General features: G+C 50.1%; 1 protein-coding gene across 1 annotated transcript; it reads left to right on the top strand.

Moving 5' to 3' along the window:
* Positions 1 to 42436: 42436 nt before the first annotated feature.
* LOC144134665 (uncharacterized) lies at positions 42437 to 62343 on the top strand. Its single transcript, XM_077667523.1, has 10 exons — positions 42437 to 44290; positions 44368 to 44456; positions 46831 to 47038; positions 47466 to 47540; positions 49249 to 49341; positions 52570 to 52626; positions 53640 to 53698; positions 55996 to 56218; positions 60161 to 60269; positions 62179 to 62343. Exons 1-10 carry the CDS (start codon positions 44107 to 44109, stop codon positions 62300 to 62302), a joined length of 1221 nt encoding a protein of 406 aa, XP_077523649.1. The 5' UTR covers positions 42437 to 44106; the 3' UTR covers positions 62303 to 62343.
* Positions 62344 to 70273: the final 7930 nt, after the last annotated feature.

The following is a 70273-nucleotide window of genomic DNA, read 5'->3' as shown; positions in this document are numbered from 1 at the left end:
CCAGCGCGGAGTTTCTCTAGCGTGGAGTTTCTCCAACCCGGAGTTTCTCCAAAGCGGAGTTTCTCCAGCGCGGAGTATCTCCAGCGCGGAGTTTCTCCAACACGGATTTTCTCCAGCCCGGAGATGCTCCTGCGCGGAGTTTCTCCAGCGCGGAGTATCTCCAGCGCGGAGTTTCTCCAACACGGAGTTTCTCCAACACGGAGTTTCTCCAGCGCGGAGTTTCTCGAGCGCGGAGTATCTCCAGCGCGGAGTTTCTCCAAGACGGAGTTTCTCCAACACGAATTTTCTCCAGCGCGGAGTTTCTCCAGCACAGAGTTTCTCCAACACGGAGTTTCTTCAACACGGAGTTTCTCCAACGCGGAGTTTCTCCAGCGCTGAGTATCTCCAGCGCGTAGTGTATCGAGCCCGGAGTTTCTCCAGCGCGGAGTTTCTGCAACACCGAGTTTCTCCAGCACGGACTTTCTCCAGCACGGACTTTCTCCAGCACGGAGTTTCTCCAGCGCGGAGTTTCTCCAACATGGAGTTTCTTCAACACAGTTTCTCCAGCGCGGAGTTTCTCTAGCGTGGAGTTTCTCCAGAGCGGAGTTTATCCAGCGCGGAATTTCTCCAGCGCGGAGTTCCTCCAGCCCGGAGTTTCTCCAACACGGAGTTTCTCCAGCGCGGAGTTTCTCCAACACGGAGTTTCTAAAACACGGACTTTCTCCAACACGGACTTTCTTCAACACGGACTTTCTCCACCACGGAGATTCTCCAACGCGGAGTTTCTCCAACGCGGACTTTCTCCAACACGGAATTTCTCGAACACGGATTTCTCCAGTGCGGAGTTTCTTCAAAGCGAGGTTTCTGCAACGCGGAGTTTCTCCAACGCGGAGTTTCTCCAGCTCGTAGTGTATCCAGCCCGGAGTTTTTCCAACACCGAATTTCTCCAACACGGACTTTCTCCAGCACGGACATTCTCCAGCGCGGTGTATCTCCAACATGGACTTTCTTCAACACACAGTTTCTTCAACACGGAGTTTCTCCAGCGCGATGTTTCTCCATCGCGGAGTTTCACCGGCGCGGAGTTTCTCTATCGCGGAATTTCCCCAGTGCGGAGTTTCTCCAACATGGACTTTCTCCAACGCGTAGTTTCTCCAGAGCGGAGTTTCTCCAGTGCGGAGTAACTCCAGCGCGGAGTTTCTCCAACACGGAGTTTCTCCAGCGCGGAGTTTCTTCAAAGCGAAGTTTCTCCAACACGGAGTTTCTCCAACGCGGAGTTTCTCCAACGCGGAGTTTCTCCAGCGTGGAGTGTATCCAGTCCGGAGTTTCTCCAGCGCGGAGTTTCTCCAACACCGAGTTTCTCCAACACGGACTTTCTCCAGCACGGACTTTCTTCAGCGCGGAGTTTCTCCAACAAGGAATTTCTCCAACACGGATTTCTCCAGCGCGGAGTTTCTTCAAAGCGAAGTTTCTCCAACGCGGAGTTTCTCTAACGCGGAGTTTCCCCAGCGCTGAGTGTATCCAGCCCGGAGTTTCTCCAGCGCGGAGTTTCTCCAACACGGACTTTCTCCAGCACGGACTTCCTCTAGCGCGGATTTTCTCCAGCGCGGAGTTTCTCCAACGCGAAATTTCTCCAATGCGGAGTTTCTCCAGAACGAAGTTTCTCCAACACGGACTTTCTCCAGCACGGACTTTCTCTACCGCGAAGTTTCTCCAGCGCGGAGGTTCTGCAGCGCGGAGTTTCTCCAACGAGGAGTTTCACCAACACGGAGTTTCTCCAACGCAGAGTTTCTCCAACGCGGACTTTCTGCAACGCGGAATTTCTCCAACACAAAGTTTCTCCATCACGGAGTTTCTCCAACACGCAGTTTCTATAACGCGGAGTGTCTCCAACGCGGAGTTTCTCAAATGCGGAGTTTCTCCAGCGTGGAGTTTCTTCAGCGTGGAGTTTCTTCAGCGTGGAGTTTCTCCAGCGCGGTGTTTCTCCAGCGCGGACTTTCTCCAGCGCGCACTTTCTCCAAAACGGACTTTCTCCTATGCGAAGTTTCTACAACGCGGAATTTCTCCAAAACGAAGTTTCTCCAACACAGAGTTTCTCCAGCACCGACTTTCTCTACCGCGAAGTTTCTCTAGCGCGGAGTTTCTCCAGCGCGGAGTTTCTCCAGCGCGGAGTTTCTCCAACGAGGAGTTTCACCAACGCGGAGTTTCTCCAACGCGGAGTTTCTCCAACGAGGACTTTCTCCAACGCGGAGTTTCTCCAACACAGATTTTCTCCATCACGGTGTTTCTCCAACACGCAGTTTCTCCAGCGCGGAGTTTCGCCATAGCAGAGTTTCTCAAGCGCGGAGTTTATCCATCGCGCAGTTTATCCAACGCGGAGTTTCACCAAGGCGGAGTTTTTCCAACGCGGACCTTCTCCAGCGCGCAATTTCTCCAGAGCGGAGTTTCTCCAGCGCGGAGTTTCTCCAACACAGAGTTTCTCCAACACGGTGTTTCTCCAACACGGACTTTCTCCAACACGGAGTTTCTCCAGCACAGAGTTTCTCCAGCACGGAGTTTCTCCAGCGCGGAGTTTCTCCAGTGCGGAATTTCTCAAGCACAGAGTTTCTCCAGCATGGAGTTTCTCCAACACGGATATTCTCCAGCGCGGAGTTTCTTCAAAACGAAGTTTCTCCAACGCGGAGTTTCTCCAGCGCGGAGTATCTCCAGCGCGGAGTTTCTTCGACACGGAGTTTCTCCAGCGCGGGGTTTCTCCAGCACAGTTTCTCCAACACGGAGCTTCTCCAACGCGGAATTTCTCCAGCACGGAGTTGCTCCAGCGCTGAGTATCTCCAGCGCGGAGTTTTTCCTATACGGAGCTTCTCCAACACGGATTTCACCAGCGCGGAGTTTCTTCAAGACGAAGTTTCTCCAGCGCGGAGTTTCTCACGCGCGGAGTTTCTCCAGCGCGGAGTATCTCGAGCGCGGAGTTTCTTCAAGACGAAGTTTCTCCAGTGCGGAGTTTCTCACGCGCGGAGTTTCTCCAGCGCGGAGTATCTCCAGCGCGGAGTTTCTCCAACACGGTGTTTCTCCAGCGCAGAGTTTCTCCAACGCTGAGTTTCTCCAGCACGAAGTTTCTCCAACACGAATTTTCTCCAGCGCGGAGTTTCTCCAGCACAGAGTTTCTCCAACACGGAGTTTCTTCAACACGGAGTTTCTCCAACGCGGAGTTTCTCCAGCGCTGAGTATCTCCAGCGCGTAGTGTATCGAGCCTGGAGTTTCTCCAGCGCGGAGTTTCTGCAACACCGAGTTTCTCCAACACGGATTTTATCCAGCACGAACTTTCTCCAGCACGGAGTTTCTCCAGCGCGGAGTTTCTCCAACATGGAGTTTCTTCAACACAGTTTCTCCAGCGCGGAGTTTCTCTAGCGTGGAGTTTCTCCAGAGCGGAGTTTATCCAGCGCGGAATTTCTCCAACGCGGAGTTCCTCCAGCCCGGAGTTTCTCCAGTGCGGAGTTTCTCCAACACGGAGTTTCTCCAGCGCGGAGTTTCTCCAACACGGAGTTTCTAAAACACGGACTTTCTCCAACACGGACTTTCTTCAACACGGACTTTCTCCAACACGGAGATTCTCCAACGCGGAGTTTCTCCAACGCGGACTTTCTCCAACACGGAATTTCTCGAACACGGATTTCTCCAGTGCGGAGTTTCTTCAAAGCGAGGTTTCTGCAACGCGGAGTTTCTCCAACGCGGAGTTTCTCCAGCTCGTAGTGTATCCAGCCCGGAGTTTCTCCAACACCGAATTTCTCCAACACGGACTTTCTCCAGCACGGACATTCTCCAGCGCGGTGTATCTCCAACATGGACTTTCTTCAACACACAGTTTCTTCAACACGGAGTTTCTCCAGCGCGAAGTTTCTCCATCGCGGAGTTTCTCCGGCGCGGAGTTTCTCTATCGCGGAATTTCCCCAGCGCGGATTTTCTCCAGCGCGGTGTTTCTCCAACGCGGAGTTTCACCAGCGCGGAGTTTCTCCAGCACGGAGTTTCTCTAACACGGAGATTCTCCAGCGCGGTTTCTCCAGCGCGGAGCTTCTCCAACACGGATTTCTCCAGCGCGAAGTTTCTTCAAAGCGAAGTTTCACCAACGCGGAGTTTCTCCAGCGTGGAGTGTATCCAGTCCGGAGTTTCTCCAGCGCGGAGTTTCTCCAACACCGAGTTTCTCCAACACGGACTTTCTCCAGCACGGACTTTCTCCAGCGCGGAGTTTCTCCAACAAGGATTTTCTCCAACACGGATTTCTCCAGCGCGGAGTTTCTTCAAAGCGAAGTTTCTCCAACGCGGAGTTTCTCCAACGCGGAGTTTCACCAGCGCTGAGTGTATCCAGCCCGGAGTTTCGCCAGCGCGGAGTTTCTCCAACACCGAGTTTCTCCAACACGGACTTTCTCAAGCACGGACTTTCTCCAGCGCGGAGTTTCTTCAAAGCGAAGTTTCTCCAAAGCAGAGTTTCTCCAACGCGGAGTTTCTCCAGCGCGGAATATCTCCAGCGCGGAGTTTCTCCAACACGGAGTTTCTCCAACACGGAGTTTCTCCAGAGTGGAGTTTCTGCAGCGCGGAGTATCTCCAGGGCGGAGATACTCCAGCGCGGAGTTTCTCCAACACGGAGTTTCTCCAGCGCGGAGATTCTCCAGCGTGCGGTTTCTCCAGCGCGAAATCTCTCCAGCACGGAGTTTCTCCAGCACAGAGTGTCTCCAACACGGAGTTTCTCGTACACGGAGTTTCTCCAACGCGGAGTTTCTCCAGCGCGGAGTTTCTCCAGCACGGAGTTTCTCCAACACGAATTTTCTCCAGCGCGGAGTTTCTCCAGCACAGAGTTTCTCCAACACGGAGTTTCTTCAACACGGAGTTTCTCCAACGCGGAGTTTCTCCAGCGCTGAATATCTCCAGCGCGTAGTGTATCGAGCCCGGAGTTTCTCCAGCGCGGAGTTTCTGCAACACCGAGTTTCTCCAGCACGGACTTTCTCCAGCACGGACTTTCTCCAGCGCGGACTTTCTCCAGCGCGGAGTTCCTCCAACGCGGAGTTTCTCCAGCACAGATTGTCTCCAACATGGAGTTTCTCAAACACGAACTTTCTCCAGCACGGAGTTTCTCCAGCGCGGAGTTTCTCCAACATGGAGATTCTTCAACACAGTTTCTCCAGCGCTGAGTTTCTCTAGCGTGGAGTTTCTCCAGAGCGGAGTTTATCCAGCGCGGAATTTCTCCAGCGCGGAATTTCTTCAAAGCGAAGTTTCACCAACGCGGTTTCTCCTTCGCGGAGTGTATCCAGCCCGGAGTTTCTCCAGCGCGGAGTTTCTCCAACACCGAGTTTCTCCAACACGGACTTTCTCCAGCACGGACTTTCTCCAGCGCGAAATTTCTCCAGCGCGGAGTTTCTCCAACGCGGAGTTTCTCCAGCGCGGAGTTTCTCCAGCACGGAGAGTCTCCAACACGGAGTTTCTCCAACACGAAGTTTCTCCAACACGGAGTTTCTCCAGCGCGGAATTTCTCCAGCGCGGACTTTCTCCAGTGCGGAGTTTCTCCAGCGCGGAGTTTCTCCTGCGCGGAGTTTCTCCAACACGTAGTTTCTCCAACACGGACTTTCTCCAACACGGACTTTCTCCAGCGCGGAGTTTCTCCAACACGGAGTTACTCCAGTGCGGAGTTTCTCCAACACGTAGTTTCTCCAACACGGACTTTCTCCAACACGGAATTTCTCCAGCGCGGAGTTTTTCCAGCGCGGAGTTTCTCAAACGCGGAGTTTCTCTAGCGCGGAGTTTCTCCAACCCTGAGTTTCTCCAGCGCGGAGTTTTTCCAACATGGAGTTTCTTCAACACAGAGTTTCTCCAACTCGGAGTTTCTCCAGCGCGGAGTTTCTCCAGCACGGAGTGTCTCCAACACGGAGTTTCTCCAACACGAAGTTTCTCCAGTACGGAGTTTCTTCAGCGCGGAGTTTCTCCAGCGCGGAGTTTCTCCAACATGGAGTTTCTTCAACACAGTTTCTCCAGCGCGGAGTTTCTCTAGCGTGGAGTTTCTCCTACCCGGAGTTTCTCCAAAGCGGAGTTTCTCCAGCACGTAGTGTATCAAGCCCGGAGTTTCTCCAGCGCGGAGTTTCTCCAACACCGAGTTTCTCCAACACGGACTTTCTCCAGCATGGACTTTCTCCAGCGCGGTGGTTTTCCAACATGGACTTTCTTCAACACAGAGTTTCTTCAACACGGAGTTTCTCCAGCGCGGAGTTTCTCCAGCGCTGAGTTTCTCCAACACCGAGTTTCTCCAACACGGACTTTCTCCAGCATGGACTTTCTCCAGCGCGGTGGTTTTCCAACATGGACTTTCTTCAACACAGAGTTTCTTCAACACGGAGTTTCTCCAGCGCGGAATTTCTCCAAAGCGGAGTTTCTCCCGCCCGGAGTTTCTCCAGCGCGGGTTATCTCCAGCGCGGAGTTTCTCCAAGACGGAGTTTCTCCAACACGGAATTTCTCCAACATGGATTTCTCCAGCGCGGAGTTTCTCAAAGCGAAGTTTCTCCAACGCGGAGTTTCTCCAACGCGGAGTTTCTCCAGCGCGGAGTGTATCCAGCCCGGAGTTTCTCCAGCGCGGAGTTTCTTCAGTGCGGAGTTTCTCCAGCATGGAGTGTCTCCAACACGGAGTTTCTCTAACACGGAGTTTCTCCTGCGCGGAATTTCTCCAACACGAAGTTTCTCCAACACGGAGTTTCTCCAGCGCGGAGTTTCTCCAACACAGAGTTTCTCCAGCACGGAGTTTCTTCAAAGCGAAGTTTCTCCAACGCGGAGTTCCTCCAGCCCGGAGTTTCTCCAGTGCGGAGTTTCTCCAGCGCGGAGTTTCTCTAGCACGGATTTTCTCCAGCCCGGAGATGCTCCTGCGCGGAGTTTCCCCAGCGCGGAGTATCTCCAACACGGAGTTTCTCTAACACGGAGTTTCTCCTGCGCGGAATTTCTCCAACACGAAGTTTCTCCAACACGGAGTTTCTCCAGCGCGGAGTTTCTCCAGCGCGGAGCTTCTCCAACACGGAGTTTCTCCAACAGAGAGTTTCTCCAGCGCGGAGTTTCTCCAGCGCGAAATTTCTCCAGCGCGGAGTATCTCCAGCGCGGAGTTTCTCCAGCGCGGAGTTTCTCCAACCCTGAGTTTCTCCAGCGCGGAGTTTCTCCAACATGGAGATTCTTCAAAACAGAGTTTCTCCAACACGGAGTTTCTTCAACACGGATTTTCTCCAACGCAGAGTTTCTCCAGCGCGGAGTATCTCCAGCGCGGAGTTTCTCCGACACGGAGTTTCTCCAGCGCGGGGTTTCTCCAGCACAGTTTCTCCAACAAGGAGCTTCTCCAGCGCGGACTTTCTCCAGTGCGGAGTTTCTCCAGCGCGGAGTTTCTCCAAAACGGAGTTTCTCCAGTGCGGAGTTTCTCCAACACGTAGTTTCTCCAACACGGACTTTCTCCAACACGGACTTTCTCCAGCGCGGAGTTTCTCCTACACGGAGTTTCTCCAGTGCGGAGTTTCTCCAACACGTAGTTTCTCAAACGCGGAGTTTCTCTAGCGCGGAGATTCTCCAACCCTGAGTTTCTCCAGCGCGGAGTTTTTCCAACATGGACTTTCTTGAACACAGAGTTTCTCCAACGCGGAGTTTCTCCAGCGCGGAGTTTCTCCAGCACAGAGTGTCTCCAACACAGAGTTTCTCCAACACGAAGTTTCTCCAGTACGGAGTTTCTCCAGCGCGGAGTTTCTCCAACATGGAGTTTCTTCAGCACAGAGTTTCTCCAGCGCGGAGTTTCTCTAGCGTGGAGTTTCTCCAACCCGGAGTTTCTCCAAAGCGGAGTTTCTCCAGCGCGGAGTATTTCCAGCGCGGAGTTTCTCCAACACGGATTTTCTCCAGCCCGGAGATGCTCCTGCGCGGAATTTCTCCAGCGCGGAGTATCTCCAGCGCGGAGTTTCTCCAACACGGAGTTTCTCCAACACGGAGTTTCTCCAGCGCGGAGTTTCTCGAGCGCGGAGTATCTCCAGCGCGGAGTTTCTCCAAGACGGAGTTTCTCCAACACGAATTTTCTCCAGCGCGGAGTTTCTCTAGCGTGGAGTTTCTCCAACCCGGAGTTTCTCCAAAGCGGAGTTTCTCCAGCGCGGAGTATCTCCAGCGCGGAGTTTCTCCAACACGGATTTTCTCCAGCCCGGAGATGCTCCTGCGCGGAATTTCTCCAGCGCGGAGTTTCTTCAACACGGAGTTTCTCCAACGCGGAGTTTCTCCAGCGCTGAGTATCTCCAGCGCGTAGTGTATCGAGCCCGGAGTTTCTCCAGCGCGGAGTTTCTGCAACACCGAGTTTCTCCAGCACGGACTTTCTCCAGCACGGACTTTCTCCAGCGCGGACTTTCTCCAGCGCGGAGTTCCTCCAACGCGGAGTTTCTCCAGCACAGATTGTCTCCAACATGGAGTTTCTCAAACACGAACTTTCTCCAGCACGGAGTTTCTCCAGCGCGGAGTTTCTCCAACATGAAGATTCTTCAACACTGTTTCTCCAGCGCTGAGTTTCTCTAGCGTGGAGTTTCTCCAGAGCGGAGTTTATCCAGCGCGGAATTTCTCCAGCGCGGAATTTCTTCAAAGCGAAGTTTCACCAACGCGGTTTCTCCTTCGCGGAGTGTATCCAGCCCGGAGTTTCTCCAGCGCGGAGTTTCTCCAACACCCAGTTTCTCCAACACGGACTTTCTCCAGCACGGACTTTCTCCAGCGCGAAATTTCTCCAGCGCGGAGTTTCTCCAACGCGGAGTTTCTCCAGCGCGGAGTTTCTCCAGCACGGAGAGTCTCCAACACGGAGTTTCTCCAACACGAAGTTTCTCCAACACGGAGTTTCTCCAGCGCGGAATTTCTCCAGCGCGGACTTTCTCCAGTGCGGAGTTTCTCCAGCGCGGAGTTTCTCCAGCGCGGAGTTTCTCCAACACGTAGTTTCTCCAACACGGACTTTCTCCAACACGGACTTTCTCCAGCGCGGAGTTTCTCCAACACGGAGTTTCTCCAGTGCGGAGTTTCTCCAACACGTAGTTTCTCCAACACGGACTTTCTCCAACACGGAATATCTCCAGCGCGGAGTTTCTCCAACACGGAGTTTCTCCAACACGGAGTTTCTCCAGAGTGGAGTTTCTGCAGCGCGGAGTATCTCCAGGGCGGAGATACTCCAGCGCGGAGTTTCTCCAACACGGAGTTTCTCCAGCGCGGAGATTCTCCAGCGTGGGGTTTCTCCAGCGCGAAATCTCTCCAGCACGGAGTTTCTCCAGCACAGAGTTTCTCCAACACGGAGTTTCTCGTACACGGAGTTTCTCCAACGCGGAGTTTCTCCAGCGCGGAGTTTCTCCAGCACGGAGTTTCTCCAACACGAATTTTCTCCAGCGCGGAGTTTCTCCAGCACAGAGTTTCTCCAACACGGAGTTTCTTCAACACGGAGTTTCTCCAACGCGGAGTTTCTCCAGCGCTGAATATCTCCAGCGCGTAGTGTATCGAGCCCGGAGTTTCTCCAGCGCGGAGTTTCTGCAACACCGAGTTTCTCCAGCACGGACTTTCTCCAGCACGGACTTTCTCCAGCGCGGACTTTCTCCAGCGCGGAGTTCCTCCAACGCGGAGTTTCTCCAGCACAGATTGTCTCCAACATGGAGTTTCTCAAACACGAACTTTCTCCAGCACGGAGTTTCTCCAGCGCGGAGTTTCTCCAACATGGAGATTCTTCAACACAGTTTCTCCAGCGCTGAGTTTCTCTAGCGTGGAGTTTCTCCAGAGCGGAGTTTATCCAGCGCGGAATTTCTCCAGCGCGGAATTTCTTCAAAGCGAAGTTTCACCAACGCGGTTTCTCCTTCGCGGAGTGTATCCAGCCCGGAGTTTCTCCAGCGCGGAGTTTCTCCAACACCGAGTTTCTCCAACACGGACTTTCTCCAGCACGGACTTTCTCCAGCGCGAAATTTCTCCAGCGCGGAGTTTCTCCAACGCGGAGTTTCTCCAGCGCGGAGTTTCTCCAGCACGGAGAGTCTCCAACACGGAGTTTCTCCAACACGAAGTTTCTCCAACACGGAGTTTCTCCAGCGCGGAATTTCTCCAGCGCGGACTTTCTCCAGTGCGGAGTTTCTCCAGCGCGGAGTTTCTCCTGCGCGGAGTTTCTCCAACACGTAGTTTCTCCAACACGGACTTTCTCCAACACGGGCTTTCTCCAGCGCGGAGTTTCTCCAACACGGAGTTACTCCAGTGCGGAGTTTCTCCAACACGTAGTTTCTCCAACACGGACTTTCTCCAACACGGAATTTCTCCAGCGCGGAGTTTTTCCAGCGCGGAGTTTCTCAAACGCGGAGTTTCTCTAGCGCGGAGTTTCTCCAACCCTGAGTTTCTCCAGCGCGGAGTTTTTCCAACATGGAGTTTCTTCAACACAGAGTTTCTCCAACGCGGAGTTTCTCCAGCGCGGAGTTTCTCCAGCACGGAGTGTCTCCAACACGGAGGTTCTCCAACACGAAGTTTCTCCAGTACGGAGTTTCTCCAGCGCGGAGTTTCTCCAGCGCGGAGTTTCTCCAACATGGAGTTTCTTCAACACAGTTTCTCCAGCGCGGAGTTTCTCTAGCGTGGAGTTTCTCCTACCCGGAGTTTCTCCAAAGCAGAGTTTCTCCAGCACGTAGTGTATCAAGCCCGGAGTTTCTCCAGCGCGGAGTTTCTCCAACACGGACTTTCTCCAGCATGGACTTTCTCCAGCGCGGTGGTTTTCCAACATGGACTTTCTTCAACACAGAGTTTCTTCAACACGGAGTTTCTCCAGCGCGGAGTTTCTCCAGCGCTGAGTTTCTCCAACACCGAGTTTCTCCAACACGGACTTTCTCCAGCATGGACTTTCTCCAGCGCGGTGGTTTTCCAACATGGACTTTCTTCAACACAGAGTTTCTTCAACACGGAGTTTCTCCAGCGCGGAATTTCTCCAAAGCGGAGTTTCTCCCGCCCGGAGTTTCTCCAGCGCGGGTTATCTCCAGCGCGGAGTTTCTCCAAGACGGAGTTTCTCCAACACGGAATTTCTCCAACATGGATTTCTCCAGCGCGGAGTTTCTCAAAGCGAAGTTTCTCCAACGCGGAGTTTCTCCAACGCGGAGTTTCTCCAGCGCGGAGTGTATCCAGCCCGGAGTTTCTCCAGCGCGGAGTTTCTTCAGTGCGGAGTTTCTCCAGCATGGAGTGTCTCCAACACGGAGTTTCTCTAACACGGAGTTTCTCCTGCGCGGAATTTCTCCAACACGAAGTTTCTCCAACACGGAGTTTCTCCAGCGCGGAGTTTCTCCAGCGCGGAGCTTCTCCAACACGGAGTTTCTCCAACACAGAGTTTCTCCAGCACGGAGTTTCTTCAAAGCGAAGTTTCTCCAACGCGGAGTTCCTCCAGCCCGGAGTTTCTCCAGTGCGGAGTTTCTCCAGCGCGGAGTTTCTCTAGCACGGATTTTCTCCAGCCCGGAGATGCTCCTGCGCGGAGTTTCCCCAGCGCGGAGTATCTCCAACACGGAGTTTCTCTAACACGGAGCTTCTCCTGCGCGGAATTTCTCCAACACGAAGTTTCTCCAACACGGAGTTTCTCCAGCGCGGAGTTTCTCCAGCGCGGAGCTTCTCCAACACGGAGTTTCTCCAACAGAGAGTTTCTCCAGCGCGGAGTTTCTCCAGCGCGAAATTTCTCCAGCGCGGAGTATCTCCAGCGCGGAGTTTCTCCAGCGCGGAGTTTCTCCAACCCTGAGTTTCTCCAGCGCGGAGTTTCTCCAACATGGAGTTTCTTCAACACAGTGTTTCTCCAACACGGAGTTTCTTCAACACGGATTTTCTCCAACGCAGAGTTTCTCCAGCGCGGAGTATCTCCAGCGCGGAGTTTCTCCGACACGGAGTTTCTCCAGCGCGGGGTTTCTCCAGCACAGTTCTTCCAACAAGGAGCTTCTCCAGCGCGGACTTTCTCCAGTGCGGAGTTTCTCCAGCGCGGAGTTTCTCCAAAACGGAGTTTCTCCAGTGCGGAGTTTCTCCAACACGTAGTTTCTCCAACACGGACTTTCTCCAACACGGACTCTCCAGCGCGGAGTTTCTCCTACACGGAGTTTCTCCAGTGCGGAGTTTATCCAACACGTAGTTTCTCAAACGCGGAGTTTCTCTAGCGCGGAGATTCTCCAACCCTGAGTTTCTCCAGCGCGGAGTTTTTCCAACATGGACTTTCTTGAACACAGAGTTTCTCCAACGCGGAGTTTCTCCAGCGCGGAGTTTCTCCAGCACAGAGTGTCTCCAACACAGAGTTTCTCCAACACGAAGTTTCTCCAGTACGGAGTTTCTCCAGCGCGGAGTTTCTCCAGCGCGGAGTTTCTCCAGCATGGAGTTTCTTCAGCACAGAGTTTTTCCAGCGCGGAGTTTCTCTAGCGTGGAGTTTCTCCAACCCGGAGTTTCTCCAAAGCGGAGTTTCTCCAGCGCGGAGTATCTCCAGCGCGGAAGTTTCTCCAACACGGATTTTCTCCAGCCCGGAGATGCTCCTGCGGGGAATTTCTCCAGCGCGGAGTATCTCCAGCGCGGAGTTTCTCCAACACGGAGTTTCTCCAACACGGAGTTTCTCCAGCGCGGAGTTTCTCGAGCGCGGAGTATCTCCAGCGCGGAGTTTCTCCAAGACGGAATTTCTCCAACACGAATTTTCTCCAGCGCGGAGTTTCTCAGCACAGAGTTTCTCCAACACGGAGTTTCTTCAACACGGAGTTTCTCCAACGCGGAGTTTCTCCAGCGCTGAGTATCTCCAGCGCGTAGTGTATCGAGCCCGGAGTTTCTCCAGCGCGGAGTTTCTGCAACACCGAGTTTCTCCAGCACGGACTTTCTCCAGCACGGACTTTCTCCAGCGCGGACTTTCTCCAGCGCGGAGTTCCTCCAACGCGGAGTTTCTCCAGCACAGATTGTCTCCAACATGGAGTTTCTCAAACACGAACTTTCTCCAGCACGGAGTTTCTCCAGCGCGGAGTTTCTCCAACATGAAGATTCTTCAACACAGTTTCTCCAGCGCTGAGTTTCTCTAGCGTGGAGTTTCTCCAGAGCGGAGTTTATCCAGCGCGGAATTTCTCCAGCGCGGAATTTCTTCAAAGCGAAGTTTCACCAACGCGGTTTCTCCTTCGCGGAGTGTATCCAGCCCGGAGTTTCTCCAGCGCGGAGTTTCTCCAACACCCAGTTTCTCCAACACGGACTTTCTCCAGCACGGACTTTCTCCAGCGCGAAATTTCTCCAGCGCGGAGTTTCTCCAACGCGGAGTTTCTCCACCGCGGAGTTTCTCCAGCACGGAGAGTCTCCAACACGGAGTTTCTCCAACACGAAGTTTCTCCAACACGGAGTTTCTCCAGCGCGGAATTTCTCCAGCGCGGACTTTCTCCTGTGCGGAGTTTCTCCAGCGCGGAGTTTCTCCAGCGCGGAGTTTCTCCAACACGTAGTTTCTCCAACACGGACTTTCTCCAACACGGACTTTCTCCAGCGCGGAGTTTCTCCAACACGGAGTTTCTCCAGTGCGGAGTTTCTCCAACACGTAGTTTCTCCAACACGGACTTTCTCCAACACGGAATTTCTCCAGCGCGGAGTTTTTCCAGCGCGGAGTTTCTCAAACGCGGAGTTTCTCTAGCGCGGAGTTTCTCCAACCCTGAGTTTCTCCAGCGCGGAGTTTTTCCAACATGGAGTTACTTCAACACAGAGTTTCTCCAACGCGGAGTTTCTCCAGCGCGGAGTTTCTCCAGCACGGAGTGTCTCCAACACGGAGTTTCTCCAACACGAAGTTTCTCCAGTACGGAGTTTCTCCAGCGCGGAGTTTCTCCAGCGCGGAGTTTCTCCAACATGGAGTTTCTTCAACACAGAGTTTCTCCAGCGCGGAGTTTCTCTAGCGTGGAGTTTCTCCTACCCGGAGTTTCTCCAAAGCGGAGTTTCTCCAGCACGTAGTGTATCAAGCCCGGAGTTTCTCCAGCGCGGAGTTTCTCCAACACCGAGTTTCTCCAACACGGTCTTTCTCCAGCATGGACTTTCTCCAGCGCGGTGGTTTTCCAACATGGACTTTCTTCAACACAGAGTTTCTTCAACACGGAGTTTCTCCAGCGCGGAGTTTCTCCAGCGCTGAGTTTCTCCAACACCGAGTTTCTCCAACACGGACTTTCTCCAGCATGGACTTTCTCCAGCGCGGTGGTTTTCCAACATGGACTTTCTTCAACACAGAGTTTCTTCAACACGGAGTTTCTCCAGCGCGGAATTTCTCCAAAGCGGAGTTTCTCCCGCCCGGAGTTTCTCCAGCGCGGGTTATCTCCAGCGCGGAGTTTCTCCAAGACGGAATTTCTCCAACACGGAATTTCTCCAACATGGATTTCTCCAGCGCGGAGTTTCTCAAAGCGAAGTTTCTCCAACGCGGAGTTTCTCCAGCGCGGAGTTTCTCCAACACGGACTTTCTCCAGCACGGACTTTCTCCAGCGCGGAGTTTCTCCAGTGCGGAGTTTCTCCAGCATGGAGTGTCTCCAACACGGAGTTTCTCTAACACGGAGTTTCTCCTGCGCGGAATTTCTCCAACACGAAGTTTCTCCAACACGGAGTTTCTCCAGCGCGGAGTTTCTCCAGCGCGGAGCTTCTTCAACACGGAGTTTCTCCAACACAGAGTTTCTCCAGCGCGGAGTTTCTTCAAAGCGAAGTTTCTCCAACGCGGAGTTCCTCCAGCCCGGAGTTTCTCCAGTGCGGAGTTTCTCCAGCGCGGAGTTTCTCTAGCACGGATTTTCTCCAGCCCGGAGATGCTCCTGCGCGGAGTTTCCCCAGCGCGGAGTATCTCCAACACGGAGTTTCTCTAACACGGAGTTTCTCCTGCGCGGAATTTCTCCAACACGAAGTTTCTCCAACACGGAGTTTCTCCAGCGCGGAGTTTCTCCAGCGCGGAGCTTCTCCAACACGGCGTTTCTCCAACAGAGAGTTTCTCCAGCGCGGAGTTTCTCCAGCGCGAAATTTCTCCAGCGCGGAGTATCTCCAGCGCGGAGTTTCTCCAGCGCGGAGTTTCTCCAACCCTGAGTTTCTCCAGCGCGGAGTTTCTCCAACATGGAGTTTCTTCAACACAGAGTTTCTCCAACACGGAGTTTCTTCAACACGGATTTTCTCCAACGCAGAGTTTCTCCAGCGCGGAGTATCTCCAGCGCGGAGTTTCTCCGACACGGAGTTTCTCCAGCGCGGGGTTTCTCCAGCACAGTTTCTCCAACACGGAGCTTCTCCAGCGCGGACTTTCTCCAGTGCGGAGTTTCTCCAGCGCGGAGTTTCTCCAGCGCGGAGTTTCTCCAAAACGGAGTTTCTCCAGTGCGGAGTTTCTCCAACACGTAGTTTCTCCAACACGGACTTTCTCCAACACGGACTTTCTCCAGCGCGGAGTTTCTCCTACACGGAGTTTCTCCAGTGCGGAGTTTCTCCAACACGTAGTTTCTCAAACGCGGAGTTTCTCTAGCGCGGAGTTTCTCCAACCCTGAGTTTCTCCAGCGCGGAGTTTTTCCAACATGGACTTTCTTGAACACAGAGTTTCTCCAACGCGGAGTTTCTCCAGCGCGGAGTTTCTCCAGCACAGAGTGTCTCCAACACAGAGTTTCTCCAACACGAAGTTTCTCCAGTACGGAGTTTCTCCAGCGCGGAGTTTCTCCAGCGCGGAGTGTCTCCAACATGGAGTTTCTTCAGCACAGAGTTTCTCCAGCGCGGAGTTTCTCTAGCGTGGAGTTTCTCTAACCCGGAGTTTCTCCAAAGCGGAGTTTCTCCAGCGCGGAGTATCTCCAGCGCGGAGTTTCTCCAACACGGATTTTCTCCAGCCCGGAGATGCTCCTGCGCGGAGTTTCTCCAGCGCGGAGTATCTCCAGCGCGGAGTTTCCCCAACACGGAGTTTCTCCAACACAAAGTTTCTCCAGCGCGGAGTTTCTCGAGCGCGGAGTATCTCCAGCGCGGAGTTTCTCCAAGACGGAGTTTCTCCAACACGGAGTTTCTCCAACACGGATTTCTCCAGCGCGGAGTTTCTTCAAAGCGAAGTTTCACCAACGCGGAGTTTCTCCATCGCGGAGTGTATCCAGCCCGGAGTTTCTCCAGCGCGGAGTTTCTCCAACACCGAGTTTCTCCAACACGGAATTTCTCCAGCACGGACTTTCTCCAGCGCGAAGTTTCTCCAGCGCGGAGTTTCTCCAATTTCTCCAACGCGGAGTTTCTCCAACCCTGAGTTTCTCCAGCGCGGAGTTTTTCCAACATGGAGTTTCTTCAACACAGAGTTTCTCCAACGCGGAGTTTCTCCAGCGCGGAGTTTCTCCAGCAAGGAGTGTCTCCAACACGGAGTTTCTCCAACACGAAGTTTCTCCAGTACGGAGTTTCTCCAGCGCGGAGTTTCTCCAGCGCGGAGTTTCTCCAACATGGAGTTTCTTCAACACAGAATTTCTCCAGCGCGGAATTTCTCTAGCGTGGAGTTTCTCCTACCCGGAGTTTCTCCAAAGCGGAGTTTCTCCAGCACGTAGTGTATCAAGCCCGGAGTTTCTCCAGCGCGGAGTTTCTCCAACACCGAGTTTCTCCAACACGGACTTTCTCCAGCATGGACTTTCTCCAGCGCGGTGGTTTTCCAACATGGACTTTCTTCAACACAGAGTTTCTTCAACACGGAGTTTCTCCAGCGCGGAGTTTCTCCAGCGCTGAGTTTCTCCAACACCGAGTATCTCCAAAACGGACTTTCTCCAGCATGGACTTCCTCCAGCGCGGTGGTTTTCCAACATGGACTTTCTTCAACACAGAGTTTCTTCAACACGGAGTTTCTCCAGCGCGGAATTTCTCCAAAGCGGAGTTTCTCCCGCCCGGAGTTTCTCCAGCGCGGGTTATCTCCAGCGCGGAGTTTCTCCAAGACGGAGTTTCTCCAACACGGAATTTCTCCAACATGGATTTCTCCAGCGCGGAGTTTCTCAAAGCGAAGTTTCTCAACGCAGAGTTTCTCCAACGCGGAGTTTCTCCAGCGCGGAGTGTATCCAGCCCTTAGTTTCTCCAGCGCGGAGTTTCTCCAACACGGACTTTCTCCAGCACGGAGAGTCTCCAACACGGAGTTTCTCCAACACGAAGTTTCTCCAACACGGAGTTTCTCCAGCGCGGAATTTCTCCAGCGCGGACTTTCTCCAGTGCGGAGTTTCTCCAGCGCGGAGTTTCTCCAGCGCGGAGTTTCTCCAACACGGAGTTTCTCCAAAGCGGAGTTTCTCCAGTGCGGAGTTTCTCCAACACCGAGTTTCTCCAACACGGACTTTCTCCAGCAGGGACTATCTCCAGCGGGGTGGTTTTCCAACATGGACTTTCTTCAACACAGAGTTTTTTCAACACGGAGTTTCTCCAGCGCGGAGTTTCTCCAAAGCGGAGTTTCTCCAGCCCGGAGTTTATCCAGCGCGGATTATCTCCAGCGCGGAGTTTCTCAAAGACGGAGTTTCTTCAACACGGAATTTCTCCATCACGGATTTCTCCAGCGCGGAGTTTCTCAAAGCGAAGTTTCTCCAACGCGGAGTTTCTCCAACGCGGCGTTTCTCCAGCGCGGAGTGTATCCAGCCCGGAGTTTCTCCAGCGCGGAGTTTCTCCAACACGAACTTTCTCCAGCACGGACTTTCTCCAGTGCGGAGTTTCTCCAGCGCGGAGTTTCTCTAGCATGGAGTTTCTCCAACACAGAGTTTCTCCAGCGCAGAGTTTCTTCAAAGCGAAGTTTCTCCAACGCGGAGCTCCTCCAGCCCGGATTTTCTCCAGTGCGGAGTTTCTCCAGCGCGGAGTTTCTCTAGCACGGATTTTCACCAGCCCGGAGATGCTCCTGCGCGGAGTTTCTACAGCGCAGAGTATCTCCAGCGCGGAGTTTCACCAACGCGGAGTTTCTCCATCGCGGAGTGTATCCAGCCCGGAGTTTCTCCAGCGCGGAGTTTCTCCAACACCGAATTTCTCCAACACGGACTTTCTCCAGCACGGACTTTCTCCAGCGCGAAGTTTCTCCAACACGGAGTTTCTCCAGCGCGGAATTTCTCCAGCGCGGAGTTTCTCCAGCGCGGAGTTTCTCCAACACGGAGTTTCTCTAGTGCGGAGTTTCTCCAACACGTAGTTTCTCCAGCACGGACTTTCTCCAGCGCGCAGTTTCTTCAACGCGGAGTTTCTCCAACGCGGAGTTTCTCTATCGCGGAGTTTCTCCAACCCTGAGTTTCTCCAGCGCGGAGTTTCTCCAACATAGAGTTTCTTCAACACAGAGTTTATCCAACACAGAGTTTCTGCAGCGCGGAGTTTCTCCATCGTGGAGTTTCTCCAGCGCAGAGTTTCTCCAGCGCGGAGTTTCTCCTGTGCGGAGTATCTCAAACGCGGAGTTTCTCCGACACGAAGTTTCTCCAACACGGACTTTCTCCAGCATGGACTTTCTCCAGCGCGAAGTTTCTCGAGCGCGGAGTTTTTCGAACGCGGAGTTTCTCCAGCGCGGAGTTTCTCCAGCACGGAGAGTCTCCAACACGGAGTTTCTCCAACACGACGTTTCTCCAACACGGAGTTTCTCCAGCGCGGAATTACTCCAGAGCGGATTTTCTCCAGCGCAGAGTTTCTCCAGCGCGGAGTTTCTCCAACGCGGAGTTTCTCTAGCGCGGAGTTTCTCCAACCCAGTGTTTCTCCAGCGTGGAATTTCTCAAATGCGGAGTTTCTCCAGCGCGAAGTTTCTCCAGCGTGGAGTTTCTTCAGCGTGGAGTTTCTCCAGCGCGGTGTTTCTCCAACGAGGAGTTTCACCAACACGGAGTTTCTCCAACGCGGAGTGTCTCCAACGCGGAGTTTCTCAAATGCGGAGTTTCTCCAGCGCGGAGTTTATCCATCGCGCAGTTTATCCAACGCGGAGTTTCACCAAGGCGGAAATTTTCCAACGCGGACTTTCTCCAGCGCGCACTTTCTCCAGAGCGGAGTTTCTCCAGCATGGAGTTTCTCCAACACAGAGTTTCTCCAACACGGTCTTTCTCTAACACGGACTTTCTCCGACACAGACTTTCTCCAACACGGATATTCTCCAGCGCGGAGTTTCTTCAAAACGAAGTTTCTCCAAAACGGAGCTTCTCCAACGCGGACTTTCTCCAGCACGGAGTTAGTCCAGCGCTGAGTATCTCCAGCGCGGAGTTTCTCCTATACGGAGATTCTCCAACACGGATTTCTCCAGCGCGGAGTTTCTTCAAAACGAAGTTTCTCCAACGCGGAGTTTCTCGCGCGCGGAGTTTCTCCAGCGCGGAGTATCTCCAGCGCGGAGTTTCTCCAACACGGAGTTTCTCCAGCACGGAGTTTCTCCAACACGAATTTTCTCCAGCGCGGAGTTTCTCCAGCACAGAGTTTCTCCAACACGGAGTTTCTTCAACACGGAGTTTCTCCAACGCGGAGTTTCTCCAGCGCTGAGTATCTCCAGCGCGTAGTGTATCGAGCCCGGAGTTTCTCCAGCGCGGAGTTTCTGCAACACCGAGTTTCTCCAGCACGGACTTTCTCCAGCACGGACTTTCTCCAGCGCGGACTTTCTCCAGCGCGGAGTTTCTCCAGTGCGGAGTTTCTCCAGCATGGAGTGTCTCCAACACGGAGTTTCTCTAACACGGAGTTTCTCCTGCGCGGAATTTCTCCAACACGAAGTTTCTCCAACACGGAGTTTCTCCAGCGCGGAGTTTCTCCAGCGCGGAGCTTCTCCAACACGGAGTTCCTCCAACACAGAGTTTCTCCAGCGCGGAGTTTCTTCAAAGCGAAGTTTATCCAACGCGGAGTTCCTCCAGCCCGGAGTTTCTCCAGTGCGGAGTTTCTCCAGCGCGGAGTTTCTCTAGCACGGATTTTCTCCAGCCCGGAGATGCTCCTGCGCGGAGTTTCTCCAGCGCGGAGTATCTCCAGCGCGGAGTTTCTCCAACACGGAATTTCTCCAACACGGAGTTTCTCCAGCGCGAAATTTCTCCAGCGCGGAGTATCTCCAGCGCGGAGTTTCTCCAGCGCGGAGTTTCTCCAACCCTGAGTTTCTCCAGCGCGGAGTTTCTCCAACATGGAGTTTCTCCAACACGGAGTTTCTTCAACACGGATTTTCTACAATGCAGAGTTTCTCCAGCGCGGAGTATCTCCAGCGCGGAGTTTCTCCGACACGGAGTTTCTCCAGCGCGGGGTTTCTCCAGCACAGTTTCTCCAACACGGAGCTTCTCCAGCGCGGACTTTCTCCAGTGCGGAGTTTCTCCAGCGCGGAGTTTCTCCAGCGCGGAGTTTCTCCAAAACGGAGTTTCTCCAGTGCGGAGTTTCTCCAACACGTTGTTTCTCCAACACGGACTTTCTCAAACGCGGAGTTTCTCCAGCGCGGAGTTTCTCCAGCACAGAGTGTCTCCAACACAGAGTTTCTCCAACACGAAGTTTCTCCAGTACGGAGTTTCTCCAGCGCGGAGTTTCTTCAACATGGAGTTTCTTCAACACAGAGTTTCTCCAGCGCGGAGTTTCTCTAGCGTGGAGGTTCTCCAACCCGGAGTTTCTCCAAAGCGGAGTTTCTCCAGCGCGGAATATCTCCAGCGCGGAGTTTCTCCAACACGGATTTTCTCCAGCCCGGAGATGCTCCTGCGCGGAGTTTCTCCAGCGCGGAATATGTCCAGCGCGGAGTTTGTCCAACACGGAGTTTCTCCAACACGGAGTTTCTCCAGCGCGGAGTTTCTCGAGCGCGGAGTATCTCCAGCGCGGAGTTTCTCCAAGACGGAGTTTCTCCAACACGGAGTTTCTCCAACACGGATTTCTCCAGCGCGGAGTTTCTTCAAAGCGAAGTTTCACCAACGCGGAGTTTCTCCATTGCGGAGTGTATCCAGCCCGGAGTTTCTCCAACACGGACTTTCTAGAGCACGGACTTTCTCCAGCGCGAAGTTTCTCCAGCGCGGAGTTTCTCCAACGCGGAGTTTCTCCAGCGCGGAGTTTCTCCAGCACGGAGAGTCTCCAACACGGAGTTTCTCCAACACGAAGTTTCTCCAACACGGAGTTTTTCCAGCGCGGAATTTCTCCAGCGCGGAGTTTCTCCAGCGCGGAGTTTCTCCAACACGGAGTTTCTCCAGTGCGGAGTTTCTCCAACACGTAGTTTCTCCAACACGGACTTTCTCCAGCGCGCAGTTTCTTCAACGCGGAGTTTCTCCAACGCGGAGTTTCTCTATCGCGGAGTTTCTCCAACCCTGAGTTTCTCCAGCGTGGAGTTTCTCCAACATGGAGTTTCTTCAACACAGAGTTTCTCCAACACAGAGTTTCTGCTGCGCGGAGTTTCTCCATCGTGGAGTTTCTCCAGCGGAGTTTCTCCAGCGCGGAGTTTCTCCTGTGCGGAGTATCTCAAACGCGGAGTTTCTCCGACACGGAGTTTCTCCAGCGCGGAGTTTCTCCAGCGCGGAGCTTCTCCAACACGGAGTTCCTCCAACACAGAGTTTCTCCAGCGCGGAGTTTCTTCAAAGCGAAGTTTATCCAACGCGGAGTTCCTCCAGCCCGGAGTTTCTCCAGTGCGGAGTTTCTCCAGCGCGGAGTTTCTCTAGCACGGATTTTCTCCAGCCCGGAGATGCTCCTGCGCGGAGTTTCTCCAGCGCGGAGTATCTCCAGCGCGGAGTTTCTCCAACACGGAATTTCTCCAACACGGAGTTTCTCCAGCGCGAAATTTCTCCAGCGCGGAGTATCTCCAGCGCGGAGTTTCTCCAGCGCGGAGTTTCTCCAACCCTGAGTTTCTCCAGCGCGGAGTTTCTCCAACATGGAGTTTCTCCAACACGGAGTTTCTTCAACACGGATTTTCTCCAACGCAGAGTTTCTCCAGCGCGGAGTATCTCCAGCGCGGAGTTTCTCCGACGCGGAGTTTCTCCAGCGCGGGGTTTCTCCAGCACAGTTTCTCCAACACGAAGCTTCTCCAGCGCGGACTTTCTCCAGTGCGGAGTTTCTCCAGCGCGGAGTTTCTCCAGCGCGGAGTTTCTCCAAAACGGAGTTTCTCCAGTGCGGAGTTTCTCCAACACGTTGTTTCTCCAACACGGACTTTCTCCAACACGGACTTTCTCCAGCGCGGAGTTTCTCCTACACGGAATTTCTCCAGTGCGGAGTTTCTCCAACACGTAGTTTCTCAAACGCGGAGTTTCTCCAGCGCGGAGTTTCTCCAGCACAGAGTGTCTCCAACACAGTTTCTCCAACACGAAGTTTCTCCAGTACGGAGTTTCTCCAGCGCGGAGTTTCTCCAGCGCGGAGTTTCTTCAACATGGAGTTTCTTCAACACAGAGTTTCTCCAGCGCGGAGTTTCTCTAGCGTGGAGGTTCTCCAACCCGGAGTTTCTCCAAAGCGGAGTTTCTCCAACGCGGAGTATCTCCAGCGCGGAGTTTCTCCAACACGGATTTTCTCCAGCCCGGAGATGCTCCTGCGCGGAGTTTCTCCAGCGCGGAGTATGTCCAGCGCGCAGTTTCTCCAACACGGAGTTTCTCCAACACGGAGTTTCTCCAGCGCGGAGTTTCTCGAGCGCGGAGTATCTCCAGCGCGGAGTTTCTCCAAGACGGAGTTTCTCCAACACGGAGTTTCTCCAACACGGATTTCTCCAGCGCGGAGTTTCTTCAAAGCGAAGTTTCACCAACGCGGAGTTTCTCCATCGCGGAGTGTATCCAGCCCGGAGTTTCTCCAGCGCGGAGTTTCTCCAACACCGAGTTTCTCCAACACGGACTTTCTCCAGCGCGAAGTTTCTCCAGCGCGGAGTTTCTCCAACGCGGAGTTTCTCCAGCGCGGAGTTTCTGCAGCACGGAGAGTCTCCAACACGGAGTTTCTCCAACACGGAGTTTCTCCAACACGAAGTTTCTCCAACACGGAGTTTCTCCAGCGCGGAATTTCTCCAGCGCGGAGTTTCTCCAGCGCGGAGTTTCTCCAACACGGAGTTTATCCAGTGCGGAGTTTCTCCAACACGTAGTTTCTCCAACACGGACTTTCTCCAGCGCGCAGTTTCTTCAACGCGGAGTTTCTCCAACGCGGAGTTTCTCTATTGCGGAGTTTCTCCAACCCTGAGTTTCTCCAGCGCGGAGTTTCTCCAACATGGAGTTTCTTCAACACAGAGTTTCTCCAACACAGAGTTTCTGCTGCGCGGAGTTTCTCCATCGTGGAGTTTCTCCAGCGGAGTTTCTCCAGCGCGGAGTTTCTCCTGTGCGGAGTATCTCAAACGCGGAGTTTCTCCGACACGGAGTTTCTCCAGCGCGGAGTTTCTCCAGCGCGGAGTTTCTCCAACACCGAGTTTCTCCAACACGGACTTTCTCCAGCATGGACTTTCTCCAGCGCGAAGTTTCTCCAGCGCGGAGTTTTTCGAACGCGGAGTTTCTCCAGCGCGGAGTTTCTCCAGCACGGAGAGTCTCCAACACGGAGTTTCTCCAACACGAAGTTTCTCCAACACGGAGTTTCTCCAGCGCGGAATTACTCCAGCGCGGATTTTCTCCAGCGCAGAGTTTCTCCAGCGCGGAGTTTCTCCAGTGCGGAGTATCTCAAACGCGGAGTTTCTCCTGTGCAGAGGTTCTGTAGCGCAGAGTTTCTCCAGCGCGGAGTTTCGTCAAGGCGAAGTTTCTCCGACGCGGACTTTCTCAAACGCGGACTTTCTCCAGCGCGGACGTTCTCCAGCGCGGAGTTTCTCCTGCGCGGAGTTTCTCCAGCGTGGAATTTCTCAAATGCGGAGTTTCTCCAGCGCGAAGTTTCTCCAGCGTGGAGTTTCTTCAGCGTGGAGTTTCTCCAGCGCGGTGTTTCTCCAACGAGGAGTTTCACCAACACGGAGTTTCTCCAACGCGGAGTGTCTCCAACGCGGAGTTTCTCAAATGCGGAGTTTCTCCAGCGCGGAGTTTATCCATCGCGCAGTTTATCCAACCTGGAGTTTCACCAAGGCGGAATTTTTCCAACGCGGACTTTCTCCAGCGCGCACTTTCTCCAGAGCGGAGTTTCTCCAGCGCGGAGTTTCTCCAACACAGAGTTTCTCCAACACGGTCTTTCTCTAACACGGACTTTCTCCAACACAGACTTTCTCCAACACGGATATTCTCCAGCGCGGAGTTTCTTCAAAACGAAGTTTCTCCAACACGGAGCTTCTCGCGCGCGGAGTTTCTCCAGCGCGGAGTATCTCCAGCGCGGAGTTTCTCCAGCGCAGAGTTTCTCCAACGCTGAGTTTCTCCAGCACGGAGTTTCTCCAAAACGAATTTTCTTCAGAGCGGAGTTTCTCCAGCACAGAGTTTCTCCAACACGGAGTTTCTTTAACACGGAGTTTCTCCAACGCGGAGTTTCTCCAGCGCGGAGTTTCTCTAGCGTGGAGTTTCTCCAGAGCGGAGTTTATCCAGCGCGGAATTTCTCCAGCGCGGATTTTCTTCAAAGCGAAGTTTCCCCAACGCGGAGTTTCTCCTTCGCGGAGTGTATCCAGCCCGGAGTTTCTCCAGCGCGGAGTTTCTCCAACACCGAGTTTCTCCAACACGGACTTTCTCCAGCACGGACTTTCTCCAGCGCGAAATTTCTCCAGCGCGGAGTTTCTCCAACGCGGAGTTTCTCCAGCGCGGAGTTTCTCCAGCACGGAGAGTCTCCAACACGGAGTTTCTCCAACACGAAGTTTCTCCAACACGGAGTTTCCCCAGCGCGGAATTTCTCCAGCGCGGACTTTCTCCAGTGCGGAGTTTCTCCAGCGCGGAGTTTCTCCAGCGCGGAGTTTCTCCAACACGGAGTTTCTCCAAAGCGGAGTTTCTCCAGCGCGTAGTGTATCAAGCCCTGAGTTTCTCCAGCGCGGAGTTTCTCCAACACCGAGTTTCTCCAACACGGACTTTCTCCAGCAGGGACTATCTCCAGCGGGGTGGTTTTCCAACATGGACTTTCTTCAACACAGAGTTTTTTCAACACGGAGTTTCTCCAGCGCGGAGTTTCTCCAAAGCGGAGTTTCTCCAGCCCGGAGTTTATCCAGCGCGGATTATCTCCAGCGCGGAGTTTCTCCAAGACGGAGTTTCTTCAACACGGAATTTCTCCATCACGGATTTCTCCAGCGCGGAGTTTCTCAAAGCGAAGTTTCTCCAACGCGGAGTTTCTCCAACGCGGCGTTTCTCCAGCGCGGAGTGTATCCAGCCCGGAGTTTCTCCAGCGCGGAGTTTCTCCAACACGAACTTTCTCCAGCACGGACTTTCTCCAGTGCGGCGTTTCTCCAGCGCGGAGTTTCTCTAGCATGGAGTTTCTCCAACACAGAGTTTCTCCAGCGCAGAGTTTCTTCAAAGCGAAGTTTCTCCAACGCGGAGCTCCTCCAGCCCGGATTTTCTCCAGTGCGGAGTTTCTCCAGCGCGGAGTTTCTCTAGCACGGATTTTCACCAGCCCGGAGATGCTCCTGCGCGGAGTTTCTACAGCGCAGAGTATCTCCAGCGCGGAGTTTCACCAACGCGGAGTTTCTCCATCGCGGAGTGTATCCAGCCCGGAGTTTCTCCAGCGCGGAGTTTCTCCAACACCGAATTTCTCCAACACGGACTTTCTCCAGCACGGACTTTCTCCAGCGCGAAGTTTCTCCAACACGGAGTTTCTCCAGCGCGGAATTTCTCCAGCGCGGAGTTTCTCCAGCGCGGAGTTTCTCCAACACGGAGTTTCTCCAGTGCGGAGTTTCTCCAACACGTAGTTTCTCCAGCACGGACTTTCTCCAGCGCGCAGTTTCTTCAACGCGGAGTTTCTCCAACGCGGAGTTTCTCTATCGCGGAGTTTCTCCAACCCTGAGTTTCTCCAGCGCGGAGTTTCTCCAACATAGAGTTTCTTCAACACAGAGTTTATCCAACACAGAGTTTCTGCAGCGCGGAGTTTCTCCATCGTGGAGTTTCTCCAGCGCAGAGTTTCTCCAGCGCGGAGTTTCTCCTGTGCGGAGTATCTCAAACGCGGAGTTTCTCCGACACGGAGTTTCTCCAACACGGACTTTCTCCAGCATGGACTTTCTCCAGCGCGAAGTTTCTCGAGCGCGGAGTTTTTCGAACGCGGAGTTTCTCCAGCGCGGAGTTTCTCCAGCACGGAGAGTCTCCAACACGGAGTTTCTCCAACACGAAGTTTCTCCAACACGGAGTTTCTCCAGCGCGGAATTACTCCAGAGCGGATTTTCTCCAGCGCAGAGTTTCTCCAGCGCGGAGTTTCTCCAACGCGGAGTTTCTCTAGCGCGGAGTTTCTCCAACCCAGTGTTTCTCCAGCGTGGAATTTCTCAAATGCGGAGTTTCTCCAGCGCGAAGTTTCTCCAGCGTGGAGTTTCTTCAGCGTGGAGTTTCTCCAGCGCGGTGTTTCTCCAACGAGGAGTTTCACCAACACGGAGTTTCTCCAACGCGGAGTGTCTCCAACGCGGAGTTTCTCAAATGCGGAGTTTCTCCAGCGCGGAGTTTATCCATCGCGCAGTTTATCCAACGCGGAGTTTCACCAAGGCGGAAATTTTCCAACGCGGACTTTCTCCAGCGCGCACTTTCTCCAGAGCGGAGTTTCTCCAGCGTGGAGTTTCTCCAACACAGAGTTTCTCCAACACGGTCTTTCTCTAACACGGACTTTCTCCGACACAGACTTTCTCCAACACGGATATTCTCCAGCGCGGAGTTTCTTCAAAACGAAGTTTCTCCAAAACGGAGCTTCTCCAACGCGGACTTTCTCCAGCACGGAGTTAGTCCAGCGCTGAGTATCTCCAGCGCGGAGTTTCTCCTATACGGAGATTCTCCAACACGGATTTCTCCAGCGCGGAGTTTCTTCAAAACGAAGTTTCTCCAACGCGGAGTTTCTCGCGCGCGGAGTTTCTCCAGCGCGGAGTATCTCCAGCGCGGAGTTTCTCCAACACGGAGTTTCTCCAGCACGGAGTTTCTCCAACACGAATTTTCTCCAGCGCGGAGTTTCTCCAGCACGGAGTTTCTCCAACACGGAGTTTCTTCAACACGGAGTTTCTCCAACGCGGAGTTTCTCCAGCGCTGAGTATCTCCAGCGCGTAGTGTATCGAGCCCGGAGTTTCTCCAGCGCGGAGTTTCTGCAACACCGAGTTTCTCCAGCACGGACTTTCTCCAGCACGGACTTTCTCCAGCGCGGACTTTCTCCAGCGCGGAGTTTCTCCAGTGCGGAGTTTCTCCAGCATGGAGTGTCTCCAACACGGAGTTTCTCTAACACGGAGTTTCTCCTGCGCGGAATTTCTTCAACACGAAGTTTCTCCAACACGGAGTTTCTCCAGCGCGGAGTTTCTCCAGCGCGGAGCTTCTCCAACACGGAGTTCCTCCAACACAGAGTTTCTCCAGCGCGGAGTTTCTTCAAAGCGAAGTTTATCCAACGCGGAGTTCCTCCAGCCCGGAGTTTCTCCAGTGCGGAGTTTCTCCAGCGCGGAGTTTCTCTAGCACGGATTTTCTCCAGCCCGGAGATGCTCCTGCGCGGAGTTTCTCCAGCGCGGAGTATCTCCAGCGCGGAGTTTCTCCAACACGGAATTTCTCCAACACGGAGTTTCTCCAGCGCGAAATTTCTCCAGCGCGGAGTATCTCCAGCGCGGAGTTTCTCCAGCGCGGAGTTTCTCCAACCCTGAGTTTCTCCAGCGCGGAGTTTCTCCAACATGGAGTTTCTCCAACACGGAGCTTCTTCAACACGGATTTTCTCCAATGCAGAGTTTCTCCAGCGCGGAGTATCTCCAGCGCGGAGTTTCTCCGACACGGAGTTTCTCCAGCGCGGGGTTTCTCCAGCACAGTTTCTCCAACACGGAGCTTCTCCAGCGCGGACTTTCTCCAGTGCGGAGTTTCTCCAGCGCGGAGTTTCTCCAGCGCGGAGTTTCTCCAAAACGGAGTTTCTCCAGTGCGGAGTTTCTCCAACACGTTGTTTCTCCAACACGGACTTTCTCCAACACGGACTTTCTCCAGCGCGGAGTTTCTCCTACACGGAATTTCTCCAGTGCGGAGTTTCTCCAACACGTAGTTTCTCAAACGCGGAGTTTCTCCAGCGCGGAGTTGCTCCAGCACAGAGTGTCTCCAACACAGAGTTTCTCCAACACGAAGTTTCTCCAGTACGGAGTTTCTCCAGCGCGGAGTTTCTTCAACATGGAGTTTCTTCAACACAGAGTTTCTCCAGCGCGGAGTTTCTCTAGCGTGGAGGTTCTCCAACCCGGAGTTTCTCCAAAGCGGAGTTTCTTCAGCGCGGAATATCTCCAGCGCGGAGTTTCTCCAACACGGATTTTCTCCAGCCCGGAGATGCTCCTGCGCGGAGTTTCTCCAGCGCGGAATATGTCCAGCGCGGAGTTTGTCCAACACGGAGTTTCTCCAACACGGAGTTTCTCCAGCGCGGAGTTTCTCGAGCGCGGAGTATCTCCAGCGCGGAGTTTCTCCAAGACGGAGTTTCTCCAACACGGAGTTTCTCCAACACGGATTTCTCCAGCGCGGAGTTTCTTCAAAGCGAAGTTTCACCAACGCGGAGTTTCTCCATTGCGGAGTGTATCCAGCCCGGAGTTTCTCCAACACGGACTTTCTCCAGCACGGACTTTCTCCAGCGCGAAGTTTCTCCAGCGCGGAGTTTCTCCAACGCGGAGTTTCTCCAGCGCGGAGTTTCTCCAGCACGGAGAGTCTCCAACACGGAGTTTCTCCAACACGAAGTTTCTCCAACACGGAGTTTTTCCAGCGCGGAATTTCTCCAGCGCGGAGTTTCTCCAGCGCGGAGTTTCTCCAACACGGAGTTTCTCCAGTGCGGAGTTTCTCCAACACGTAGTTTCTCCAACACGGACTTTCTCCAGCGCGCAGTTTCTTCAACGCGGAGTTTCTCCAACGCGGAGTTTCTCTATCGCGGAGTTTCTCCAACCCTGAGTTTCTCCAGCGCGGAGTTTCTCCAACATGGAGTTTCTTCAACACAGAGTTTCTCCAACACAGAGTTTCTGCTGCGCGGAGTTTCTCCATCGTGGAGTTTCTCCAGCGGAGTTTCTCCAGCGCGGAGTTTCTCCTGTGCGGAGTATCTCAAACGCGGAGTTTCTCCGACACGGAGTTTCTCCAGCGCGGAGTTTCTCCAGCGCGGAGTTTCTCCAACACCGAGTTTCTCCAACACCGAGTTTCTCCAACACGGACTTTCTCCAGCATGGACTTTCTCCAGCGCGAAGTTTCTCCAGCGCGGAGTTTTTCGAACGCGGAGTTTCTCCAGCGCGGAGTTTCTCCAGCACGGAGAGTCTCCAACACGGAGTTTCTCCAACACGAAGTTTCTCCAACACGGAGTTTCTCCAGCGCGGAATTACTCCAGCGCGGATTTTCTCCAGCGCAGAGTTTCTCCAGCGCGGAGTTTCTCCAGTGCGGAGTATCTCAAACGCGGAGTTTCTCCTGTGCAGAGGTTCTGTAGCGCAGAGTTTCTCCAGCGCGGAGTTTCGTCAAGGCGGAGTTTCTCCGACGCGGACTTTCTCAAACGCGGACTTTCTCCAGCGCGGACGTTCTCCAGCGCGGAGTTTCTCCAACACGGATTTTCTCCAGCCCGGAGATGCTCCTGCGCGGAGTTTCTCCAGCGCGGAATATGTCCAGCGCGGAGTTTGTCCAACACGGAGTTTCTCCAACACGGAGTTTCTCCAGCGCGGAGTTTCTCGAGCGCGGAGTATCTCCAGCGCGGAGTTTCTCCAAGACGGAGTTTCTCCAACACGGAGTTTCTCCAACACGGATTTCTCCAGCGCGGAGTTTCTTCAAAGCGAAGTTTCACCAACGCGGAGTTTCTCCATTGCGGAGTGTATCCAGCCCGGAGTTTCTCCAACACGGACTTTCTCCAGCACGGACTTTCTCCAGCGCGAAGTTTCTCCAGCGCGGAGTTTCTCCAACGCGGAGTTTCTCCAGCGCGGAGTTTCTCCAGCACGGAGAGTCTCCAACACGGAGTTTCTCCAACACGAAGTTTCTCCAACACGGAGTTTTTCCAGCGCGGAATTTCTCCAGCGCGGAGTTTCTCCAGCGCGGAGTTTCTCCAACACGGAGTTTCTCCAGTGCGGAGTTTCTCCAACACGTAGTTTCTCCAACACGGACTTTCTCCAGCGCGCAGTTTCTTCAACGCGGAGTTTCTCCAACGCGGAGTTTCTCTATCGCGGAGTTTCTCCAACCCTGAGTTTCTCCAGCGCGGAGTTTCTCCAACATGGAGTTTCTTCAACACAGAGTTTCTCCAACACAGAGTTTCTGCTGCGCGGAGTTTCTCCATCGTGGAGTTTCTCCAGCGGAGTTTCTCCAGCGCGGAGTTTCTCCTGTGCGGAGTATCTCAAACGCGGAGTTTCTCCGACACGGAGTTTCTCCAGCGCGGAGTTTCTCCAGCGCGGAGTTTCTCCAACACCGAGTTTCTCCAACACGGACTTTCTCCAGCATGGACTTTCTCCAGCGCGAAGTTTCTCCAGCGCGGAGTTTTTCGAACGCGGAGTTTCTCCAGCGCGGAGTTTCTCCAGCACGGAGAGTCTCCAACACGGAGTTTCTCCAACACGAAGTTTCTCCAACACAGAGTTTCTCCAGCGCGGAATTACTCCAGCGCGGATTTTCTCCAGCGCAGAGTTTCTCCAGCGCGGAGTTTCTCCAGTGCGGAGTATCTCAAACGCGGAGTTTCTCCTGTGCAGAGGTTCTGTAGCGCAGAGTTTCTCCAGCGCGGAGTTTCGTCAAGGCGGAGTTTCTCCGACGCGGACTTTCTCAAACGCGGACTTTCTCCAGCGCGGACGTTCTCCAGCGCGGAGTTTCTCCAGCGCGGAGTTTCTCCAGCGTGGAATTTCTCAAATGCGGAGTTTCTCCAGCGCGAAGTTTCTCCAGCGTGGAGTTTCTTCAGCGTGGAGTTTCTCCAGCGCGGTGTTTCTCCAACGAGGAGTTTGACCAACACGGAGTTTCTCCAACGCGGAATGTCTCCAACGCGGATTTTCTCAAATGCGGAGTTTCTCCAGCGCGGAGTTTATCCATCGCGCAGTTTATCCAACGCGGAGTTTCACCAAGGCGGAATTTTTCCAACGCGGACTTTCTCCAGCGCGCACTTTCTCCAGAGCGGAGTTTCTCCAGCGCGGAGTTTCTCCAACACAGAGTTTCTCCAACACGGTCTTTCTCTAACACGGACTTTCTCCAACACAGACTTTCTCCAACACGGATATTCTCCATCGCGGAGTTTCTTCAAAACGAAGTTTCTCCAACACGGAGCTTCTCGCGCGCGGAGTTTCTCCAGCGCGGAGTATCTCCAGCGCGGAGTTTCTCCAGCGCAGAGTTTCTCCAACGCTGAGTTTCTCCAGCACGGAGTTTCTCCAAAACGAATTTTCTCCAGCGCGGAGTTTCTCCAGCACAGAGTTTCTCCAACACGGAGTTTCTTTAACACGGAGTTTCTCCAACGCGGAGTTTCTCCAGCGCTGAGTATCTCCAGCGCGTAGTGTATCGAGCCCGGAGTTTCTCCAGCGCGGAGTTTCTGCAACACCGAGTTTCTCCAGCACGGACTTTCTCCAGCACGGACTTTCTCCAGCGCGGACTTTCTCCAGCGCGGAGTTTCTCCAACGCGGAGTTTCTCCAGCGCGGAGTTTCTCCAGCACAGATTGTCTCCAACATGGAGTTTCTCAAACACGAACTTTCTCCAGCACGGAGTTTCTCCAGCGCGGAGTTTCTCTAGCGTGAAGTTTCTCCAGAGCGGAGTTTATCCAGCGCGGAATTTCTACAGCGCGGATTTTCTTCAAAGCGAAGTTTCACCAACGCGGAGTTTCTCCTTCGCGGAGTGTATCCAGCCCGGAGTTTCTCCAGCGCGGAGTTTCTCCTACACCGAGTTTCTCCAACAACGAGTTTCTCCAACACTGACTTTCTCCAGCCCAGACTTTCTCCAGCGCGGACTTTCTCCAACGCGGAGTTTCTCCAGCGCGGAGTTTCTCCAGTACGGAGTTTCTCCAGCACGGACTTTCTCCAGCGTGGTGTTTCTCCAACATGGACTTTCTTCAACACAGAGTTTCTTCAACACGGAGTTTCTCCAGCGCGGAGTTTCTACCTCGCGGAGTTTCTCCAGCGCGGAGTTTCTCTAGCGCGGAGTTTCTCCAACCCTGAGTTTCTCCAGCGCGGAGTTTCTCCAACATGGAGTTTCTTCAACACAGAGTTCCTTCAACACGGAGTTTCTCCATCGTGGAGTTTCTCCAGCGCAGAGTTTCTCCAGCGCGGGGTTTCTTCAGTGCGGAGTATCTCAAACGCAGAGTTTCTCATGTGCGGAGGTTCTCTAGCGCGGAGTTTCTCCAGCGCGGAGTTTCTCCAACACGGAGTTTCTCAAACACGGATTTCTCCAGCGCGGAGTTTCTTCAAAGCGAAGTTTCACCAAAGCGGAGTTTCTCCATCGCGGAGTGTATCCAGCCCGGAGTTTCTGCAGCGTGGAATTTCTCCAACACCGAGTTTTTCCAACTCGGAGTTTCTCTAACACGGACTTTCTCCAGCGCGGAGTTTCTCCAGCGCGGAGTTTCTCCAAGGCGGTGTTTCTCCAACGCGGAGTGTCTCCAACGCGGAGTTTCTCAAATGCGGAGTTTCTCCAAAACGAAGTTTCTCCGAAACGAAGTTTCTCCAGCACGGACTTTCTCTACCGCGAAGTTTCTCTACTGCGAAGTTTCTCCAGCGCGGAGTGTCTCCAGCGCGGAGTACCCGATCCAAACGCACGACAGAAATTCCTGTCGCGCATCTGTCGCGCGACAAAATTTTGTGTCGCAAGACAAGCTTTCTTGTCGTGCTATGTGTCGCGCGACAAAGGGTCGTGTCGTGGCTTCTGTAGCGCGACAAAAACCTCTGCAGTGGGGTTTGTCGCAAGACAGACATTTCTGCTGCCGCTTGTCGTGCGACAAAGGTATCTGTCGCAGGCTTTGTCGCGCGACAGACATCTGTCGCAGGTACTGTCGTGCGACAGAGAGAGTCGTGCCGCACGACAGAGCTGCGTGCCTCGACAGAGCTACCTGTCGTGGGTTCACCCGCGCGACAGAAGTGCCTGTCGTGGGTTCTGTCGCGCGGCACGACTTTGTCGCGCGACAGAGCCCGCGACAGGCACTTTTGTCGCGCCCACGACAGGCAACAGCGCCGCCTGTTGTGGGTTCAGCGGCGCGACAGACTTGTAGCACGCCTCTTTTAGCGCGACAGAGGTGTATGCCGCGGGTTCTGTCGCGGCGCGACAGATTCCTCTCGTGATTCCTGTCGAGGGACTGTTCGAACCCGACCGCGGCGGCTGCGTTTTTATGGAGGAAAAACGCTAAGGCGCCCGTGTGCTGTGCGATGTCAGTGCACGTTAAAGATCCCCAGGTGGTCGAAATTATTCCGGAGCCCTCCACTACGGCACCTATTCTTCCTTTCTTTCACTCCCTCCTTTATCCCTTCCCTTGCGGCGCGGTTCAGGTGTACAAAGATATATGAGACAGATACTGCACCATTTCCTTTCCCCAAAAACCAATTATATATGTCGAGGGACTGTACTGCTTTGCTGCAGATTTGTCACAATGCTGTCACTGCGGATTCAGAGCTCAAATTCATCAATGAGGACGTGTCAAAAAGTTTTGTACTACAGAAATAAATTGTCTAAAAAATTCATATATGTAAATGGGTCTAAAAATTAACATGCTGCTAACTCAGTTTGTGAAGGAACAGCAGTTTAGAATTGGTTGTGAGACACTGGAAGTGGTAAGGGAATAAGTCTATTTTGGGCTGGTATAACTGCAAATCTGGACCATATATGAGTGTGAATTTAAAAAATGAGAATGGGGCATGTTTGACAGGTATATACTCAGATAAATTTAGCTTTATAACAATCTCACGTGAAATATTTTATAGCTAGCTGTACATTCCTACCGGTGCTCACCTGTGGGGCAGAAACATGAAGGCTAATCAAAAGGGTCCAACCAACTTAACTTGAGAACAATACAGAGAGCTGCATGGAAAGAAAAATAATATGTGTGTACTGATAAAGGACAGGAAGACAACAGAGTGAATCAGAGAACAAATGTGGATAATTGACAGCCTAGTGGAAATCTAGAGGAAATAGGCTTGAGGCATGTGATGCGAAGGCAAGATGACATGGTCATTAAGGGTAACGGATTCGGTTATAAGAGAAGGCAAGTGTATTTGGCAGAAAGTTCGGTGGGTGGGTTATATTAAGAATTGTGCGCAGAAAGATAGCTGTGGCTGGCACAGGATGAGGTTAAGTGGAGAGATATATGGGAGAGGCCTTCGTCCTGCAGCAGGCATATACGCAACATACATGTTATCATCAGGACTATAGTGATTCATTGTAATAATTTGGTGAATCGATCCACCATATGATCTAGGTTTTACAGAGGATTCGCAAAGTGCTGCATTCAATGGCTAGGTTTAAGTATGCAATGGGCCTGTAGGTGCCAATTTTCTATTCCTTAGCCCATTCCTTATGGCTGCCAAATAACTGGCACCCTTGAAGAGCATGATGATGTTCCTTGAAAATGCATCTCATTTATGAGCAGTGGGACTGTCATTGTCATGCCTTTCTGCCACTGATGCTCTCTACAGCATCGAATTGGTAACTGGTCCACACAATGCAAAATCAGTGCCCTCCAAATAGTGCTTATATTTTGGCACGCAAAGCTCTGCACTAAGCAGCACTGAGATACTGTTGTTGGAGCTGCATGACTGTTATATCTCCAGGAAAAGTTGCCAGTCTTCCCCAAGTGAGTTGCATAGCCAGGCATGACTGCTCACTGCAGGCCACCTTGCAGTTGTGCATTCTAGCACCAGATCAGTATTGTTGGGACAGTAAGTAGGCACAGAAATTATTTATTGTCAGGGCCTTATAACACAGAAAATCCAAACCTTACTCAAGGTCACAGTGAACATAACCCTCGTCATCTGCAGAAAATTCAATATGAACACCAAACAAAATGCTGTTCTTACAACTGCTCATGGGTGAAGTTCTCAGCATTATACAGTCAACAACCTACTTCAACCAACCACCATAGGCACCAGCTGCACTGACTAGATATTTGCACAATGCACATGTGGAAAACAAAAACTGTGTTTGTTATAGTTATACTTCACCTATCAAATTCAATTGTTGTCTTAGGTGATGGCAAAAAATAGTCACAGAAAAACAAGGAAACAGTGGTGAACTTACTAACAATGCTTGGTGATTACACATGGCAAAAAATACGTACAGAGCAGCACTCATGCATTCCTGTACTCGGGTAGTCGAAGTGTAGAACATTACATCACAACTTTTGCGGTATAATCACTTCAAAACCAAAACTGTAATCTACAAATTATGCATGCGGCAAAATGCCATATGCATATGACAATATGTATGCACTGCCAAAGAAGTAATCGTATTTCAGAAACACAAACTAATTGCGCAGGAATAATACAAAATGCTGGTTACATGTGTGGTAACTACACCTGAGGTAAACTAAACACATTTTCTGGTAACAAAGAGGAAAAATTGATGACAGCATGTCCTTGCTAAGAACTTGTTGGAGCCAGCAATGGTTTCTAAGGAGTCTGCAGAAAGGCCAGGGGGCCAACAGGCAGGAGACACGGCCACAAAGGGAGGAATCAGATGGATCCTTGCAATATGGTACTTCATGTAAATGAGACCTCTGAGCAAAAGAGCAATGCATACACACTAAAAACAGCTGGCTTGTAGAAACTGCACTACCTGGTTCGAAGTTATCCTTGACCAGTGCCACCATATCTTTGCATGAATGACAAAGACAAAGATGCAGCAGAATATGAAAAGCGTAGAGAGGAAATTCTGAGTTCTGCGTCACCAAGAGTAGCACAGCCATAACTTTAGTGGTTTGTTTTGTGGTTAAGAGTAGCACTAAAAGTAGGTTCTGACTCTGTTACATATCACTTTAGGTGGGGTTACTTCTATGCCTGGCAATTACCTATTAATGACCCTCGCTGATCAAGCACCAGCAAGGACTGACTGTACAGCTGTGTGCTGAATCAATGTCATGTCTGTGTGTACGGCTTGCACTGAGCAACAGCATGACACAGAAACACTATTTTGGCAGGTGCAATCTCTTGCATTGGATCATATCAGGCATAGTATGCAAAATATTTGGCAAACTATGCTGGGTACCAAGGCCAGAGCAGTAGCCAAATGGTTTCAGTATCCATCTTGAATGTGACGGGTGCATGGTTCAATCCCCTATGGCATTCAGTACGGACCGGCATAAGATGCCAGGCACCTATACCACAGCAGTGGAAAAGTGGTTTAAACATCTGCCTTATATGCAAGAGCTAGGTGTGCAGCTCAATCCCTACTGGCAATGAGTACACATTGGTATAAGCTGACTGCTAATGGAAAAGCAATGGGTCTACACCTGGTCTGGTGATCTGCTCTTCAGGGGTGAAATGCTCGGAAAATGAATCTTCGACGCCACCTTACGCTATGGCACTCTTTGGCCAAGACGCCCTTGCGCTATAGGAAAACATCATCGTCATCATGACAAGCAGCTCCAGCCGAGCACATTTTCTTAACCAAAAGCACCCCTATTCGCTTATTTAAATTGGCTTCCCCGATGGCTCAGTGGTTATGATCCTCGGCTGCTGACCCTAACGACATGGATTTGATCCGAGCCACAGCAGTTGCATTTCGATGGAGGAAAAATGCTTCAGGCCAGTGTACTGTGCAATCTCTGTGCACGTCAAAGAACCCTAAATGGTTGAAATTTCCAGAGCCCTCCACTATGGCATCCTTTCTAGCCTAAGTCGCTTAGGGACATTAAACAGCACAGAACCAAACCACAAAACCTATATGAATAGAGAAAAAGGTCTAGGAAAAAATATGTCACAATTATTAAACCTTCGCATAGCATGTATTTGTGTGTGCAGATTTCAAATATGCCATTTAACCTCATGTAAACAAAGTCCTAGTGAACGCATATGTTATGTAAATTTTTGTCACAAGCTTTGAGGAAATTTTGCTGCAAGGATTTTGCTAAAATGCATGGCACTGGCTTCCCCTGACAACATGGAATGCAGCAAGAGTAAAATTAATACTGCATAATACAAATTGAGCTCTAAAGTTTTTAAAGTTGTTGTTATTTAAACAGCATATTTGTAATTATCATTCAAATTATATGTTCTTTTAAGGCTTCAAAAATGTGACTCCAGTAATATAATTTTTAGGCCTCTATTCTTTATTTAAAGTTGGCAGTACCAAGGTACTGAAATCCTTCTTTCACTCAATCTATGTTGTAATTGTTCGCAATATCGCAAACATAAGAAACATTCTCCATTTCAAGCAACACACACTGGGCAGCAACATCATCAGATGAGCACAGACAGAGATTTCGACTCGCAGGAGCACGCTTACAGGGGTGCATGTACGTGACATTTCGGAAGACTGGCTGGCAGATTACCAACTCTTGGCACACGAGTGCAACCTTTTGGCCATTTATGTTGAAAGAGCAGATGTCTATCACAAGGCAGTAAATGCCATTAGTCAACCTCACACAGTAAGAACAAGTTTTTTCAGGCCTATTGTATTGAGTACTGTGAATGGTGATGCCATTTATCTCTACTCGAGCATAATGTGACATGACAGGCACTTCTCCATACTGAGTAATGAACATTCCGGTGACGGCGTCCTCCAGGTGCATCGATCGCAGTGGTGCTCCTAGCACATGTGCACCAGTTCTTTGCATGTCACGAACCATTAACATTTTGTTTTTTCTCTGCAAGAGAGTTGATGACAGGCCCACAAACCTATTTGCATTTTTGAGCCACATTTTCATCATGCAACGCTCCGCCACCTGCAATGGCACACCTTTTGCGGCTGTAACATGTCTTACCAGTTGCCCATTTCCATTTTCAAATGGAAATGTGGAGGTTCCCCACAGAGGCCCAAACATTTCCACACTTTTAGCAAGATGCAGCAATTGATGCACATTAAATGAGGCATTGCTTTTTCCGTACAGAAAGGAAAACCTGTTCACAAATAATGACAGCAGTTGCTCTGCTTCAGTGAGGTGAACACTACTCACGGAGGTCTGAATCAGCAGAAAAATGCCTTGACACAACAATGAAAAATGATTTAGGTGCCTTTCAGGGATCAGATCCCTTAAGCAAGGGAGAGCATAATACAGTAACCAGAACATCCACTCAGTGGCCTTCCAATTTTTACGCTCTGAAATTGGTCTAGGCAATCGGCAGAACTTAATCGGAGGCTTCAGTTGCTGAATGCGATGCTCGAGTTCATGAACATGCCTGCCAATATAAAAAGGCTTTCCAACAGCAGTCAGCCATATCTCGGTTACTTGTTGCGTTACCCCCTCAAGAACACAGTGCATATAATCGGGTGGCAGACCCCACACAAGATTGAAGCCTTGGAGGCTCACAAGTGGAGAAAGTCCTTTCACCCCACGCACGGTCTGGCGCTGTCTGTGGGCAGACTGCATGTCTTGACGCATGTTAGTGTGCGTGCGTGGCGCTGCTGGCTCAGCTCCTTGGATATACCGAATCGTGCCTGCAAGAGACAGGCACAGGAATTAAGCACTTACAAAACTACAGCATCATGATGCAAAAACAGAACAGATGACTGCAAAAGAGCGAACGCAGTTGTCTGCTTTCCTTCCATTATGCCTGTGTACATTCTCTGCTGTGACTTCATTGTGAGTATAGACAACCAGGCTATCATAATCAATAAAATCATAGCAGCTGCTAAAGTAAAATAAAACCTCAGTAAATATGAATACACGATTGCCTGTGCTACAACATTGACTCACAATCAATGGAATAACAAAATTCTCTGTCATGCAGTGCACTACAGCCACTTTATATAAAGGGCTCTGAAACACCTTCCGAGGAGAGTGCATCAACTCGCTCAATCAGTGCACTGTGTTTTCACGAAAACCTGACCCAAAATTACACTTCTACACGCAGCATAAAATTGACGAGACCTTCCCGCCGACTTTTTCATGTTCGCATCCTCCTCCATTGCCTGCACCTGCATATGAAAGTTGAGAGCTGACTATTGGTTACATTCTTTGAGACATCAGGCCGCTATCGTGACCACAGCCACTAAGCCGTGCAGCTCCGGCAGGTCAGGAAGCTCCGCTCCCAGAATTGGGGTCGGTGGAGGAGCGTCGACCTTCCAGCATACAAAAAGTGATGAGAGGAGAGGAAAAAGTGCGAAGACGCTGAAAGTTTAGATTTCAACTACAGATAACTCGGCTTCTACAAAGCGCATTAAAAATATTCTTGCTGGGCAATACTCGTGAAGCAGCGTGTTTTAACATCCCAGGCATACCGCAACTTTATTAGAGCCCCTTTAAATATGTGCACTGCTATATCACAGTACTAAATTTGTCACCAGCCCGTTTATGAGGCTTCAATGCCATGCATCAGGGCCATGTGTACTACATGAAGCTTTTTGAGATGCCTTAAACACGAAAACAATGCTAGCAGTGCAAGACTGCAATCATGGTAAGTATCTTGTGTCCTGCCTTATGTCAAAGGATGTTGTATCTAGATCTTCAATGTCAGACTATACACAACCAGTAAATTGCACACCCTGCAATAATGAAAACTTAATATTCAAGGAGCAATGACAGGATGAAGTCAACTTGCATTAATAAGCATTTTCAATACATGTTACTTCTCATGACATGGACTTTGTTTCTGAGCCTCATAATGCTACTAGTAAGTGTGAAGAGAAGTGTACAAGAGCAGATGCCACGATATCAGGCACTGTGCATACAAATGATTATGTTGCCAATGCCACTCACGCAGGTGGCTGCCTCGCACAAATTACACGTACCTGTGCCATGAACAAACAGTGCTAAAACAATAAAATTACAAGGTTTTAAAATATGACAAAATACTGATGTACAGGTTAAGCAAGCTATGACGCTCAGCATACAATACAAAGAACCCTTAGTTTAAAAGCATTTGGTAGACCACAATGCAAGCTAATATGAATACAAGCCCGATTCCCCAAAATGAATGGCTTACCATCGACAGGAGTTCCCTTCTGCAGGCACCAGGAGCACCCGAAATATCCATTGAACTGCTTCATGTTAAGCAAAGATGCCCTGGCTGGCGAGTCGACACAGCAGCATGCCACAGTCAGTCTAGACAGCACAGTTTCAGAGGCATGCTTCCACACTATGGTGCCAATGTCATTAAACGCCTTGACAAACGCCTTCATAAATAGATGTTGAGGAGGATGGGTCTTCGCAAACCACAGTGCCCCCACAATTACATTACGGAACCGAATGTTGAAAGGCAGCTCATTTATGAGTAGTTGAACAGGCCATACACTAGCCTTACTGGATTTAAAAACAGGTGATCCATCTGTGTTCATAGTGACTGTCAGGTCACTCCATTTTGCCTTCAGTTGGCTTCTTGTGCTTCGATAGAGCCGCCCATCTGTGATATCTGCATACATGGAAGGTACAGTCGAGGCCATTTGCTTCAAGCGGTGAAACAGTAACCCAGAGTACTGTGAAACGATGTCGTAGATTTGCTCCTTCAGGTTGAAAATTAGAAAGAAATCGCCTCTTGCTATCAGCCGCCGCACCGTCTGCGTGGTGTTGCAATGCATGCATGTGAATGTGTGTGTTGTTTCCTTCCTCCCTTTGCTTCCAAAGTAGCCAAAGCATACCTGGCAAAAGAAGTGGACCTGAAGGGAATCCATTTCAGTCTCCCACATCTTCCTAAGCATGTGTGTGGTGTCAGGCAACACGTCACTGCCACAAAGCGTGTTGATGAGCTTCAACAGCCCCTCTACTTGGGTCCAAGAGAGGCCTGCGTGCACAACGTACGTCAAAATTAGAAGGATGGCCTGTGCTTTGTTTATGGCCCTATTGGGCAGGGTTTCTTTTGCACATTCTTCGAAATAACGTCTGAAGTTTTCATCACGTTCTCTGAATGACGCTGGCTCTTCTTCGTTCGGGGGGCCCCCCTCGCCACTCTCGCCCGCCTCACTGAAAGATGCCCATTCATCTGTGTTGGGAGTGCCGCCTTCGCTACGCTCGCCGACGTCAGTGAACGATGTCGACTCGCCTGAGTTTGGAGGGCTGTCTTCGGCACTCCCGCCTACATCGCTGACCGACGCCATCTCGTCTTCGTTCGCAGGGTGGCCGTTGTTGCACAATTCCACTGGTTTTGATCCGACAGGGTGATCGACATCGCCGATTGCCTGTTCGTGGCAATCAAAAAAATCGTCAGGCGCTTCACTGCCATCAACACAGCTAGTATCGTCTCCTGAGTGGCTGGAACTGTCTGAACATCGGCTTCCGTGCGCATGGTCGGACTCGTCGCCTTGTGTCGCACTATCCACGTTGCTAGCGTGAGCGCGTCGAGCTCTCTTCAGCTCATCGTTGTACGCCGTCTGCCTCGGCACATCCCACGGCTGCCCGGGCTCCAAGTACTGACGGTACCGCTTGCGACGAGGAGTACTCATCGCTGTACGTACGAGGGGCAAAAGTGTTTGCGGTGCTGCCGGCCTCACGTTGGTTGGATGCGACTGCTCGCCAGGAAGAAAAGTGAACACGACCAAACCTAAATATAAACGGATTGGATTGGGTTGGATTGTGGAGGGCTCACTCGTTTGCTCTGTGTTGAACCTTCTAAACGAGCTCTAGTCCACCGTGGCTGGAATCGAACACGAGTGCTCAGTCCTCCTCTCAGTATCGAGCGCAGTGAACCGACACCTCAGGTGTCGTTTGATTTGAACCATTAAGCCATATACCGTGGCGGGGCTTACTAAAGGCTGCCCAGGTTCGAACCCAGCCGCGGCGGCTGCATGCGTTTCGATGGATGCGAAGCGCAAAAAGCGCCCGTATGCTATGCGATGGAAGTGCACATTAAAAATCCCCAGGGTCGAAATTATTCCTGAGCTCTCCACTGCAACACTTCCCTCTTCCTTTCTTCCTTCAATTCTTCCTTCATTATTTCCCTTACGGCGCTGTTCGGGTACCCGTGCACTGAGATGTGAGGTCATTTCTTTCCTCAAAAACCAATTTCTTTTTTTTACCCGTCAAAAAAAAAAAGTTGGCCTGGGGCTCATATGATATATCGTGTCAACCGTCTAAACTGGTGGCTTTTTGTTCGCTCTTTGCACAGCCTGTTCGCCGACCGTCACTCGAAAGAGGAACCCCAACTGGGGTCCTTCAATGCGCAACCTTAATTCCCATTTGGGAGGCCGGTATAATCAAAAGAGCTACTACTGGGGCTAGTTGGAAATGCATCCTTGAAGGTATTGGTGAGCGCTATCAAATACGGAGAAATATGGAATCTACCTGTGTGTTCGTCCCTTTCCGTATTTTGATAGCACTCACCAATACACCTTTAAGGTGGTATAATCACAACCGGAGGAACGTGCGCCGTAGGTCAAAAGTTCAGAGCTCAAAACCGCGTGCTATGTTGTATGGCTAGTTATACCCATGTACGTATCCCATATATCTCTTGAATTTGAACTCGCCACAGCAGATCTCAGGGCTCTGCGTGTGCCGCCCTAGCTGTACTTTCTCGTTTCTTGACAAAAGGGGGGTGGGCGAATTAAGGGCCTGAGTTGGGGAAAAGTGTGTGAAGGTCGAACCGACATTCATTGCGAGCTGCAAGGCGGTGAATATATGTACTCACAGTTAATACGCTGGACTGCACATCGAAAGCAGACAGTGCGGTTTAATGCGCGTTGCATGCAATTCGCATTTCGGAAGTAATTTGCGCTGTCGCACACCTGAGTATACATACGCGTACTATCGTGATCGAAAGGAAGGCGAACAACACGCAGCGTACGCGCTCAGCTGTTCGCATTTCTTTTCATCACGATTTTACTTCGGTGGTAGCAAAAAAGACGCTATAGAGTCGTCCGTGATGCATTCTAGGACGAACGTCATGTAAAAGCGCGATCGAAAGAAATATGAACAGCGGAGCGCGTAGGCGCCGCGTTGTTCGTGTTTCTTTCGATCGCGATAGTAAGTGCTACAAATTGAGCAAAAAATTAATGTAGTAACTGCATAACGATGCAATTACGTATAACACACAAAAAGAAACACGGAAGACGCAGCGTCAACTTATTTGTGTCACCCCTTTTTATGCCACAGCACATGTGTTACGAATAACCAACTATTATATAGCTAGTGTACATACGCGTACACTCTAGCTATTGGAGAGAATTTACTAGACTGCATCCCGTCGATCAGCTGGTGTCCTAATTCTGTTTTCTTCTTTTTTTGCGATTGACACCATTAATATATATGCCTGAACATTATGCGGGGCATCAACTTTTTTCTGCCCTTTACAGCATGCAAAAAATCTTGCGCATATGTGCAGTACCATTTGCCTGATCGAGATAGTTATATAGTATATTTACTCGAATCTAGGCCGCAACCAACACTTTAAGACGATCGACGCTTGAAAGTAAAAGGTCGAATAGATCGGAACGTTCAGCGGGGACAGCACGCAAACGGCATTTCTTTCATGTGAACCTACTCCCGCTCACTCGTCCTTGCCATCACTGGCCTCCTCCGTATCACTCTCCTCTTTGTACAGTTCCAATCTTCTGTGCAGTCAATCTAGAGGTTTGTAGTGCTGCTCTTTTGAAACGAGTGCTCAACCAGGATTTCCGGGATGCGTGTTTAAAGCGGCCTGTCGGAGTTTGCTCGTGCGTTTCATTGGTCACGTGGAATCTAAGCCGACCTAAGAGTTCTATATCTTGTGATTAAAAAAAAAAAACTATCGGCCTAATATAGAGTCGAATATACAGGGCCCCTCAATATATTTTCTGCGCACTTTGTACTTCAATTGCAAGTTCGCGTTTAATAATTCTCTTTCCTTAAGAGCCACTCTCGGGCTTTTTGGTCCTACCAGTACTCGGTATGAAGTATCTGTTCTCCACCCCTTATTTTTTTTTCACTACATATTCACGTGTATATGCACATGAGTACTAGGATATATTTTATTTTCACATGCCGCTTGTCGCGGACATTTTTAATAAAAAAACAAATTAAACGGAAATCAACATGCCAGATAATTGCTTGTTTACAAGGAAAAGTGGTGCGGTTTCGTTTCCGACATATACGAAGTTATTTGGTTTCCGGCCAAGACTAGGCGTAGCCATACCGTTTCGTAGAATTCGCGGCAGATGCGCAGATGTTTAAGCCTAGCGTAGTGTGAAGGTGAGCTCTGGTGTGCTCTTATGTGCTCGCGTTGCTAACTCTGTTGGGGCAAGAAAATGTTCGTGCTTGTCCAGTACGAAGGCGAAGACAAACGCTACGTGGTATCGGACGCCGACGTTCGAAATTTTGCACCACACGATATCGACGACTTCGAGAGGGGGAAGCCTTATGATGTGTTTTGGGCGGGCAACACCACCACCCGGGGCGGATTTTATAAGGCCACCATTGTCCATATGACAGGTAAGAGTTAGGATCCTCTCCGGCATTGCCGAACACGATTTTGGCGTTCACTTATAATAATGCGGTAAAAATTGCAGAGACTGAAGAAGAAATGAAAACGTGGCGCCAAAACAAGCGTATGGCCTCGCGCAAGTGTTCCTCGAAGGATGGCCCGCCGCGGAAGAAGGTGCGTCCAACTGGCTTTCCTGTGCTTGCTGAACATTATGCGCTTAGTTCACATTAACCGCAATTATCTTTGAACCAGGAACTTACCAACATGTGTACTGTGTCCCTGTTCTTGATATTGCTTTTTTTTGGATTAGTGATCAGCCTAGGAGATTCACGCACAGGTTCCACGTTTTGCCCGCTGCACGGCTTTCACGTGTTGGCGGTCACACGGCAGCAATAAAAACGTCGTTCCAGTAGATTTATTGATTTGCAGGTGGGCTTAGCGCGGGACAATGCAGGGACAAAGGACGAGCGCTAACTTGCTACTGAAAGAAACGGAAGCAGAATTACTAGCTCGAGGATCTTAATGCACGCCCAGCTATCCACTGAGGATAGCAAGCAAGTTTTGTGTGGACGTTGTTTTCAGGGCACCTCGAAAACTGTCAAGTCTTTGTGCACTGGCGAGCCAAAGTCATCACAAACTGGCTTGCAGCATCAGGCTTGCAAGTTAGTTGCGTGCAAAGTTGGTGTTGTTTACGAGGTCCCTCTGAGCTGTGGGCGTGTCTAAATAGGGCAGACTGGTCGCTGCCTCAGTGAACGCCTAAGGGAACATGCTACTTCTTTTAAATCGTCTCAATCTAACAACCTGCCTAAGCATTATTTGAGCTGCAAATGTCATCCACTGTTGGGAAAAAGAAAAGTTCTTGGCCGTTCTAAAGGACAACTAGCAGGGGAGCTTCTTGAGGCGTCATTTATTCATGAGCTAGGAAGTGATAAGTACCTGAGTGACGCGTCTATTGTCATGTTGCGAAATGAATCTGTTTCTAAATGTCGAGTAATTTCTTGGGTATTGCTGCTTGAAGGATGAAGAGGTGCTTCCAGTTTCTTTCTGTGCCATTTTTGTCGCCATTCAGTCCCAGATTATCTTGGTTCAGTTTGCCTTTATCCAGCCCCCCGTCTTAATTAGTGGTAGCTGGGCATGCTCATTCAGTTCCTTGAGCTCGTAATTCTGCTTCTCTTTCTTTTAGTTGCAAGTTAGCGGTCATCCTCTGTCCCTCTCTTGTCCTCGTTTGTCTCACGCTAAGCCCACCTGCAAATCACGACTTGCCAACTGGCCCAAAACTCCACTTTGCTCAGTAGATTTCTTGCTTGGAGGAATTTCTTCTTGTTGACAGTGCACGAGAGATTTTTTTCTCTCGCATGCTGGAAGCTGAAGGGAAGGATTTACTGTGTCTACCAAGGTTTGCGACAGTCAGAAATAGGGGCACCCATCGGTAAACCTTTAAATTGCCTGCAAAAGCAGCTTCGTAACATAAAGTGTTGACTAATGAGAATAGTGGGAGTCAGCAGAGATTCGGCAAGTCGACATAGGAGCCATGAGGTAAAGCTCTGTTAGCTTCGAGATCAGTAAAGGAAAAGTACGGCAAGACCAACAGGAAGGAACGCTCGAGCAAAGTGAACAGTGAAATCCGAGTTGTTACCCTGTGCTTTTCGGCCCCTGCTCTATGGGCCGCCCAATCTCTATATCTAGCTACCTTCACTGTGCCCTCTCGCCTCCTGTTGGTCTTGGCTTGATGCGTGTATGCAACTAAAATGACGCCGATGACATAGCCTTCATATGTACGTCACTACGAGCCCGTCTGCTCTATCGTTTTCTGCTCAACCGGCTGTGTTTGCTTTAGCGAGGTGGAAATGTGATGCGCCAAAAAGAGCATAATGGCGTTGAAAACAAAACGGTGTTTCAGCAGTTCTGCCAAACACTATCATCTGCCTACGACTTTTGATGGGGGGAGGGGATGCGCATACTGCCAGCTAAAAAAAAAGTTATTTCCTAGAACTGTAATTATGCAAATGACTAATGACGCCCTAAATTGTAGCCACTAAGGTCAACCCCCAGTGTACATATGCTTCCTGACCCTCTTTTTAAAATCCAATGCAGCTTTAATCACTTAGTTGTGAACAAGGCTCCTGTACAGTAGGGGAAACTATTTATCCTTTTAATTTTTATGGTTTCAATTCACGTTTTAATGTGATGTCTTATCAGGCAAGTTTTTGTTGAAGTCTCATTTTTGTACCAGTTTTCTCGGGTTACTAGCTGTCCCTTGACCTGGTAGTTGGCTTTCCGTGGGCTGGAATGCTTAGGACAAGGTTTAGGACCAGTGGCTATAGTGCTCGGCTGCTGACCTGAACGACACGGGATTGATCCCGGGCGCTGCTGCGATCGCATTTTGATGGAGACGAAATAATAGAGGAGTTGCTTTGGGATGTTAAACCCCATAAAGCCTAAATCATTCTTTTGATGGATCACTATTTCATCCTGCTGGCAAAGAGTTTACATCCACTTCATTTGGAAAAGGGCCGAGGATTTGACTAAGCACTTCTTTATTTTTCAGTCCAAGCTGAACTTTCAGGCTAGGGCCCTGGCAAAAAGAAGTGCTGAGGACGAGCTGGCACAAACAAGTGAGATGGAGGGGACTGAGGGCACAAGCAAAGCTATAAGCCTTCAATCCAAGGTTGCAGACTTGGAGGCACGGGTGAAGGAGCTCGAGGGCCTTAACAAGGAGCTGCAGAAGGCCCTCTGTGCCAAAGTTTTGAATATGGGTATGTGCATAATTTGGACTCCAAATGCTTGCCTGTTATAGCAAGATTGCTTTTTACACCACGCTGTAAAGGGTGCCCTCTTTCTGCTAGTTCACATAGGCTTTCACCGTTGGTCATGAAGTGACAGCTTTTGCGAAGCTATATACTTGGGTAACAGTGAAAGTGGGCTGCCTTCCTGCAGCAGGTGCTCACTGTTAGTAGGATTTACGCAGTACAAGAACTGCATGTTAAAACCACATGCACAGTGTTTTGGTTGCATCAAGACAGCTATGCACTATCACTAGATTCTACCATTGTAATTAGTAAATATGAGAAAACGGAGCATTTCTGTACAATTTCTGCACTCAAAAGTTATCACCTCTTCAGTGTTCTGAACCTGGCATGTCGGTTCAGTAATTTGATGCTTCCCTTTGTAACTTCTCTTTAGATTCCTGTGTGTTGGAATGTGGCCATGGGCAGCCAAGTTCTCACCGTGCGCAGCCAGGACCACCTAGAGCAGCAGGTTCGTAAACCTCTTTTGCAACGCAGAATGGCATAGTGAGTCAGCAGGTGTTTGAGCATTTGCTATTGAATCTAGATTACAGTGCCATTTACACTGGCCAGTGCCCATGTGACCAACTGTGTAAACAAAAAAACAACAAAAATAGCCGAAGCAAAATGTTATCCTTGGAGTACACCTAAAACATGGTCGCTGTGAGCCAACCATTGTCTGATTCCACAGCAGTCGAAAAGAATGAGTGCAAGAGAGGGTGAAGAGTGCAGGAAGAAAGACTGAAGTTAATGGCAAGAGCAAAATCGAACACCAAGGCAAAAGCAGTTGTTAGTAAAAGACAACAATGTGAACTGTAATGGAAACATTTTACACAAAGGTGCACCATCTGCCTAACTAAGCTGCTTCAGGATAAAGGCCACCAGTGTCCAATGCCCCCTGTCCCTGTCCAATGCCAGCTGTGGCCAGCTTATCCTGCTAACTTCCTAATCTCATTCACCCGGCTTTCTGCTGCCATCTGCTACACATGCCTTTGTGGTAGGTGATCCACATTTATTTGGGGTCCTGGTAGCTGCGGATGGTGAGCCGACGGAGCGGGCTGTTGACGTTGCTGGCCAGGCCTGTTGCTGAAAGCGTTCTGTAGTGCGTGAGTCAGGTCGCGCTCTGAGCTTCGTCTTCATCAGCGCCTCTGTCGATACCAGCGCCGCTACACCTTCTCGTGGACCTCTTGCTGCTACTGCTGCTGCTGCTGCTGCTTTTAATCTTGCTCGTCCTTCACTGTTTTGTTTCGTCACTATTTTTTTTTTGTTATGCTGATCTAGTTTCCTGATGGGCCCATGAAGACTGCCTCAGATTCATGACATTTTGCTTTGGCTATGTTTGTCTTGTTTGTTTGTAGTTTCTTTGTCCTATGGGCTCTGGCTGTTCTATAAATGATGCTGATAAAAAAATCATGAGCATAGTAGTTGACAAGTGGCATGGCAGGGCACTGATTGGTCAGCAGGTTGTGTGTCGTCGCGAGACCACATGATATAACTGAGTCGACAGCTGCCAACTCGGGCAACACCTTTGACATGAGGGTGCGAGATGGAAACTGAATCCAGGACTCTTGGATCCAGAGTCAGACACTCTGCCCCTTGGCTATGAATAGGACAAATGCATGCACATTCATGCACATTCATTCATGCATGCACATTCATGCACATAGGCTATGCATGCACATTCATACGGCTTGGTTAAAGCGGGGCTCTGTATCGACGGGTAATCTGCAAATAATGTGACTGGCTACGATTGTATTCTTATGAGTGTGTGAGATAGAGGAGCAAGTTAAAGAATTAGTGGTTACGAGAGTAGCAAAGTGCATGTACACGAATGAGGATCTGCAAGAAGTCTGATGGGAGCCATTAAACACTCCCACATCATGCATCGAATGAGGATCTGCAAGAAGAGTCTGATGGGAGCCATTAAACACTGCCACATTATGCCTTTGAAGGCGACGAAGCTGAAGAATCCCCAAATTTTTTGTTTTTGAATTTTTTGAAATTTTGTTGTGCATAATGAATGCTCTTCCCAATTTTGAGCTATTTTTTTAAATGTATTCTTCTTTTGAGTGAACATGGTAAATGCTGCTCTGTGTGCTTAATTTGTTGATAGTGTATTATACTGGTATCTGTATGAATAGGAAGTTTTGTCAAATCTTATGTGCTTATTTGATTTCCAGTCCCCGGCCATGCTTCTTGGGTTCAAAGTCAGAGTGCCCATGGCAGCAGTGCTTCACAGGCTAAGCCCTCGTCGCCCTTGCCGCAGCTGGCTGGTACCAACTTTTAACATTCTTGAAATGTTCCCGTGTTATCATCTTGATGCAAGATTAGCATAAACTGCTGCCTTTCTACTAGAGCAAAAATTCAGAGCCTGGATTGTTAGCAGGGCTGTTCTATGTAGAGTGGCTTGCACATTATTTCATTCGAGACACTGTAATGATCGGATCAATCAAAGCCCAAAACCTGTCCTCAAAAGAGTTAAGTTCTCGTGACATAATGCTGCTATACAGTCCAGCTCACTTTATGAATATGACTACATATGGGGAGTTAATTACTACAGCACTGCCGATTAGGCTTCTTATGAACAATATGCCATGTCTAGTGAATAGAGCTTACTGGTAGCATGCAGTGGCAGAAATGCTCATCTTTTTCATTGATTTCGACAAGAACGGTAGTCACTGAAGTGTCAAGGGTTTTTGCGCTGTTGAATTTTGCATGAAGTCGACCATTGAATGAAGAAGGAGTTCTTAGATGCATGCAGCATGCAGTAGACTAGAGTCACTAAATAAAAAGTTAGAGTACCGGCACTCTTTTCTCTTATTGTTATGTGCCGCTGCCACGATCATTGGTCAGTTTGCACCACGTGATAATTGTTTACACTGCGATGGTTCATGGGGGTGGCCATTTTGTGGCTTATGCGTTTTCAGTCGGCCAACTGTGGTAGTCCTAGTGCTGCGACGCTGCAAGTGCTGTCCGTGGCCGGCGCATTGACCACGAGATCCCGCGCTTCGCAGCATTTCAGCTGCACAAGAGCATACGAGGATGCCGTTTTGCTGCGTTGTTGGCTGTTTCAACTCGCAAAATGACAGAAAACGCTTCATGCGCTTTCCGTTGGGGAAAAAGGACGGTGCTCGACTACGCGCATGGCTGCAACTCGTGAGCCGCAATGATTTCGATTATGCCATTCCCTGTAACGATTATGCCATTCTCTGTAACCAGCCCCCAAAGTTTCACAGAATTATAGTGATTACTGTACTCCGGAAGCGTGCTGACCACCCAGTTACACCGGCTACAAGTTGCGAATACACGTGCAGATGGCTCGCTGCCGTTAGCTTCAAGATTAAGCCGCTGTTTGAAGCAGTCACCAGTGCGCCCAGCATTATTTTACCTCCAGCGGGGTTACCCTTGCCTTAATCACCGTGAATTGCTCAGCCAGAGCGCTCGTATATTTCTCCTGTAAAAGTTTGCAGTAACCGCGAAGACACCCGTAGTAGCATTGCACTCGACCGCTGCCTACATTGAGCCATTAGAAATTCTCCCGCGGTGTTGACACATTAGCTCCTACAAAATAAAAGCAAGTTTAAAAGGCAATGCATGAAGTGTTATAGCAACAGCTTCTACTGAGGAGGCGATCGCAATATATATAATAAAGCATACGAACAGCGCAACGCCGATTGTGCAGAGTCTAGAAAAATTTGCCCGGAATAATCAACAATAACCTGGAATATTTAAGTTCATACTGCAAGGAGTGTCTCCCCACGATGAAAGCATAAACTGTTGGTAACTGCTGTACCCTTTGCATTTGAGCGGTTCCAAGCCGCACGATTCCCGCCGCAGCGTCAGGGTGGCTAGCAGCATTGTTTATGAAATGGTTGGGCTAAAGTTAGCGGCGAGGTCACAGAAGTGGCAATCTGACAACAATGATAAACACCAAAATGGCCGCCCCTGCTTAACAACGTGCTACAGTGTCGGTACTCTAAGTTTTATTTAGTGACTCTACAGTAGACCAGCCTTAGTCTCCAGTTGTCAAAGAAGTTGTAATGATGCAATGACAAAGCTGCCATAGCACCTATGACGTGAAGCATTTCATGAATTCTCTGCTGTCAGCATGCAATTGACATGGTAACAGCGCAAAAGCTGGTGAGCTGGTTGGGAATCCAGCGCAAGGCACATGACAGCTTCAGCCGGTGAGGCATACCGTATTGAAATTTTCAGTTTGCTGGCAGCTGTAGATCACTGACTGTGTGCAGTAGTTTCACTTGCTCTGATGCTCACTTATCGCACCCCCACTAGACCCAGGATTCTATTATCGGCGGTTTGCCCGTGTAGGACATATGGATCATTGGGGGCAAAAGTACCAGACCCCCCCCTCGAAGTTTAGACTCATGCCACTGTGCGTAGGGGCGTCACCTGAAAAAGCACTTCTGGTGTCGAAACAGGCCCTCTGCGCCGGTCTCGACACCAGAAGTGTTTCGTCAGGTGGCGTTCCCGTGCAGTGGCAAGGGCCAGAACTTAGACATGGCGTCTGTTACTTTTTCCCCGTAATGGTACACACTATGTAACTTTGTAAGTGTTTGGCATGCTGTTACACTTTCAGTGCAGTCTTTTTTGTAGCTTTTCTTGAGGCAGCGCCTTGTTTTGAGGGCACCTCCTCTCAAAAGAAGGGGACTGGGATGTCTTTCGGTGTCCGGGTGCTTCTGCTAAGACGTGCAACTGCTTCAACTAAAGGATGAATTGCAGTGCCTCCTTGTTTCGTCTGACTGAGGCATGGCTGCAGTTTGTCCTATCCGAGGCGCTGTGACAATGGGCTAATGCACATTTTGACGGCAGGACTGCCCTCATTCATAATTAGTAAGCGTCAATTATAACTGGAGCTGGTATTGCGATTACAATTATAGCATGTGCAGGAGCTATGGACAGAAATGCGAACAGAGCGGAGCCTGGGTAAAAGCACAATGAATAGAAATGCGAACAACGGAGCCTGGGTGCTCCACTGTTTGCATTTTTTTTCATCTTACTTTCACTTCAGTGGACACGAGAGTCGTCTGTTATGCATTCATAGATTACTTTAACATCTTTTTCTTACCACCTTTGTAAAAGCGCGATCAAAAGAAATTCGAACAGCGGAACGCATATGTGCCTTGTTGTTCACATTTCTTTCCATTGTTATAGTACTTTATAATGAGAAGTACTGGCTACATTGATAGACATTCTTTGCTAGTGTTCATAGTGACACCATTTTTGTGGTGCCATTATTCGCATGCAAGGCACTGAATATTTCCTGTCAAGGGGTAGCCAGCTTGTCAAGCAGCCGTATGGTCGCTTTTTGTGGCTGATCCTTGCCTGCAGTAAGGAAAAATAAATTAATTTCAGGGTATTTTGCGGCAATAAAAAGGGAAACACTGTTGTTGAGAATGGTGTGTTACGTTCGTTTCAAAAATTTTTCTGGGCAGGAATTTTGGATGCAAGACACAAAAGGGTCGTTTTTATTTCGTTAATAGTGGACCCTGCACCATTTCCCGACGTGAACCCCGCAGACGAAGCAAGGCTGCCAAAAGGTATGTTTCTGCTTGCACAAGCTGAAGGAAACTTGGCAAGAGGGCTCTTCATTGTGCGAATAGCAATTCTTTAATGGTGTTCCCGGCATTTAACTTTTGTTTTACTGCGCTGAATACTGACTTCATCATTATCAATGCCTTGCAAGTGAAAACCCAGGTTTATTTTATTATGCCGAATGTAATCTGACCCAACTTGGGCAGTCGGCTGCCAGTTGTCAAGCTCACTCCTGAAAAAAATTGTCTTGGGGCGGTCTCTACAACCTCACTTTCCGCCTTGTAGGTTGGCCTCCTCTGCAATTGCAGTACCTGTCTGCTGCATTACATGCGGCTATCTCAATACTGTGCTTTTGTATTTGTGAAGCCATGCTTCTGGTTTTTCTTAGAGCACATTTACATCAAGAAACATGATTTGCCCCATAGCCTTCAGTAATAGTGCCTTGCTGCACTGGAGAACTATGGTATCTTGGGATTTTTGTGGTGTCTTCTGAAGGAGTCGGCCTTTTCACATTCCAAGATATGGACAGCAGCATGCATCTGTTGTTTAAAGCACTTGTGACTCGTTGGCATATACTCATGGAATGCATGCGATGCTGAAACTTCCACCACTCCACTGAAAGGCGTTATCTTTGTTCCGATTTTGGTGTAGCTCTAGTTTTCAAAGGTAAAACTGCCAGCTATGTTCCTAAGCACAGATGAGATTTCAAACATAAGCAAAGGTCTGAAATTGTGTGAGGTGAAAGAGTTTAAACGGTGCTAAGTATCTATTACCTCAAATCAATGGGAAAAAACTCAAAATCAATGAACATGAAAAAAAAAACTGAAAAAAAGCTACCCAGGGCACTTAATTCCTTACATGCTATGAATGCGAAAGCTGTGTGGGTTAATGTTCATACGTGCAGAATTGGTCATTCTTTACCTAAGATTCATAGATGGCAGATAGTTCTCGCACTTCTACTGTAAGCTGCTTTTTACTTTATCCACCTGTCTTTCTTGTTTTTCCTCTTATTTTGCAGCTGTAGGGCCTACAGCACAAGTAGACAACACAGTGGGGATCACAAACGAAGCTGGAGAGGTGCGTGGTATTTCGCTAGTTTTTTGTTTACGTACTGTGTTAGTCAGAGGTGAGAAAAAAAGCATTTCTTGAGACTTCATAATGGCCGTGGACTCTGGACCTCTTCTGTTTACCATGCTCGGGCAGCTTGCTGGCCGCTAGAAAAGTCTAGACAGGAAGGTTCATCATAGTCATAAGGGATGGTGGCCACGGATCACGGAAGCACGCTGCTTTGCTTGCTACTGCGTATCGTTGCTTGCAAATGTACGGTAGATTTTGGCTCCTTGGGAGCAGAAGAAACGATGTGAAGTTATTGGGCGGCTGCAGGCTGTAGAGCAAACAGCTGATCGCGTTTCGCACACATATGGCTACGACGACACGAGTGTATGGTGTTGTGTGCTATCTTAAAATCTGAACTTACGCTTCGAGAAATCCTCAAAAGCATGTGACGAGCAGTTGCACTGGCTGCTCGCTTCCGCCCGCGCATCTTGTCCCACAGCTTTCCACCACTCCTCCTCCAGGCAGTGGCTGAATCGCTGATGTAGAAGCTGTGAGTCAAGACGCACCGGCGGAAGCAAGCGGCCCCCTTGACAAAGGCCAGCTAGAGGTTATGCCCTATGTGCATAAAATGGCACATAACCTGAAGAAGGTGGCGTCTTAACAGGGAATCCGTCTTGTGTTCTCCGTCCGCCCCCTGCAAGTTGTCTCAACTTTGCAAGCATGTGGCGGACGGTCCGTGCAGCGCCGCCTGCACCACTGAAGTGGTGTACCAGTTTCCACTGCAGTGTGGCAGAGTTTGCATTGGCCAAACTGGCCAATGTATCAATGATAGACTGTGGCAGCATTTCTGCTCTCTGAACAGTGAAATTGGTGCTAATCTCCCCAGACATTGCATGGAATGCAATGGTTGTTACCCCAAGCTTAATCAAACAATATCGTAGGAGGGGGAAAGTCTAGAATTGAGCGGGAGATTTTAGAAGCAGCACACATGCACACACTTGGCCTTGACACCCATGTAAGTGAGCCTTCTCTGGCTCTCCTAGAAAAATAGACCCGGTTTATTATCAACAAGTGATAGTTGCGTCACCCCTTAGCAGTCGTTTTTCCTTTGTCATTATGTGTGATTGTACCACATGTTATTCTTGAGTTTATTGTTTTTATTATTTCATGGCATTCCACACACAGACCCAATGTTTTGCTTCTATGTGTTTTTTGATACTCAATGTCATTTGGTGTCTACTTCTGTAATCTTCCACGGTGAAACACATAAGTTACACTGTGCCACATGTAAGTGTTTTGTACAACAGTGGCAACTTCAGACATGATTAAGTCCTGTTTTTTCGTAGTGTGTCAATCTTAATTGAATTGAATCAAAATATTAGTGCATCCACTAAGTTGCCAGTGTTCTTCACAGCATGCTTTAGGCAAGTCACAAGGCCTGTAAAGCAGATAAGTTTCCAAGCATACCGGAGCAAGCTTTTCCAGTCTTTCATTGTATTGTAAACAGCATGGAACACAGCTGCAGAGAAGTAAAACAGCAGGTGCTGTGCTATATATTAATTTTTTAGACCTTCGCTTACCACAAATAAATACCAACTTGACTAACCTGCCATAATTCTACGCCTCTTGCTGTGACTGGCTTCTTTGCCAAAGGGTTGCAAGTCACGAGGTGCGGTGCCCGCTTGGAGCTGAGAACTGTTTTCGCCCTTGCTAGCTTGATATTAAATATTGCAGTACTGGCTATGTGTGTTAATATTTTAAAGGTGCCGGTACAGTGCATGTAATGAGTGCAGGCAGTGTAACAGTCGGTGGGTCTTGACTGTTGGGGCCCATGAAGCTAGTCCGGGTTGTTCTGCAGTCCCGATGTAATTATGGAATATACAAGAACCCCAGGTGGTAGAAATTTCCGAAGCTCTCCACTACGATTTTCCTTATAGCCTGAGTTGCTTTCAGACATCAAACACCATAACACCAAACCAAACCATTTTTTACCATACACATATGAGTACTGCAGCATGTATCATGCTTTTGGAAGCAACTAGTGTGCAGCATTTGATAGAAAATACATGCAAGCCAAAAGTTTGTTGTCTCCACTCTGCAATGTGTCTTGGTTACTTTGAGCGGAAATTAAAATGTGAAAGTGCTTCTCAGGAAACGCATCTTAGACTGGTTCCTTAATATGTACATTTTTTAGTGGCTTTGAATGTTCAATCAGAAGTCAGATCACTAGCAAGTATGTTTATGTTGGCACTTCATGTCGGGTGAGTTCTGCATTTAAAACAGTATTAACACCATCTGTGCTCTGTGTTCATCTTCAGGTTCATGCTGGGCATGGAAGCTATGTGCCCGTGGCTGCATGGAATCGCCTGCTGGCATTGGGCAGTGATTCCACTTTCTGTAAGCAGTTGGCAGTGTGCCTGTGGGGCAACGAAATCCTCGCCCAAAGGAGCCTCACAGGCACGCTGTCAAATAACGCCATCTCTAAGGGGATGACAAAGATACATCCGCCACTTTCCCCTCTAAAGGTGGCTTCAGTGTCAGGTAAACCACTCGTTCTTGTTGCATAGCTGCATGCATTTAGTCACTCTTACTGGTGAATGTGGTGAATGTTTTTAGAATGTGGCCCATTTGAGATTCTGTGAGTTTGTAAATAATTAATTGCATTACTGTCATTGTTGTCAGACTGATGAGAACCAATTCACACTATAAAGAGGACTTTACAGTGAAAGCTCGTTAATTCGAACCTCGATAATTTGAATTTTTGGATAATTCGAACTACACTACTTGGTCCGGCCAAGCTCCATAGAGATCTCTGTATAAAAAAGCCCGTTAATTCGAAAGCGAGTCGGTTCCGCTAAGGATAATTCGAACTACGCGCTGCCGCGTCTAGGCAGCTTGGCACACAGCACGTGGCCAAAAAAAAAATAGCACCTCCGCATAGTTAGAGGCTGCGCATGTCTTAAACAGGGACAGAAGATGGATTCAGATAAAACCGTGGAAGAGTGGGCAAAGCCTAAATGGCGCAATCACCGGCGCGGCGGCACCAACGGGTAGGGGTCGACGGCCGCAGTGACGGCTGCCTACCCTCATTTCCGCACAGCCTCCGAAACTCGCCACTAAATACTCGCTAATTCGAGTGCTGTTAATTCGGAAATATGGATAAATACTGTCGGCGCACTCTCAGCCAACGCCCATGAAAGGCTATGACTTCGGACGGGTGCTACGAATTACGTGCGAAAAGCTTTTTTTCTTTCGCGGGTGTCGCCCATCTTTCCACCCATCAGTCGCCAATGGAAGCATGCGGTCAGCCGCGATCATAACGCCGGCTTTTAGCATCGCCTGGCGGTCAGCCGCTGGCTGGAAGCGGCCAACGTCGGCTATCAGCGCAGACTAATCAGGGCGTGACTGTGTCAGGCTTCCGCCTGCTTCTGCAACATGGCTGTGCCTGCCAAAGCGGCTTCTCACTTCACCACGAACTCGTCGTTGCCGCTACACTGTGCCTCATGTCCACGGCAAACAAAAGTCGCACGAAGCTTTCGCTTTGTCTGAAGATGTCCACAGCACAAAATTTTAGCGATGAAACGCGCCAAATTTTCAGAATGCTTCTGGATTTTCAAGGCTGCTTGGCTTAGCCACTACGCGTCGGTTGACGTCAGGAAGCGCAGGAGGTTCAAACAGGTTAATTATTTTGGTTCAGAAAAGGGCCATGAAGAATAATTGGTCCTCTTGGTCGTCATTGAATAAATAATAGTTTAATTGTAAATGCACAGCTGTTCTTTTCCTCATTTTACTAAGCATATGAAATCACGCAGCTTCTAAACCCTGGCGGCAGCCGACCATTTTCCGCCACTTGTGGTGCTGCACGGCGGCGGTGCGGGGAACGGCGTGCCGCTCAAAGTCCGCAGCGCTAGTATGCTCCTATGGGTCGCCCTTAAGGCAAATGTACTGAAAATGAGGCTTGCATAACCGGACAAGCGCTGGCACTCTGCAAAGTTCACTTCTCCCCTTTGCTAGAGCTAATGTCAAAAGGTAAACACACTGGGATGTTATCGCTGCGCATCATCTTGGCGCACTGCCAAGAAATGCGTTGTGGACCGTGAAGGTATGAAATAGAGGGAAGTGTTAACGACTGACGCTTTTTTTTTCAAATTCTTAGGCAGAAATTGGGGGTGGGTGGGTTCGTTACACAAGTAAATACGGTACGTTTACTACCAAATGCAAATGGTTCTTGTCAGTTTTTTCGAGGCCATTCGTTATTCAAACATCCGATAATTCAAACTTTTTTTCCCGGTTCCATGAAGTTCGATTTAACGAGCTTTTACTGTATATGAAAGTCACTTGAGTGATGCTCTGCTCGTCTAGTGGCAGCTGAAAAGTGCACAGTGGGCTGTGGGATTAGGCAGCAGCTGTTGCAGCCGCTGCTTTCCAACCTTCTTGCGAGGAAGGTGGTTTGAGAGGTCAAAATAGAGGTCGTAAAGACATGACGTATGGTTCCCTGCAGTTTTTTTTGCGTTGGCTCATGATGGTTGCAAGACTTTTGTTTCAGACTGATTCTGTCTGCTGTAAAAATAGACTCGGGGACTGAACGCATTCTGTTTGCATTGCTGTCACAGCAGTTACTGAAGGGGGTGTGTTGTTCAAGAGGTACAAGGAAATATCAGTATCATCAGCTGCCCCATTTTAGATGAACGTGTCCGGAATGAACATGGCAGCACCAGTACAAAACAACAAATATGCAGCGAAAAGTTGACACACAAGCACCCCGGTGCCAGGAAAAAGTGCTAAAGTTGCTATATTTAAACGCGGAGTAGACTGCTGCTAAAACTTAGTGAAATGTATGTTTTTCAACATGCGCTGTCCATGGTTCAGGCATGATTCATACAGAGCAATGACATCGAATCGCATGATACGCAACCAGCTTCTGGAATAATGATTCACTCCTGTGAATCGGGTGTTACACTTACTAGAGGACAGAAGCCCCCTCTCCCATTGATCTTTAGTGAACTGTGCCTGTGCCACTTGCTGCCACCTTTTCAGAGTCGTGGGATAGAATTTGCTGGTGCCAGTTGACGACCGATTTTTCGGACTGTCTACGGACCACTAAAAGTCTGAAAAATCAGGCAGTTCGGACAATCAAATTTTATTGAAAAAATTACGAACTTATTACCAATATGCCGGAGAAAGGGGTCAGTTGTATTGCACACATTATAAAGCTCCTCACGGCTAAATTTCTCCGCGTGACGTGCACAGACGACGGCGGTGACCGCTTTCACATGCTCGGCCTGGCTGTGGTGCCCTCAGCATGTCGCCGATAAACGCACGGTTGGGACAAAGCTTAAACGAGAAAGCAAGCACGCTGATGTGGGAACTGCGCTGCACCCGCAATACGATGGGCCTGGAACGAGAATGCGAAGATGGCGAGACAATAACAATCGAGAAACAGCCGAAGCAGGTGCTCTGTCGGCATTGGCCTCGTAATTAGGCCTAGCGACTGGAGCCAAAATCGGCATTGTATCCAGCGATATGCTCTTAGCGGTGGCTTGCGTATAATGAGAGGTGTCTTGCCTGTCATCGAAACGCTAGTTGTTTACGGTTTTATGATAGAAAAGTCAGGTTTACGGTGTGTTTTGCCGCGGGTACGCTGACCTCGCTTTGAAATGCACCACCATTTCCTCCTGCGCTCGCCGTCTCCGTGAAGCCGTACGCCTCCCACGCAGCTTTGCTGCTACCTGCTCTCGTATTCGTGACGAAAGACTCGGTACAGATGATTTCCGTGAACTCTCACTACTGTTAAAGTCCGTGTGGCGGAAGACATTCAAGAACAGTATAAATTCAAAACCACGCGGGTGCAATGTGCCGACTTGCGTAGAACTTCAGCATCGCAAGTTAAGAGGCTCCCTTTAAGCTTGAATTTCGTTTTGTTTGATCAAGTTTTCAATCTCGCTTGCAGTTATGAATTAATGAGGTTCGACTGTTCACATTATATGGCAGCTTCAGTATTGGCGGCGAGTGCGAATGAGGTCTGAAAAATCAAGCAATCAGTTGTGGTGCGTCTGAAATTTCAGGCACTCTTGAACATTGGCTCTATGGGCCATATCGCGGTGCCATGGAAAAGTCCAAATAATCAAGCATGTCCGAAAATTGTCTCATTTTGTCTTCAGCAGCTCAGAGGTAGCTAATGATGAAGGTGAGAAGATGTCATGCGAGGTGTACTGAAACTACGGATCTCTTTGCTTGTTAATTTTTTTGTCAATTCAACTTTGGGTAGGCTTGCATAAGAGTTGGCATGAAATAAAGTGAAGAAAGCAGCAACCTTTGTGCAGTTTCTGTATGCCTCACATGACCTGAGCCCGTGTTTTATGTCATCTTACCCATTCGCTGGCTGAACCAGCAACAAAAAAATGGAAAAGCTTGTTTTCAAATTATTTTATGATTTTTTTATAAACACACTGACATTAATTACTCATTGCCCAAACTTTGCAGATTCCTTCCGGTACTATTTGATGCTGAAAGGGTGCCCTGCCGAGGAGCTTTCAAAGCGGCACAAGAAGGTCGTGCGGTATTTAGCACAGAAGTGCTGTGACCTGCGGCGGTAAATATCTGTGCAATATCTGTTTTCTGGTGTGTGAAAATACACTCTAATTTGCTTTTGTTTTCATTATCATCAGTATAAGTCTGATGAACTGGCATGCACTGGCTCCACCGAAATGCAGCCGCAATGTCCTTGGTATCAGCAGTCGAGCGTCCCAACCACTAAGCCACCGCGGCAGTGTTCGTTGTTTAGGACGCTCGACAGCTCAAGAGTGTTCGCATTATGTGGCACTCGTAGGTTGCTGCTGCTGCCAGCGCTTATAGTAGCAGTAGCAACCTTCACGTTTTTACAAAAATTACATTTTTTAACTTTACAAATTGATGAAATTTGCCCAAATTTTCTTAAAACATTTGTATGAAAACTGGCATGAAACTGCTTCGTTAAATCGAGGGAAAAAATACAAGGATTTCAGTGGAAACTAAAAACTAAAATTAAACTGTTGCGCAGTGAACTTCCTTATATTGAGGTTCTATATATTGAGGTTTAGCTGTAACTAGGGGTGTGCGAATATTCGAAATTTCGAATACGATTCGAATATGTTTCATATTCGGTTCATATTCGTATTCGAGAAATGATATTCGTGAATTTTCGAAAATTCACGAATACTCAGCAGCGATCGTATACCGCGCCGACTTTCGTAAATCTGATTGTTGCAAAAGCGCAATATATGGGCAGATTATCTGAATGTAGAGTTTAAAGTTCCAGGAAAACAATAAAAATGCCTTGTTCTCTTTCTTCTCCGTCGTTTATCCGCGCCGACTTTCGTAAATCTAATTGTTGCAAAAGCGCAATATATGGGCAGATTATCTGAATATAGAGTTTAAAGTTCCAGGAAGACAATAAAAATGCCTTGTTCTCTTTCTTCTCCGTCGTTTATCGCGTCGACCGATCGCATTCCGATGCCGCTAGACTTGACCTTGTGCAGAATACCGCAAGTGGGCTTTCCCACTTACCACACGTGCTGCGAACAACATGGGGGACGAGCCGCTTCTAACGGTTGCAATGCGAAAGCTTGTGTATTTTTTATTTTTCTGTAATGTGTTATCTAATTAATGCCCACACCCATGGCATTCGTTCTGTCAACGCTCCGAGCGTGACCATGGCCATCTTGTTTTGGTCAACTACGCTATGCGGGAAAGCCTACTTGCGGAATTTCACGTGAGGCTCCCGAAGGGATGTCTAGGTCTTAATTAGGACGAGTCTTAACTTTTTAACTACCAACCTCGAGCTGCACTCGTAATCGTAAATTGTACCAATATCTCCACTGACGACTGCGGCCAGATGTCATGCTGCTATCACTGACAGACTAGCTACAGTCTGCTACAGCTTACAAATTATAATACTAGAAGGTGTTAGTTTTTTTATAAATATGTTTCATGCATGTAGAACATTTTAAGCCTGACAACAGCCATTTTGGACTTTCTGCATCACTGTGCCTAGAGATGTATCGCACAATGTCTGACTATACTAATGATGAAACCTTGTTTATGCTGGGACGAAGCAATGTCTATGCACTCTAGTGCATTACAACGTATCGGATCGAATAGATATGGGGTTGTTACCCATTACTATATGGCATGCACTGAGGGAAAGGTGCCCGCAGGAGCAGCTTTTTCATTTTAGATTTTAATGGGAGACCATATGGTTTCTGCTTTGGCCTGAAGTGCAAGGTTATGGATGTGGGGGCAGGTTTTCGGCACCTTGTTAGCTGTAACTGTGTGGTTTGGCCATGATGGTTAGTCCTTTTTTATATTGATGCAGTGTCATTTACCTAACGCATAATTGGTTGATGCAAGCCCTCGTTTGTAAAAAGATGAGCGTTCATTATAACTGCGGCCATAAGTCTTCTTGACTGTCTAAAATGGGTGTCTGCTGACATTCAGTATTACATTAATTTTTCTTTTTTCAGCCAAGACAAGACCGCTTTTGAGCCACAAGAGCCTGCAGCCAGGAGCCTGCAGCTGGGAGCCTGCAGCCAAGAGCCGGCATGCAGCCAGGGCAGCGTGCATGAGCAAGTGCTAAAAAAAGCTTAATTATTTACAATAAATATATTTATCATTTTCATTTCAATTAAGCTATGTGGTTTTGTGCATGAATTACTCTGGAATGGAAGAAGCTTTTGTTAATTGAGAGGCGACCGTTAACAAGCTTCGCATTTTTGTGCATGACTTCCAGAATGCACAAAGCCTGTGTTACTTGATAGGAGACCATTAAGTTCACAAGATTTGCACAGTAATGACTGCAACACGCGTACGAGGCACTACACAAGACAAGACAGACTACAAAAGACAAGACAGACTACACAAGACAAGACAGACTACAAAAGACAAGACAGACTACAAAAGACAAGACAGACTACAAAAGACAAGACAGACTACAAAAGACAAGACAGACTACAAAAGAGAAGACAGACTACAAAAGAGAAGACAGACTACAAAAGACAAGACAGACTACAAAAGACAAGACAGACTACAAAAGACAAGACAGACTACAGACTTCAAAAGACAAGACAGACTACAAAAGACAAGACAGACTACAAAAGACAAGACAGACTACACAAGACATGCCCAAAATACGACAAGACTACAGACTACAAACTTTTTCTGTCTTAGAATCCTGTAGTACGTTTTGACTGGGTATCTCCAGCGCGGAGTTTCTCCAGCGCGGAGTTTCTCCAACACGGAGTTTCTCCAACACGGATTTCTCCAGCGCGGAGTTTCTTCAAAGCGAAGTTTTTCCAACATCGAGTTTCTCCAGCACAGAGTTTCTCCAACACGGAGTTTCTCCAACGCGGAGTTTCTCCAGCGCGGAATTACTCCAGCGCGAAGTTTCTCCAGCGCAGAGTTTCTCCAGCGCGGAGTTTCTCCAACACGGAGTTTCTCTAGTGCGGAGTTTCTCCAACACGTAATTTCTCCAACACGGACTTTCTCCAACAGGGACTTTCTCCAGCGCGCAGTTTCCTCAACGCGGAGTTTCTCCAGCGCGGAGTTTCTCCAACGCGGAGTTTCTCTAGCGCGGAGTTTCTCCAACCCAGTGTTTCTCCAGCGCGGAGTTTCTCCATCGTGGAGTTTCTCCAGCGCAGTTTCTCCAGCGCGGAGTTTCTCCAACGCGGACTTTCTTCAACGCGGACTTTCTCCAGCGCGGGCTTTCTCCACCGCAGACTTTCTCCAGCGCGGAGATTCTCCAGCGCGGAGTTTCTCCAGCGCGGAGTTTCTGCAGCGTGGAATTTCTCCAACACCGAGTTTTTCCAACTCGGAGTTTCTCTAACACGGACTTTCTCCAGCGCGGAGTTTCTCCAGCGCTGAGTTTCTCCAAGGCGGTGTTTCTCCAACGCGGAGTGTCTCCAACGCGGAGTTTCTCAAATGCGGAGTTTCTCCAAAACGAAGTTTCTCCAAAACGAAGTTTCTCCAGCACGGACTTTCTCTACCGCGAAGTTTCTCTACTGCGAAGTTTCTCCAGCGCGGAGTGTCTCCAGCGCGGAGTATCTCCAGCGCGGAGTTTCTCCAGCGCGGAGTTTCTCCAACACGGATTTCTCCAGCGCGGAGTTTCTTCAAAGCGAAGTTTCTCCAACATCGAGTTTCTCCAGCACAGAGTTTCTCCAACACGGAGTTTCTCCAACGCGGAGTTTCTCCAGCGCGGAATTACTCCAGCGCGGATTTTCTCCAGCGCAGAGTATCTCCAGCGCGGAGTTTCTCCGACACGGAATTTCTCCAGCGCGGGGTTTCTCCAGCACAGTTTCTCCAACACGGAGCTTCTCCAACGCGGACTTTCTCCAGCACGGAGTTGCTCCAGCGCTGAGTATCTCCAACGCGGGGGTTTTCCTATACGGAGCTTCTCCAACACGGATTTCAACAGCGCGGAGTTTCTTCAAGACGAAGTTTCTCCAACGCGGAGTTTCTCACGCGCGGAGTTTCTCCAGCGCGGAGTATCTCCAGCGCGGAGTTTCTCCAACACGGTTTTTCTCCAGCGCAGAGTTTCTCCAACGCTGAGTTTCTCCAGCACGGAGTTTCTTCAGCACGGAGTTTCTCCAACACGAATTTTCTCCAGCGCGGAGTTTCTCCAGCACAGAGTTTCTCCAACACGGAGTTTCTTCAACACGGAGTTTCTCCAACGCGGAGTTTCTCCAGCGCAGAGTATCTCCAGCGCGTAGTGTATCGAGCCTGGAGTTTCTCCAGCGCGGAGTTTCTGCAACACCGAGTTTCTCCAACACGGATTTTATCCAGCACGAACTTTCTCCAGCACGGAGTTTCTCCAGCGCGGAGTTTCTCCAACACGGAGTTTCTCCAACACGGATTTCTCCAGCGCGGAGTTTCTTCAAAGCGAAGTTTCTCCAACATCGAGTTTCTCCAGCACAGAGTTTCTCCAACACGGAGTTTCTCCAACGCGGAGTTTCTCCAGCGCGGAATTACTCCAGCGCGGATTTTCTCCAGCGCAGAGTTTCTCCAGCGCGGAGTTTCTCCAACACGGAGTTTCTCTAGTGCGGAGTTTCTCCAACACGTAGTTTCTCCAACACGGACTTTCTCCAACAGGGACTTTCTCCAGCGCGCAGTTTCTTCAACGCGGAGTTTCTCCAGCGCGGAGTTTCTCCAACGCGGAATTTCTCTAGCGCGGAGTTTCTCCAACCCAGTGTTTCTCCAGCGCGAAGTTTCTCCAACATGGAGTTTCTTCAACACAGAGTTTCTCCAACACGGAGTTTCTCCAGCGCGGAGTTTCTCCATCGTGGAGTTTCTCCAGCGCAGAGTTTCTCCAGCGCGGAGTTTCTCCAGTGCGGAGTATCACAAACGCGGAGTTTCTCCAGCGCAGAGTTTCTCCAGCGTGGAATTTCTCAAATGCGGAGTTTCTCCAGCGCGGAGTTTCTCCAGCGTGGAGTTTCTTCAGCGTGGAGTTTCTCCAGCGCGGTGTTTCTCCAGTGCGGACTTTTTCCAACACGGACTTTCTCCAACGCGAAGTTTCTCCAATGCGGAGTTTCTCCAACACGGACTTTCTCTACCGCGAAGTTTCTCCAGAGCGGAGTTTCTCCAGCGTAGAGTTTCTCCAGCGCGGAGTTTCTCCTACACCGAGTTTCTCCAACACCGAGTTTCTCCAACACAGACTTTCTCCAGCACGGACTTTCTCCAGCGCGGACTTTCTCCAACGCGGAGTTTCTCCAGCGCGGAGTTTCTCCAGTACGGAGTTTCTCCAGCACGGACTTTCTCCAGCGTGGTGTTTCTCCAACATGGACTTTCTTCAACACAGAGTTTCTTCAACACGGAGTTTCTCCAGCGCGGAGTTTCTACATCGCGGAGTTTCTCCAGCGCGGAGTTTCTCTAGCGCGGAGTTTCTCCAACCCTGAGTTTCTCCAGCGCGGAGTTTCTCCAACATGGAGTTTCTTCAACACAGAGTTCCTTCAACACGGAGTTTCTCCATCGTGGAGTTTCTCCAGCGCAGAGTTTCTCCAGCGCGGGGTTTCTTCAGTGCGGAGTATCTCAAACGCGGAGTTTCTCATGTGCGGAGGTTCTCTAGCGCGGAGTTTCTCCAGCGCGGAGTTTCTCCAACACGGAGTTTCTCCAACACGGATTTCTCCAGCGCGGAGTTTCTTCAAAGCGAAGTTTCACCAACGCGGAGTTTCTCCATCGCGGAGTGTATCCAGCCCGGAGTTTCTCCAGCGCGGAGTTTCTCCAACACCGAGTTTCTCCAACACGGACTTTCTCCAGCACGGACTTTCTCCAGCACGGACTTTCTCCAGCGCGAAGTTTCTCCAGCGCGGAGTTTCTCCAACGCGGAGTTTCTCAAGCGCGGAGTTTCTCTAGCACGGAGAGTCTCCAACACGGAGTTTCTCCAACACGAAGTTTCTCTATCGCGGAGTTTCTCCAACCCTGAGTTTCTCCAGCGCGGAGTTTCTCCAACATGGAGTTTCTTCAACACAGAGTTTCTCCAACACAGAGTTTCTCCAGCGCGGAGTTTCTCCATCGTGGAGTTTCTCCAGCGCAGTTTCTCCAGCGCGGAGTTTCTCCTGTGCGGAGTTTCTCCAACGCGGACTTTCTTCAACGCGGACATTCTCCAGCGCGGGCTTTCTCCAGCGCACACTTTCTCCAGCGCGGAGATTCTCCAGCGCGGAGTTTCTCCAGCGCGGAGTTTCTGCAGCGTGGAATTTCTCCAACACCGAGTTTTTCCAACTCGGAGTTTCTCTAACACGGACTTTCTCCAGCGCGGAGTTTCTCCAAGGCGGTGTTTCTCCAACGCGGAGTGTCTCCAACGCGGAGTTTCTCAAATGCGGAGTTTCTCCAAAACGAAGTTTCTCCAAAACGAAGTTTCTCCAGCACGGACTTTCTCTACCGCGAAGTTTCTCTACTGCGAAGTTTCTCCAGCGCGGAGTGTCTCCAGCGCGGAGTATCTCCAGCGCGGAGTTTCTCCAGCGCGGAGTTTCTCCAACACGGATTTCTCCAGCGCGGAGTTTCTTCAAAGCGAAGTTTCTCCAACATCGAGTTTCTCCAGCACAGAGTTTCTCCAACACGGAGTTTCTCCAACGCGGAGTTTCTCCAGCGCGGAATTACTCCAGCGCGGATTTTCTCCAGCGCAGAGTATCTCCAGCGCGGAGTTTCTCCGACACGGAGTTTCTCCAGCGCGGGGTTTCTCCAGCACAGTTTCTCCAACACGGAGCTTCTCCAACGCGGACTTTCTCCAGCACGGAGTTGCTCCAGCGCTGAGTATCTCCAGCGCGGGGGTTTTCCTATACGGAGCTTCTCCAACACGGATTTCAACAGCGCGGAGTTTCTTCAAGACGAAGTTTCTCCAACGCGGAGTTTCTCACGCGCGGAGTTTCTCCAGCGCGGAGTATCTCCAGCGCGGAGTTTCTCCAACACGGTTTTTCTCCAGCGCAGAGTTTCTCCAACGCTGAGTTTCTCCAGCACGGAGTTTCTCCAGCACGGAGTTTCTCCAACACGAATTTTCTCCAGCGCGGAGTTTCTCCAGCACAGAGTTTCTCCAACACGGAGTTTCTTCAACACGGAGTTTCTCCAACGCGGAGTTTCTCCAGCGCAGAGTATCTCCAGCGCGTAGTGTATCGAGCCTGGAGTTTCTCCAGCGCGGAGTTTCTGCAACACCGAGTTTCTCCAACACGGATTTTATCCAGCACGAACTTTCTCCAGCACGGAGTTTCTCCAGCGCGGAGTTTCTCCAACATGGAGTTTCTTCAACACAGTTTCTCGAGCGCGGAGTTTCTCTTGCGTGGAGTTTCTCCAGAGCGGAGTTTATCCAGCGCGGAATTTCTCCAGCGCGGAGTTCCTCCAACGCGGAGTTTCACCAACGCGGAGTTTCTCCAACGCGGACTTTCTCCAGCGCGGACTTTCTCCAGCGCGGAGTTTCTCCAGTGCGGAGTTTCTCCAACACGGAGTTTCTCCAGCGCGGAGTTTCTCCAACACGGAGTTTCTAAAACACGGACTTTCTCCAACACGGACTTTCTTCAACACGGACTTTCTCCAACACGGAGATTCTCCAACGCTGAGTTTCTCCAACGCGGACTTTCTCCAACACGGAATTTCTCGAACACGGATTTCTCCAGTGCGGAGTTTCTTCAAAGCGAGGTTTCTGCAACGCGGAGTTTCTCCAACGCGGAGATTCTCCAGCTCGTAGTGTATCCAGCCCGGAGTTTCTCCAACACCGAATTTCTCCAACATGGACTTTCTCCAGCACGGACATTCTCCAGCGCGGTGTATCTCCAACATACTCTTTCTTCAACACACAGTTTCTTCAACACGGAGTTTCTCCAGCGCGAAGTTTCTCCATCGCGGAGTATCTCCAGCGCGGAGTTTCTCCAACACGGAGTTTCTCCAGCGCGGAGTTTCTTCAAAGCGAACTTTCTCCAGCGCGGAGTTTCTCCAGTGCGGAGTTTCTCCAGCATGGAGTGTCTCCAACACGGAGTTTCTCTAACACGGAGTTTCTCCTGCGCGGAATTTCTCCAACACGAAGTTTCTCCAACACGGAGTTTCTCCAGCGCGGAGTTTCTCCAGCGCGGAGCTTCTCCAACACGGAGTTTCTCCAATACAGAGTTTCTCCAGCGCGGAGTTTCTTCAAAGCGAAGTTTCTTCAACGCGGAGTTCCTCCAGCCCGGAGTTTCTCCAGTGCGGAGTTTCTCCAGCGCGGAGTTTCTCTAGCACGGATTTTCTCCAGCCCGGAGATGCTCCTGCGCGGAGTTTCTCCAGCGCGGAGTATCTCCACCGCGGAGTTTCTCCAACACGGAGTTTCTCCAACACGGATTTTCTCCAGCGCGAAATTTCTCCAGCGCGGAGTATCTCCAGCGAGGAGTTTCTCCAGCGCGGAGTTTCTCCAACCCTGAGTTTCTCCAGCGCGGAGTTTCTCCAACATGGAGTTTCTTCAACACAGAGTTTCTCCAACACGGAGTTTCTTCAACACGGATTTTCTCCAACGCGGAGTTTCTCCAGCGCGGAGTATCTCCATCGCGGAGTTTCTCCGACACGGAGTTTCTCCAACGCGGAGTTTCTCCAGCGCGGAGTATCTCCAGCGCGGAGTTTCTCCAACACGGAGTTTCTCCAACACGGATTTCTCCAGCGCGGAGTTTCTCTAGCACGGAGAGTCTCCAGCACGAAGTTTCTCCAACACGAAGTTTCTCTATCGCGGAGTTTCTCCAACCCTGAGTTTCTCCAGCGCGGAGTTTCTCCAACATGGAGTTTCTTCAACACAGAGTTTCTCCAACACAGAGTTTCTCCAGCGCGGAGTTTCTCCATCGTGGAGTTTCTCCAGCGCAGTTTCTCCAGCGCGGAGTTTCTCCTGTGCGGAGTTTCTCCAACGCGGACTTTCTTCAACGCGGACTTTCTCCAGCGCGGGCTTTCTCCAGCGCAGACTTTCTCCAGCGCGGAGATTCTCCAGCGCGGAGTTTCTCCAGCGCGGAGTTTCTGCAGCGTGGAATTTCTCCAACACCGAATTTTTCCAACTCGGAGTTTCTCTAACACGGACTTTCTCCAGCGCGGAGTTTCTCCAGCGCGGAGTTTCTCCAAGGCGGTGTTTCTCCAACGCGGAATGTCTCCAACGCGGAGTTTCTCAAATGCGGAGTTTCTCCAAAACGAAGTTTCTCCAAAACGAAGTTTCTCCAAAACGAAGTTTCTCCAGCACGGACTTTCTCTACCGCGAAGTTTCTCTACTGCGAAGTTTCTCCAGCGCGGAGTGTCTCCAGCGCGGAGTATCTCCAGCGCGGAGTTTCTCCAGCGCGGAGTTTCTCCAACACGGAGTTTCTCCAACACGGATTTCTCCAGCGCGGAGTTTCTTCAAAGCGAAGTTTCTCCAACATCGAGTTTCTCCAGCACAGAGTTTCTCCAACACGGAGTTTCTCCAACGCGGAGTTTCTCCAGCGCGGAATTACTCCAGCGCGGATTTTCTCCAGCGCAGAGTTTCTCCAGCGCGGAGTTTCTCCAACACGGAGTTTCTCTAGTGCGGAGTTTCTCCAACACGTAGTTTCTCCAACACGGACTTTCTCCAACAGGGACTTTCTCCAGCGCGCAGTTTCTTCAACGCGGAGTTTCTCCAGCGCGGAGTTTCTCCAACGCGGAATTTCTCTAGCGCGGAGTTTCTCCAACCCAGTGTTTCTCCAGCGCGAAGTTTCTCCAACATGGAGTTTCTTCAACACAGTTTCTCCAACACGGAGTTTCTCCATCGTGGAGTTTCTCCAGCGCAGAGTTTCTCCAGCGCGGAGTTTCTCCAGTGCGGAGTATCTCAAACGCGGAGTTTCTCCTGTGCAGAGGTTCTCTAGCGCGGAGTTTCTCCAGCGCGGAGTTTCGTCAAGGCGGAGTTTCTCCAACGCGGTCTTTCTCCAATGCGGACTTTATCCAGCGCGGGCTTTCTCCAGCGCGGACTTTCTCCAGCGCGGAATTTCTCCAGCGTGGAATTTCTCAAATGCGGAGTTTCTCCAGCGCGGAGTTTCTCCAGCGTGGAGTTTCTTCAGCGTGGAGTTTCTCCAGCGCGGTGTTTCTCCAGCGCGGACTTTTTCCAACACGGACTTTCTCCAACGCGAA

This window comes from Amblyomma americanum, chromosome 5 (assembly GCF_052857255.1).
Source record: "Amblyomma americanum isolate KBUSLIRL-KWMA chromosome 5, ASM5285725v1, whole genome shotgun sequence".
NCBI lineage: Eukaryota > Metazoa > Arthropoda > Arachnida > Ixodida > Ixodidae > Amblyomma > Amblyomma americanum.
The sequence above is the reverse complement of the archived record's forward strand: the minus strand, read 5'-3'. Positions and strand labels throughout refer to the sequence as shown.

Bases quoted from the DNA above. Each gene is read 5' to 3' on its own strand.
- LOC144134665 (XM_077667523.1), top strand. From the start codon at position 44,107: ATGTTCGTGCTTGTCCAGTACGAAGGCGAAGACAAACGCTACGTGGTA. The intron at 44,457-46,830 runs GTGCGTCCAACT...TTTATTTTTCAG, and splicing joins ATGGCCCGCCGCGGAAGAAG to TCCAAGCTGAACTTTCAGGC. The intron at 52,627-53,639 runs GTATGTTTCTGC...CTTATTTTGCAG, and splicing joins CGAAGCAAGGCTGCCAAAAG to CTGTAGGGCCTACAGCACAA.